The sequence below is a fragment of the Rhinolophus hipposideros genome (genome assembly GCF_964194185.1).
Source record: "Rhinolophus hipposideros genome assembly, chromosome: 9".
Classification (NCBI taxonomy): Eukaryota; Metazoa; Chordata; class Mammalia; order Chiroptera; family Rhinolophidae; genus Rhinolophus; species Rhinolophus hipposideros.
Genome location: NC_138055.1, coordinates 166181 through 217583, shown reverse-complemented (window position 1 = coordinate 217583; position 51403 = coordinate 166181). Strand labels below are relative to the sequence as shown.

General features: G+C 54.7%; 5 protein-coding genes across 15 annotated transcripts; 2 read left to right on the top strand and 3 right to left on the bottom strand.

The window, feature by feature from the left end:
- Positions 1–12606: 12606 nt before the first annotated feature.
- LOC308502576 (uncharacterized protein) lies at positions 12607–16180 on the top strand (the record flags this gene model as incomplete). Its single annotated transcript, XM_081060499.1, has 2 exons — positions 12607–14325; positions 16055–16180. The coding sequence occupies 2 exons, from the start codon at positions 12607–12609 to the stop codon at positions 16178–16180; spliced, it is 1845 nt and encodes a 614-aa protein (XP_080916625.1).
- Positions 15780–18184, top strand: LOC308502686 (kelch domain-containing protein 7B-like). Its single transcript, XM_081060796.1, has one exon. The coding sequence runs from the start codon at positions 16303–16305 to the stop codon at positions 18070–18072; it is 1770 nt and encodes a 589-aa protein (XP_080916922.1). The 5' UTR covers positions 15780–16302; the 3' UTR covers positions 18073–18184.
- A 1029-nt stretch (positions 18185–19213) lies between these two features.
- SYCE3 (synaptonemal complex central element protein 3) lies at positions 19214–32739 on the bottom strand. The gene is made up of 3 exons (XM_081059599.1): positions 32678–32739; positions 26692–26800; positions 19214–19487 (listed from the first exon to the last, which is right to left on the bottom strand). Exons 2-3 carry the CDS (start codon positions 26798–26800, stop codon positions 19330–19332), a joined length of 267 nt encoding a protein of 88 aa, XP_080915725.1. The 5' UTR covers positions 32678–32739; the 3' UTR covers positions 19214–19329.
- A 4665-nt stretch (positions 32740–37404) lies between these two features.
- Positions 37405–45757, bottom strand: CPT1B (carnitine palmitoyltransferase 1B). 10 transcript variants are annotated; one of them, XM_081061358.1, is made up of 19 exons: positions 45510–45757; positions 44915–45074; positions 44421–44560; positions 43916–44093; positions 43593–43694; positions 43269–43406; positions 43098–43175; positions 42034–42141; positions 41876–41960; positions 41140–41335; positions 40666–40851; positions 40492–40597; positions 40290–40406; positions 39826–39990; positions 39613–39747; positions 39369–39521; positions 38668–38781; positions 38067–38159; positions 37405–37936 (listed from the first exon to the last, which is right to left on the bottom strand). In XM_081061358.1, the coding sequence occupies exons 2-19, from the start codon at positions 45053–45055 to the stop codon at positions 37853–37855; spliced, it is 2319 nt and encodes a 772-aa protein (XP_080917484.1). In that variant the 5' UTR covers positions 45056–45074; positions 45510–45757; the 3' UTR covers positions 37405–37852. The 10 variants fall into 10 exon arrangements, with proteins under 10 accessions (XP_080917484.1, XP_080917489.1, XP_080917486.1 ...); XM_081061363.1 differs by having other exon boundaries at positions 37407–37936; positions 44765–45074; positions 45510–45598; XM_081061360.1 differs by having other exon boundaries at positions 37407–37936; positions 45450–45566.
- A 371-nt stretch (positions 45758–46128) lies between these two features.
- On the bottom strand, positions 46129–49228 carry CHKB (choline kinase beta). 2 transcript variants are annotated; one of them, XM_081059620.1, is made up of 11 exons: positions 48845–49228; positions 48647–48755; positions 48333–48446; positions 48056–48189; positions 47681–47776; positions 47480–47538; positions 47314–47395; positions 47087–47195; positions 46837–46940; positions 46565–46646; positions 46129–46420 (listed from the first exon to the last, which is right to left on the bottom strand). In XM_081059620.1, exons 1-11 carry the CDS (start codon positions 49009–49011, stop codon positions 46346–46348), a joined length of 1131 nt encoding a protein of 376 aa, XP_080915746.1. In that variant the 5' UTR covers positions 49012–49228; the 3' UTR covers positions 46129–46345. The 2 variants fall into 2 exon arrangements, with proteins under 2 accessions (XP_080915746.1, XP_080915745.1); XM_081059619.1 differs by having other exon boundaries at positions 46845–46940; positions 48845–49159.
- Positions 49229–51403: the final 2175 nt, after the last annotated feature.

Below are 51403 nucleotides of genomic sequence, written 5' to 3'. Positions count from 1 at the left end.
TTTTTTTTTAAAGATTTTATTGGGGAAGGGGAACAGGACTTTATTGGGGAGCAGTGTGTACTTTCTGGATGTTTTTCCAAGTCAAGTTGTTGTCCTTTCAATCTTAGCTGTGGAGGGCGCAGCTCAGCTCCAGGTCCAGTTGCCGTTGTTAAGTTGCAGGGGGCACAGCCCACCATCCCTTGCGGGAGTCGAGGAATTGAACTGGCAACCTTGTGGTTGAGAGCCCACTGGCCCATGTGGGAATCAAATTGGCAGCCTTCAGAGTTAGGAGCACGGAGCTCCTACCGCCTGAGCCACCGGGCCGGCCCGCTGTTTGTATTCTTATTGACTTTTAGAAAAGGGTATAGATTAAAACAGTATCACAAAACAATGAAATAGATTAGAAAGGAAAGTAGTAATAATTTCTTCCTTTATTTAAAAAAAAGATTTTAACTAAAAATATAGCTAACATACAATATTATATGAGTTTCAGCGTTACACCATAGTTGTTCAACACTTGTAGACCTAAAGAAGTGGTCACCATGATAAGTGCAGCAACCATGTGACACTGTGCCATGCTGTCACAATACCATTGACTATATTCCCTGTGCTGTACATTACATCCCCATGACTTATTTGTTCTATGCCTGGAAATTTGAACCTCTTATTCTCCTTCCCCCCCTTTTTAAATTTATCAATTACAGTTGACATTCAATATTATTTTATATTAATTTCAAGTGTACACCATGGTGGCTAGACATTTGTATAATTTAAGAAGTGATCCCCCTGACTAGTCTAGTACCCACCTGGCACTATACATAGTTATTACCATATTGTTTCCTATGCTTTACATTACATCCCCATGACTATTTTGTAACTACCAATTTGTACTTCTTAATTCCTTCACCTTTTTCACCTTGCTCCCCAACCCCCTCTCATCTATCACCCCAACAAATCTGGTACCCATCTGACACCATACATAGTTATTACAATATTATTGACTATATCCTTATGTTATACCCTACATCCCCATGACTACTGTGTAACAACCAATTTGTACTTCTTAATCCCTTCCCCTTTTTTTACCCACACCCCAAAACCCCCTCCTGTCTGGCAATGTTCTCTGTATCTATGAATTTGTTTTTGTTTCATTTGTTCATTTTGTTCGTTAGATTCCACATATAAGTGAAATCACATTGCATCTGTCTTTCTCTGTCTGACACTCCACTCAGCACAATTCCCTCCAGGTCCATTCATGTTGCTGCAGATGGCAAGGACCCATTCCCTTCCCTTACCAAGTGATATTCCATTGTATTTATGTACCACCTCCTTTTTATCCATTCTTCCATCAACGGACACCCAGGCTGCCTCCACATTTTGGCCATTGTAAACAGTGCTTCAGTGAACATAGGAATACACACGTCTCCTCGAAGTAGCATTTGGGTTTCTTCAGATAAGAAGTGGGATTATTGGGGCCTTCTTTGTCTCATGTTATAGCCTTTGTTTTAAAGTCTATTTTGTCTGGTAAAAGTATTGCTGCCCCAGCCTTGTTTGTTTCCATTTTCATGAATTATCTTTTTCCATATCTTTACTTTTCATCTGTGTGTGTCTTTTAATCTGAAGTGAGTCTCTTGTAGGCAGCATATATTAGGGTTTTGTTTTCTTATCCATTCAGCCCTCCTATGTCTTTTGATTGGAACATTTAATCCATTTACATTGAAAGTAATTTTTGATAGATATGTAGCTATTGCCATTTTATTATTCATAATTTTGATGTGTTTCTTTTTTATCCATCTTAAAGAAGTCCCGCTAACATTCCTTATAGTACTGGTTTGGTGGCAATTAACTCCTTTAGCTTTTTCTTGTCTGGGAAGCTCTTTATCTATGCTTTGATTTTAAATGGTGGATTTGCTGGATAGAGTAATCTTGGTTGTAGGTACTTGCTTTTTATCATGTTGAATATTTTGTGCCAATCCCTTCTGGCCTGCATAGTTTCTCTTGAAAAGTCAGCTGACTTGCAGCTTTGTTTGCGGTGGCCAAGACATGGAAACAACCAAAATGTCCTTCGATAGATGAATGGATAAAGAAGTTGTGGTATATATACACAATGGAATACTATTCGGCGTTAAGGAAAGATGATATAGGAACATTTGTGACAACATGGGTGGATCTTGAGAGTATAATGCTAAGCGAAATAAGTCAGACAGAAAAAGCAGAGAACCCTATGATTTCACTGATATGTGGTATATAAACCAAAAACAACAAAAGAAGAAGACAAACAAATGAGAAACAAGAACTCATAGACACAGACAATAGTTTAGTGGTTACCAGAGGGTAAGGGGGGTGGGGGGAGGGAGATGAGGGTAAGGGGGATCAAATATATGTTGATGGAAGGAGAACTGACTCTGGGTGGTGAACACACAATGGGATTTATAGATGATGTAATACAGAATTGTACTATGTAATTTCACTAACAATTGTCACCCCAATAAATTTAAAGAAAAGAAAAAAGAAGTCAGCTGACAATTCTATCAGAGCTCCCTTATAAGTTACGAATAGCCTTTCTCTTACTGCTTTTAGGAGTCTCTCTTTGTCTTTAACCTTTCCCATTCTAATTATAATGTGTCTTCATATGGGCATGTTTGGGTTCATCTTTTTTGTTAGGGACTCTGCACTTCCTGGGCTTGTACGTCTATTTCCTTTACCAGGTTAGGAAAGTTTTCAGTCATTATTTCTTCAAATAGGTTCTCAATCCTTTGTTCTTTCTCTTCTCCTTCTGGTACCCCTATGATGTTATGATTGATGTTGTCCCAGAGGTCTCTTAAACTATCTTTATTTTTTTGGATTCTTTTTTTGTTTTGCTGTTCCAATTGGATGTTTTCTCCTACCTTGTCTTCCAAATGGCTGATTTGATCCTCTGTTTCATCTAGTCTGCTGGTGATTCCATCTAGTGCATTCTTCATTTCAGTTATTGTATTCTTCATGTCTAAGTGGTATTTTTTTATGGTTTCTATGTCCTTTTTTATGCTTGCTATCTCTTTCTTAAAGTTCTTACTAAGTTCCTTGAGCATACTTACAACAATTGTTTTGAATTCTGTCTCTGGGAGGGTGCTTTCCTCCATTTCATTTAGTTCTTTTTCTGGAGTTTTCTCCCATTCTTTCAGTTGGGACACATTTCTTTGTGTCCTCATTTTAGCTGCCTCCCTGTGTTTGTTTCTATGTATTAGGTAGGGCTGCTATGTCTCCCAGTCTTGGCCGGATGGCCTTATGTAGTAGGTGCCTTGTGGGGCCCAGTGGCACAATCTCCCAGGTCACCTGCTCTGTATGCTTGAATGTCCCCTGTGTGGGTTGTGTGTTCCCTCCTGTTATAGTTGAGCCTTGATTGCTATTGGCACATCAGTGGGATTGACCCTCAGGCTGACTGGCTATGGGGTTTGGCCATGTCCACAGCTTACAGCCTGCTGTGTGGGGGCCTTACCCCACTGAGTGGAATTTGCCCTAGTGGGCTCTGTGCCTGTTGAGACCTCCCTTTGTGTGTGTTGCTTGTGGGGGTAATAGGGCAGTGCTCTGCTGTGATCTGAAGCCAATGTCCAAGTACGTTGGTTGTGGGACCTCTTGGGAGGGGCTTCAGTGCAGGCCCAGGTCACCCACTGCCTGTGACCAGACAGGGACTACCTGGTAGGAGCTACTAAGCAATCCACATTTTGTATCTGACTGTGTTAACCCTGGAGGTGCATGGGAGAGGCCACATTGTGAACTGAGGATGCCTGCCACCAGTACCGGGCCTGGGGTAGCTCTGCAAGAAGCCAGGATACCCTGAGGCCTGCTGCCTTAAGGTTCAACCACTGATAAAGCCTTGTGTGGTATGCAAGTTGGTTGAGGTAGGGTCTCAGGGAGTCAGTAGAGTGGGAAGAGTTGTGGTCACCAGGTTAATGTAGCTTCTGGTTTGGTGCCAGTGCTGAGCCTGGAGTGATTCAGCAAAAGCCTCAGAGCACATGGAGGTCAATCACCACCCTCTTGGGGCCCACAGACCCGGAGAGTTTTCCTAGGAATAGTGCAATGTGGGTGGGGCTGGCTGCTCACAGAAAAAGTGCCTGGGTGTTGGGCGAGTTAGGTGGGGCAGGGTCCCAGTGAGTCAGCAGGGTGGAGCAGTGGAGCTCCCCAGACCAATCAGATTCAGATTTGGCCGGAAGTGTAGGGGCGGGCTCAACACAGGAAAGATGGCGCCTGCCTGCTGGCTGCACAAGAGGAGGATTGCCCACAGCAAAAATGCGGACTGTACTCCAGCCCTCACCTGAAGCCACACACCTCATTCAGCTCCCTGTATGTCTCCAACATCCCCTGAGCCACCGTCCCTCCGCTGGAGCCCAAAGTGAGTGCTTGCGAGTGACAGAGTCTGTGTACGGGCGGTTTAAGAGGATGCCTGGGTTTTCTGCCACCTTCCGTCTCACCCAAATAGTCGGAATCCCCACTGTTTTTCACAGCCAGGTGTTGTGGGGACTCCTCTTCCCGGCACCAGTGCTCTGGGCTGTGGAGGCCGGTGTGGGGCTGGGGTTCCTCACTCCTCTGAGGGGAACCTCTGTGGCTGAGATAGCCCTGTTTTCATGTGCCACACGGAAGTTTGGGACCACCCTGGTTTGAGTCTCTGCCTCTCCTACCAGTCGCGACATGGCTTCTTTATGTCCTTAATTATAAATCTTCTGTTCAGCCAAACTTCAGATGGTTCTCCAGGTTGGTTGTTCTATTAATTTTTATTCACAGAAGGAAGCAGGCACCGTGTTTATCTACTCCGCCATCTTGGATCTCTCTTATACCCCAAACTTTTTCATCATCCCCAACATAAACTGCATCCATTAAACAGTAACTCCTCCTTCTCTCCTCCCAGTCCCTAGAGACCTCTAATGTGCTTCCTGTCTCTATGAATGTGGCTACTCTAGGTGTCTCATCTAAGTGAAAGCATACAGTATCGGTCCCTTTGTGTCTGGCTCATTGAACTTAGTATGATGAGTTCGAGGTTAATAGACGTGGCATGTGTCAGAGTTTCCTTCCTTTTTATGGCTGAACTGATGTCTGTGCACACCACGATTCTTTCTCCATCTGTTGGTGGACATTGGGCTGTTTCTTCCTTTTGGCTGTTGTGAGTAGTGCAGCTGTGAACATGGGTGCATATACGTGTTTGAGTGCCTGTTTTCAATGATTTTAGGTATATACCTAAAATCTCTGGATCATATGACAATTCTGTGTTTAGCTTTATGAAGACTTGCTAACTTGTTTTCCACAGTGGCTGAGCCATTTTACAATCCCACCAGCAATATATGAGAGTACCAGTTCTCCACATCCTTGCCAAAACTTTACTATCTTTTTAATTTATAGCCATCTTAGTGGGTATGATGGTACCTCGCTGTTGTTTTGATTTGCATTTCCCTAATAACTAATCATTCTGATCATCTTCTCATGTGCTTACTGGACATTTGTATATCTTCTTTGGAGAAATGTTTATTCAAGTCCTTTGCCCATTAAAAAATATGGGTTGTTTGTCTTTTTGTTGTCAAGTTGCAAAAGTTTTTTATACATTCAGGATATTAGAACCTTATCAGATATATGATTTGAAAGTATTTTCTCCCGTTCTGCAAGTTGTCACTTTATTGAGAATGTCCTTTGATGCACAAAAGTTTTACATGTTGTTGAAGTCTATCTATTTTTTCTTTTGTTGCTCATTTTTATTGGTGTCATATCTAAGAATCCATTGCCAAATCCATAAGATTATAAAGACTCTTGAGTGTAGGATGCTTTGAGCTCATGTTAGGAGCTATATTTCTGTATTCCTTTAGCAAGCATTTGCAAATGCTTAGCTGTGTCAGGAACCATGTTAAATATTTGGGGCACCAACCCAGAAGAAGATGTAGTCTGTAATTTCAAAGAGCTTGGAATCTGGTGGGGAGATCAAGTAAACAGTTTATCCGAAATAGAGACATGCTTATGATCCTAAGTGAGTACATGAGAGGGCACTTGACACAGACTGGGAGGGAGAGGTAAGGGAGGCACTTATGAGGACTGACTCCTGAAAAAAATAAGATTTAGCTTAATAAAGATGAGAGAGTGGGAGGAGTATTTGGAATGTGCAGGAAGAGAAATGTGCAGGAAGAGAAAGGCATGGTAGCTAAAGAGCCGGAGCATAAAGCTAAAGGAGAAGGTGGAGGAGGGAGGGGGAAAAAAAAAGATTATAAAGACTCTTATGTTTTCTTCTAAGAGTTTAAGGTTTTAGCTCTTATATTTAGATCATTAATCCAATTTGAATTAATTTTTGTATGTAGTGTGAGGTAGGGGTCCAACATCATTCTTTTGCATGTGGATGTCCAGCTAACCCAGCACCATTTATTGATGTGACTATTCTTTATTGAATGGTCTTGGTACACTTGTCAAAAATCAGTTGACTATAGGTGCATGGGTTTATTTTCTGGACTTGCAGTTCTATTCTATTCCTGTGTATGTCTATCCTGATGCCAGTACCACACTTCTTTGAATACTGTAGCTTGTAGTAAGTTCTGAAATTGGGAATTGTGTTTTGCAACTTTGTTCCTGTTCAGGATTATTTTGGTTATTCAGGACCTCTTTCAATTCAATATGAATTTGAGGATGGGCTTTGCCATTTCTACAAAAGTGGTCATTGGGATGTTGAGAAAGTTTGCACTGAATCTGTAGATCACTTAGGACAGCCTTGACAGCTTAACGATATCCAGTCTTCCGGTCTGTGAACACGGATGCCTTTCCACTCATTTGTGTCTTCTTTAATTTCTTTCAGCAATGTTTTGTAGTCTTCAGTGTACAAGTCTTCCACTTCTTTGGTTAGACTTACTCCCAAGGATTTCATTTTTTTAAATTGTATTGTAAATGGAATTCTTTCTTAATTTCCTGTGCGGATTGTTGCTGGTGTGTAAAAACACAACTGATTTTTGTGTGTTGATCTTGTATTTTGAAATTTTGCTAAATTTATTCATTGGCTCAGGTTGCTTTCTTGCTGGTTCTTTAAGATTTTCTAGGTATAAGATCATGTCATCTGTGAGTTGAAATAGTTTTATCTCTTCCTTTCAAATGTGGATGCCTTTTTATTTCTTTTCTCTGGCTGGAACTTCCAGTACAGTGTTGAACAGCAACAGTGAAAGCAGGCATTTTTGCCTTTTCCTGGTTGTAGGGGAGGGTACATTTCGAGTCTTTCATCATTGAATATGATGTTTGCTGCTGGGTTTTCCTAAATGCCCTTTATCACGTTGAGGCAGTTCCCTTTGATTCTTGGTTTTCTCAGTGTTTTCATTATGAAAGGGTACTGGATTTTGTCAAGGGTACTTTCGGTATCAGTTGAGATGATTATGTGTCTTTCCCCATTTATTCTATTAATGTACATTAGTGTAGTCTAAAAATTGATGTATTCTAATCAGTGTATTACATTGATTGATTTTCTTATGTTGAACCACTCCTGCCTTCCTGGGATAAATCCCACTTGATCATGGTGTCTAATCCTTTTAATATGCTGTTGGATTCAGTTTGCTAGTATTTTGTTGATTTTTGCATGTATGCTCATAAAGGATACTGGTCTGTAATTTTCTTTTCTTGTGATGTATTTATCTGACTTTGATTTCAGGATAATGCTGGCCTTTGTCGTGTCCCCCGCGATGAGGGTTGTGGGGAGTGAGGAGGGCAGCGCAGGGTTAAGAAAAGAAAGTAGCCATGAATAGAGTTTAATCAGGGCCAAGTGACCTGCAGCCTCAAGGCCTGGGCTGGGCTCCGAATCAGGCCTACGCATTAGCTGTTATTAGTTAGGTGGGGGAAGTACAGGAGATAAAGCTTCTCAATCTCAAGATCTGTAGCTGAACCCTAAGTCTCAGAATGTATGAACTTCCCCAAGCGACAAAACCTTTATGCATGTGAATAGATGGAGAGCTCATCATTGAATCTCTTCCCCTGCAGGTTGTGGGAAGGAATGCAGCCACAGAGGCTGAGGTTCTCCTTAGCCTGAGGAAGGTGGGGGGCTGTGCCCACCTCTATGAACCCCATGGGTTCTCCTGTTGGTCCCCATGACTGCGCCTGCCTTGAGTTGTCCCCCCCATAGGGAATCTTACTCATCATTGGCTGACCAGCCATCTTTCTGGGGCCAAACGGAGACATAAGGTGCAAACACAAAGGTGAAGTGTCCCTGAAAGGATCCGTCTCACAGACTCTCCTTGCTTTAGGGGCAGGTACAAGGAGATAGACGGCTAGGCTGCTGCGTGGCAACAGCCTTAGGATAAATTAGGAGTTCTAGCTTCTCCACATCCTTGACAACACTTTATTTACTAAATTAGGAAGTGTGCCTGCATCTTCAGTTTTTGGGAAGAGTTTGAGAGAGACTGATGTTAATTCTTCTTTAAATGTTTGATAGAAATCACCAGTAAAGTTATCTGGTCCTGGGCTTCTCTGAGTTGGAGGTTTTAGATCACTGAGTCAGTCTCTTTACTTGTTATGTGTGGTCTGTTAAAATGTTCTGTCTTCTGAGTCTTTTCTGGTAGTTTGTGTGGTTCGGGAGTTTGTCCATTACATCTAGGTTATCTAATTTGTTAATTTGTTAGGGTGTAATTGTTCACAGTATTGTCTTATGATCCTTCTCTTTCTGTAATATCAGTAGTAATGTTTCCACTTTCATTTCTGATTTTAGTTGTCTTTTTCCTTTTTTTCTTGGTCAGTCTAGCTAAATGTTTGTCAATTTTGTTGGTTTCACTGATTCTATTGTTTTTCTTTTAATTTTACATAATTAAGACTCACAAGATCTTATTGTTTCACAAAGCCAATGTTCATTTAGATTTATTAACATGCTTACCACTTTTTGTTGCTCTTCCCCTCCCCCCCTTCTTCTGCCTCCCCCCCACTCCTGTTCAAGCCGTTGTCTCTCAGTCTAGTTGTTAGCACACAGCTCCCTGGCCCATGCTGGTGTTAGGAGTCTTGCGCTCCCCCCAGCTGACGCAGTGGGTCAACCTCTCAGCAGTTCATGGCAGCTCTCGCCAGCTGCTGTCCGTTCACGATAGCTGCCCGCCACTCACGCTGGCCACCAGCCGCTCATGGCAGCACATAGCAATCCATGGTAGCTCATGGCAGCCCAGCTCCAGGGAGAGCTGTTGTTCACAATCTTAGCTGTAGAGGGTGCAGCTCACTGGCCCGTGTGGGAATGGAACTGGCGACATGGGCATTAGGAGCACCGCTCTCCAACCACCTCAGCCACCGGGCCCGCCCGGATCTATATTTTCTAAGCCTTAAACATTATTCTAGATTTATTTATACATATATAAAAATACATATATAATTTTAATGACATAAATAGGATTATATAATATATTCTTTATTTCATATCATTTCCAATTATATAATATTTCTTGCTTTAAAAATATTCCAGTAAGAGGGAAACCTACATTTGATGGGGTTTGCTGCGCTCCACCTTCTTATATGTATTTGCTGTTTGTTGTATTTAGCTTGGGATTATGTCTTCATTTCACTATGCTTCTCCTCCACTACATGTTTCAGAAAGGACACAGTGCTGGCACCGTCCAGCTTTGTTGGGCCTCGTGACCAGGCTGCAGTGGGCCCTTTTCGTTGGTGCTGCAGTGGGTCAGCTTATACGTGGATGCATTTCCCCGGCACACAGGGATGATTGTTACTGGCAGGCAGGAGACAGCCTCCGTTCCTGTTTTGTGTCCTCTCTGAGGAAACAGACGCTGCCGGCAAAAACCCCACCTCGGCGGGCAATTAGAGAAGGAGCTCTTGGGAGGCCGCTAAAGGTCACACCTTCCAGGGACCCATTTTCTTGATTTTTATTTTTTACCTTGATGATAATTCATATGTATGTCACCTTTCCAGCAGCACAGTTTTACTCTCTAGGAAGTCAGGAGGCAAGACTCCCGTACTTTCGGGAGGTGACATGTCCTCAGTTACTGTCGCGTCCCGCGCAACAAGGGCAGTGAGGGTGCGAGAAGGGGCGGTTTGGGTTAAGTTTTTAAGAAAGAAACAAACAGAGACTTAATGCTGTTAAGTCTCAGAAGGCCAGGGGACTCTCAGTCTCAGAGGACTGGAGCCCTGAACAAAGCCGACTGGAGGCTTTTATTGATAAGTATACAAGGGAGTAGCAGTGTTTTTTGGCACATCTGTGAGACTCACTTATCACGTTATAGAAACATCCCAAGCCAATTATTTTAACCTTCAAACAGCCGAAGTACAAGGTCTCATGATGTCTTACCTAAGGTCTGTACCTTCTCAGGGTCAAGTGTCTCATATTGTAACAGCTCCGTAGAGATAACTGATCTTTGTTCTCCTCATTTCTCTAACAAATAGCTGTGAGGGAAAAGCCAGAGCTGGCAACAGACTTTCCCAGGCAGGGGAAGGGGAGGCAAGGCCCTTTCCATATTTGTCCAAGGCAGCTCATTGGGGGTCCCCACTCGGTTCCGCCTGGCTTAGGTTGTATCTCCCGTGAGATATCTTACCCATCTTTGGCTGCAAACCGTCTTTTGGGGACAGACAGAGAGACATAAGGTGTAAACACAAGGATGGAACAGAGTCCCAGACAGGCACAATCTCACAAACTCTTCTTTCCTTAAGGAAGGACTTGAAGGGACAGTTGGCTAGGCTGTTGTGCGACTACAAGTTACCTTTCCAAAGGTTAGTTTCTCCACGCAGGAAGTTTCGCCCTCAGATGTGACAAAGGGACAAAGGGAGGTGTTTTCTTCCCACAGGGGATGGCACTAGACCCTTCCCTATCACCTGTGTGTCTCCAGGGCTCAGCAGCCCGTGGCACCTTGTGAAGGTGGTTGGGATGATGGCCTGTGCTCGGTCCCTCCTCACGACGGCGTGGAACTTGGTGGCAGTTCTCCTGTTCTTTGACATGGCCCAGGGCTCAGACCAACCAACGGGGTCTTCAGAAGCTGGGTGGAGGTGCCTGATGGGGCACTGCATGGCCTATAAGGGGTGCGTGTGGGAGTGTCATCTTCATCCTCTCAAGGTCTTTGGACTCCAAACTTAAGCAAGTAGCAGAGCCTGTGACCAGGACAAAGTGTAAGGGTGGTGCCCTGAAAGCCCACACCCAACTCGAGGTCCACCTTAAGGCATGGGCCTCCCTGTACTGTCATCCTGTCATCTGATATCTCGGGGAGCTAAGAGGCCACCAGATGCGCGAGGCACCTGAAGCTCAGCAGAGCCCAGGCTGGGTGCCAAGGACGCTCCTTGGCCATCTCCTTGCTGCCTGAGTCAGGGATAAGTCCTGTGTCTTAGCAGAAGGGACAAATACGCTTGGGCAGGGGTTGCTTTGTTCCAGGGACTCTAGGCTCTGTTTCATGTCTGAGCCCCACCTGGCACCTGTCCCAAGACTGACTCCTGAGATCAGCTGAAATGAGACGCAGATGGAGGAGACAGGGCTCTAAGAAGCCAAGCACAGAGGGGTGGCCAGCTGCCTGCCTGCCCAGTGGAAGCTTCTGCACGCGTGGCCTGCAGTGGCCTGAGTCCCAGTGCAGAGGGTGGGAGTAGAGTGATTAGGCGGGGATGAGGGAAGGCTGAGGACAGAGGTGGGACACCCAGGGCCAGAGTAAGGCTTCTGAAGGGTCCCAGGGCTGGCTGGCGGGAGTAGGTAATGGGATTGGCATCAGGCTGGGCTCAGAGCTCTCCATGGTGACATCTGGACACTCAAGACAACCTAGAGGGGTAGGGGGTGAGGGGTCCAGGAGGCTCTGGAAGGGCCAGGTGGGCTGTAACCAGCCAATAAAGAGGGAAGTACAACCTTTGGGTATTCTTTATTTCGTTCCTTTTTGTCTCTGACAGCTTTCCTTTTGAAAACTATCCCATCTCTGCTGAACTCAGGTAAGAGAAAGTCCAGAGGCGGCTGGAGGAGAGGGTGATCCAGGCTTGGCCCCTACTCAGCAGCTTGGTGTGTCCTGGCAGAGAACCATGCAAGCCCCACTTCACCAGTGGGGTACATGCCGCAGGTCACACCTCTGTGCTGGCCGGTGCTTGGTGTCGAGACTCATGCCCTGTACGGCCTCCCTTCGTAGTCTGAGCCCAGCCTGTGGGCTTGGCACCACGGCCTGTGTCCCCCCCATCAACGGCCCACAGTGGAATTGTCTTCTCGAGTTTCTAGTAATTTTATCAGGGCTGCATCATGTTGCTAAGGCTAAAGATAACATCTCCCCACAGGTAACTCTTTCCTGCCAGAGTTCCTGAGGCTGGACCCAGGCTCAGAGGAGGTCACAGGTATGGGATGAGCTTGGGGGCATAAGGATCCATTGGGGAGAAGCAGGCTGGCTGGGTCCCGGACAGTGCTGAGGATTCACTGCCATTTGCCACTGTGGAAGGTGGAGTAGGAGCTGGGCTCCTGGGCTGATTGTCCCCTGATACCTCCCACTAGGCCCTACTGACAAGCCCCAAGCCCGGAAGCAGGCACAGAGACGCACCCCTCCCAGGCCAGGCAGAGTGCCGGCCGGCACAGGTCCACCTTAACTGGGCGGGGCGCAGTGCCGATGCCATCTGTGCAGAGGCAGCCCGGGCCTGAGTGAGGACGGGCTTGTACTAGCACGCACAGCTTTCAGCCTGCCACCCTGGCTGGGTCTGCGGCCCCGCACCATGATCCAGGAGCCTGAGGGCCCCGGCTGGGGCTGGGGCTGGGACGGGGACGGCGATGAGTGGGACGGCGCTGTGCTTGCCCTGTTGGCGCTGGCTGTGGTGGCTGCCACTGCACTAGCCTTGCACTGGTTTGGCTCTGGGCAGGACCAGGAAGCAGTAGGACCAGCACCCGCAGACCCCCAGGCCCAGCCTTCTCAGGCAGGCGGGACTGCGCCAGCCCTGCCCCCAGAGTCCAAGGTCAGTGGCGTCGTCGAGGGACCCAGCTCAGGGCAGCAGAAGCCAGAGCCTCCCGGACGCAGCCAGAGGAGTCCAGCTACAGCAAGTTTCCAGGACCAGCAGCCCCCGGAAAGTGGCGCTCAGGCTGCCACAGCCGCACCTGCACTCAAGACACCCGACAAGGTGGCCGGTGGAGGAACCTTGGGGCAGCAGCATGGTAACGCCACCCTGGAAGCCCCCCAAGGTAAAGGAAGGGAACATGTGAAGCCAGGCGCTGCCCTCCCAGGCAGGAGCGAACCTGGGGGGATACCTGCCCCTTTCCTGATACACTTCACTCCTCGGAGTCCGGGCAGACAGCTGGAGGCAGGAGGCATCCGAGCCAAGGCGCCAGCTCACCAGGCCCGGGTCCACACAGTGGAACAGGACACCAGCTGCTGGCAGCAAGGTGTGGGGCCACTTGGCTCATTGGGGAGAGGCCCAGGCAGCCGGCGGTGGCAGGTAGATGGCAGCTCAGGAGATAGAACCCACCGCCCCCTCAAGCTGGACCCCTTATGCCTGGGCACAGTGCTGAGCGTGTGGGATGCTGTGGATGCTGCTGGCAGCCTCTCTTATCCCCAGGAGCTGCCCCTACCAGACACCATGCAGACTGGGCCCCTGACAGATGTCTCAGAGAGGGGTCACGGCAAGAGCGGCCCCCAACCAGTCCCAGTTTTAGTTCTGGACTCAGGGGCCAAAGCTGGTGAGAGCAAGGAGGCTGAGCTCTGGGCCCCCAGGGAATCTCAGGGGTCGCCAACCTCTGAGGAAGGCTGGCCCTGGGTGATAAGCGACGTCCTTGTCACCAGGAGCTTCAGCCAGGCCCCAGGCTCCATGGACCCATGGCTAGAGAGGCAGCAGTGGGGACGCCCACTCTTGTCCCAAGGGCAGGGGAACACAGTGGCCAGCATTGTGGGAAAGGCTGGGGCTAACGGCTCTGAAGAGCAGTCTTTCTTCAGCTCAGGGCCAGGTGAGATGGAGAAGCAAGGGGACCACAGTGGTGGAGAAGACAGAGGGTCCCCACAAGGCCAGAGGGAACTGGCAAGTGAGCAGGTGTCTGGCTGTCTGGACACAGGGAAGCCAGCTGCAGACAGCCGTAGTTTTGCTCCCTCTGCATGTCCCTCAGCCACAACCCCCTCACCCACCCCTCAGTCCTTCTCACCCACTGCTTCCCCGCCGGAAGCACATCCCCACCCAGGCATCTTACCTGCAGCTACGACTCTTATGACATCCTCTCCTTCTGCTTTGCCCTCCAGAGATGGCCAGGGTCCTGCTAAGGACCCTGCAGTTCTAGCCCCAACCACAGCCCCAGCCGCAGCCCCAGCCACAGACCCAGCAGCAGCCCCAGCCTCAGCCCCAGCTGCAGCACCAGCCCCAGCCCCAGCAGAAGCAGCCACAGCCCCAGCTGCGGCCCCAGCCCCAGCCCCAGCAGCCACAGCCACAGCCCCAGCCACAGCCACAGCCCCAGCTGCAACCGCAGCCCCAGCCGCAGCCCCAGCCGCAGCCCCAGCCCCAGCCTCAGCCGCAGCCCCAGCCTCAGCCGCAGCCCCAGCCGCAGCTGCAGCCCCAGCCCCAGCCTCAGCCCCAGCCGCAGCCGCAGCCCCAGCCCCAACCTCAGCTGCAGCCCCAGCCCCAGCAGCCCCAGCCTCAGCCGCAGCCTCAGCTGCAGCCCCAGCCCCAGCAGCCCCAGCCTCAGCCGCAGCCCCAGCCTCAGCCGCAGCCTCAGCCCCAGCCGCAGCCGCAGCCCCAGCCCCAACCTCAGCTGCAGCCCCAGCCCCAGCAGCCCCAGCCGCAGCCGCAGCCCCAGCTGCAGCCCCAGCCCAAGCCCCAGCAGCCACAGCCCCAGCCCCAGCAGCCACAGCCACAGCCACAGCCGCAGCCTCAGCCCCAGCTGCAGCCGCAGCCCCAGCTGCAGCCCCAGCCCCAGCCTCAGCTGCAGCCGCAGCTGCAGCCCCAGCCACAGCAGCCACAGCCCCAGCCACAGCCGCAGCCCCAGCCACAGCCCCAGCCACAGACCCAGCAGAAGCCCCAGCCGCAGCCCCAGCTGCAGCCCCAGCCCCAACCCCAGCAGAAGCAGCCCCAGCCCCAGCTGCGGCCCGAGCCCCAGCCCCAGCTGCAGCCCCAGCCGCAGCCCCAGCTGCAGCCACAGCTGCAGCCACAGCCCCAGCCTCAGCTGCAGCCCCAGCCCCAGCAGCCCCAGCTCCAGCCACAGCTCCAGCTGCAGCCCCAGCCCCAGCCGCAGCCCCAGCTGCAGCCACAGCCCCAGCAGCCACAGCTGCAGCCCCAGCCGCAGCCCCAGCTGCAGCACCAGCCCCAACCCCAGCCGCAGCCTCAGCTGCAGCCCCAACCCCAGCCGCAGCCTCAGCTGCAGCCCCAGCCGCAGCCGCAGCCACAGCTGCAGCCGCAGCCCCAGCAGCCACAGCCCCAGCCGCAGCCCCAGCTGCAGCCACAGCCCCAGCCCCAGCTGCAGCCCCAGCCCCAGCCGCAGCCCCAGCTGCAGCACCAGCACCAGCCGCAGCCCCAGCTGCAGCCACAGCCCCAGCTGCAGCCCCAACTGCAGCCGCAGCCGCAGCCCCAGCTGCAGCCCCAACTGCAGCCGCAGCCCCAGCTGCAGCCGCAGCCCCAGCCTCAGCCCCAGCCCCAGCTGCAGCCCCAGCCGCAATCCCAGCTGCAGCCCCAGCAACTGCAGCCCCAGCCCCAGCTGCAGCCCCAGCCTCAGCCGCAGCCCCAGCTGCAGCCCCAGCCCCAGCTGCAGCCGCAGCCCCAGCCCCAGCTGCAGCCCCAACTGCAGCTGCAGCCGCAGCCCCAGCCCCAGCTGCAGCCCCAGCCGCAGCCCCAGCCGCAGCCCCAGCTGCAGCCCCAGCCCCAGCTGCAGCCGCAGCCCCAGCTGCAGCCACAGCCCCAGCTGCAGCCACAGCCCCAGCCCCAGCCTCTGCTGCAGCCCCAGCCGCAGCAGCCGCAGCCCCAGCTGCAGCCACAGCCCCAGCCCCAGCCTCTGCTGCAGCCCCAGCCCCAGCAGCTGCAGTCACAGCCACAGCCCGAGCTGCAGTTGCAGCCCCAGTTGCTGACACAACCACAGCTGCAGAACCAGCCCCAGCTGCAGCCACAGCCCCAGTTGCAACTTCAGGCCCAGCCCCAGCTGCAGCCACAGCCTCTACCCCAGCCCCAGCCCTAGCTGCAGCTCCAGGCCCAATTGCAGACCCAACCCCAGCCCCAGCTGCAGCTGCAGACCCAGCTGCAGCCCCAGGCCCTGTCCCTGCTCCTTCCACAGCCCCAGCAGCCGCCCCAGCTCCAGCTGCAGCCCCTACCCCAGCCCCGGCCCTAGCTGCAGCCCCAGCTGGCGCACCCCATGGGCAATCAACGCCTGCATGTCAAGAGCCCAGTGTGGTTCTTTGCAAGAGCCAACAGGAGGGGCAGATCTCCAGTAGCTGGGGAAACCTTATTTCAATGGTTCTTAGGAGTCACCCCTTCCCAAGGCAAGAGAAACCGCAGGGGACAGCCCCAAGTGCAGCTCAGGAGAGCCCCAGAGAGCCCAGCGCTTCCACACCCTCTGAGAACACCCAGTCTAGTTCTCCCTCTGAAGGGGCCACCCCCAGCCTCGTGGACAGGGACGGCTCCTCAGGGGAAGGCATAGGGGGCCTGGCTAAGGCTCCCACCCCAGGCCCCCATGCAGGCCCCAGAGGAGAAGGAACGGAGGAGAAGCGTCTGGACTTGCTGCTGCCCGAAGCTGCCGTGCCCAAGGCCCCTTCACAGCAGTCTGGGTGCACGAAGCCTGGCCCTGCCCCCTCCCCCGCTGCCAGGCGGGACCCGCAGCCTGTCCCCAGGCCTCGGAAACGCAGCATGTGCGAAATGGCCGAGAGTTCTGAGCGGAAGCTCGGCCAAGAGGCCCCGGGACAGGTGTCCGGGGAGAGGCTCAGCCCTGCGGGCAGCAGGGATGTCCTCACAGAGAAGCAGAAGGAGGACCGCAGGCTCATGGCGTTTCTGCAGAAGCGAGGGGCCTGGGGGGTGGCGGAGGGGCCCCCGAAGCCCGGCCCCTCGGCCGGGGAGCCAGCCCTCGCCTCGGCAGCAGCTATGCGGCGGCGGCTGGACCTGGGCAGCTGCCTGGACGTGCTGGCCTTCGCGCAGCAGCACGGGGAGGCCGGCCTGGCCCGGGACACCTACGCCCTCATGAGCGACAACCTGCTGCACGTGCTCAGGGACCCGCAGCTCTACCGGCAGCTGAGCGCGGCCGACCGCGAGCGCGTCCTGAGCATGCGCACGGGCCGGGGCCAGGCCGTGCTGGGGGTCCTCGTGCTGCCCAGCCTCTACCAGGTGGGCCGCGCGGGAATCGCGAGGGGCCTGCGCGGGGAGGACGCCCCCGCCGCGGGGCCTGCGCCCCAGCCCCTGCCATCGCACCTGCACGTGTTCCACCCCCGCGAGAAGGCGTGGCGGCCGCTGACGCGGGTGCCGGAGGAGGCCCCGCTGCGGGGCTGCGGCGTCTGCACCCTGCACAACTACCTGTTCCTGGCGGGCGGCATCCGGGGCGCGGGCGCCAGGGCCGTCTGCTCCAACGACGTCTTCTGCTACAACCCTCTGACCGACACCTGGAGCCAGGTGCGGCCCATGCTGCAGGCGCGGGCCCAGCTCAAGCTGGTGGCCCTGGACGGGATGCTGTACGCCGTGGGCGGCGAGTGCCTGTACAGCATGGAGCGCTACGACCCCCGCACTGACACCTGGACCTCACGCGCGCCCCTTCCTGCAGGCACCTTCCCCGTGGCACACGAGGCTGTGGCCTGCCGTGGGGACATCTACGTCACTGGGGGCCACCTCTTCTACCGTTTGCTCAGGTACAGCCCCGGGAAGGATGCGTGGGCCGAGTGCCCCTACAGCGCCAGCCACCGGCGTTCCAGCGACATGGTGGCGCTGGGGGGCTTCCTGTACCGCTTCGACCTGCTGCGTGGTGTGGGCGCCGCGGTCATGCGCTACAACACCGTGACCGGCTCCTGGAGCCGGGCCGCCCCCTTGCCCCTGCCGGACCCTGTCCCGCTGCGCTGCGCCGCGCTGGGCAACACCATCTACTGCCTCAACCACCAGGTCACGGCCACCTTCACGGTCTCCGAGGGAACTGCCCAGTTCCAGGCCAGGGAGCTGCAGCCCTTCCCCCTGGGGAACCAAGGGGTCCTCTGTCCGTTCATCCTGACTCTACCGCCCGCGGACCGGCTCCAGACTGCTCTCTGAGCCTCTACAGGGCACCAGGCACACCCTGGGCGGGGGAGTGAGTGTGGCTGTTGCGCAGGGAAGTGGCTGCTGCTGTCTCTGGGACAGCTTTCCTCTTTGTCTCTGGGGCTAGGGTTACGGTAAGCCTCTTGTTTCCCCATCCACCCCTCCCCGGGGAGAGCCGGGCTCCCCACACCTGCGGTCTGGTGGCTGGAAGCCTCTACCACCCACTTTCTGATGAGTCCTTGCCCCACCGCCTGGGGGCATTCACAGACCTCTCCTGGAGACAGAGCACCCCTTCCAGGGGCCCCCAGGGGCCGGGCACCCCTCTTACAGCACCAACCACATTGCCTGTAAAACTGCCTTAGGGACACTGGTGCTCTTTGAGCCAGGGACCGACTGCGTGCCCAAGGACCAGGACTGGACTGGCTGAGGAAGGAGATGGCTGGGAACACATTCGTGCTTCTCAAGGGCTCCACGCTGGCCAAGGGGCCTGTGTCAGGGTGGGAAGGTGGAGCAAGGAGCAAAGAAATCCCCAGAAAACATCCTTGCCTCGGGGGCTTTCTCCCCATCCTGGCTTGGCTCTCTCCAGAAACCACTCTTAGCCCTCCTTCATCTGATTGGTTCTCTGTACCCCTGCCCATAACCCCAGCCCAGACCTGGCCATGACCACTCGGGCTCACGCCCCTCTGCAGCCTGTGGGGTCTGTGCCACCTGCTCAGCCTCTCCACTTCCCACCCCGCCTACTACCCTTGTAGGGGGAGACCTGGGCTGCGCCATAGCTCTGCCCTTTGTTAGCTGTGTGGACTTGGACGAGACAGCTACCTTTGTGTCCTCACCTGTGAAAGGATGATGGACGTGTCACTCAGGAGAGCTGTGAGGACACCGGTCACCTAGGGGAGCACCTGGCATAGCCCAGGACACAGAACTGAAAGAGAGCGTTCCCTTTACCCACTTTGGACCCTCCATGGAAAGTAAATAAATCTGAACACTGCAGCCCGTCCCACCCTCTGACCTGCTTGTCCCCGTCTGGCCCTTTGCTTTTTATTCTGTGCTTGCCATGGAATCCGTGTGGTTCACTGACAGCACCCTATACTTCCCGTGTTTTGTTCACAAGATTCACTGTGCGGCTAGGTGGGACAGAAGGGCCCTCAAGTTGTGTTTGAAAATCAGTTTATTGAGAGACAAGTACTGTGCACGGCCCATGTCTGGGCCGCTGTTCTCGCCAGGCCAAGAAGGCCCCGCCCTCCATGCTCCAGGCAGCTGGGCGGCCAGGGGCTACTGCTCACGCTTGGTCTCGCTGAGCAGCTCCTGCCAGTTCTTCTCCATCTCCTCCTTGCAGCTGAGGAAGGCGTCCTCCAGTCGCCGCATGGCCGAGGCCAGCGAGGGGTTGGTGCGCATCACCACCATGTCGTAAGCCATCCAGGTGGCCTGCACTGCGACAACCAGAGGGGCTCTGGTCAGGCCCCAGGCTGGGCCACAGCTCTGGCGGCCCGGGGACCAGGCCTGCTGAGCCAGCCACCACTCCAAGGAGAGAAAGCTGGCCGGCCACTTGCTGCCCATGGCCTCACAACCCCCCATGAAAACCCCTCCCTACATCGAGCAGTCATGACACTCCCTAATCTCATGCGTCTCGACTTCTGCACACACCAGCCACGACACTAAAGGGCTGGAGGCCAGTCTGAAGTGAAATGTCAGGGAAATCAGAGCAAACACGGTCCTTCTACCCACAGTTCACAACTAGTGGTTGCAGTGAGGCCCCAACAGTCCTAACAGCCACCCAGGTTCACACGCTCAGGTGGGCAGGACCACACCCCCTCCTGCAAGGCTCTGGGCCCCACGTCACCTGATGCTCTGTGGCCTGGACACCTCTCAAGGCCAGTCCAGAGACTCCTCCTGGGCCGCTTTGCCGTACCCCACAACGTGTGTCCTTTGTGCCCACCTCTGCACTGAGCATCTTGCTTGCCCTCTCCCTTTGAGAGCAACTTGAGGGCAGTGTCCCCTGGGCCTACAGGTGAGCGTGTAGTGCCTGCACAAGTCCAATGGAAGAGTACAGCACCCCACCTCCACACACTTCCCTCCACAGCACCCACCCACTGAACGACAAAGAACAAGTGTCCTAGCCGTTCTGCATGACAGCCAACCACAGCAAATATGTCCCCTTAAAACTTCTCTTTGCTGGGCTAAAAAATACTGGATACTTTGGGAAACTGTCCTCAAAGAAATTACCAAAGAGGAGATAGGCAGAGTGCTTAACAATAAATTCACAGGTATATCTACAACCAAGGTCAGCGGCAGGGCAGACATGAAGTTTTATTGAAAGAAATATCTGTTTCGTTAGGGAGAAACTGTTCGAAATGGCATGTGCAGCGTCTCAGCAGACAGAGGGCACCAATTTTTGACCTATTGGAAGCATGCGAGTCACTTGGGACACCTGTTCAAGTATAGACCACTGTTCCCTCCCACGACCCAGAGGTTCCTGTCCAGCAGGCAGGATGGGGCTTGGGAACCTGCATCCTAACACACGTCTGGCTAACTGGTGCGGCGGGGGTGGGGGTGGGGGGGAAGTGGCCGACCACTCTTCCCGACCAACTGGACAGCAGGTGGCCATAGACCTGGAGTCAGAGCAGTTTGCTTCCGCTCTCCACTTGCCAGGTGCGTGACCTGAACAAGAGACCTACTTGGGAGCCGCAACCTCCTCACTTGTAAAGGACAGAAAACGTCCCAATGTCACGGCTTGCTGTGAAAATTAAACAAACACTATATGTAAACTGCCTAGCACATAGTAGGTGCTCAAGAAAGGAGAAAACCTTACTATAAAATAAATGAGGTATTCAGGGCAAAGAGTTAGGGTGGCTAAGAATTTCAAACACAGTGGAATCTCATATAAGCCTATACAGCAGCTGGAGTTCTAGCGCTGAGCTTCCCAAGGCCAAAGCACAGAAGCAAACTTGCTCAGTCAGGAGACTCGGTGAGCATAACATAAAAATAAAGCCGTGGTTGGAGATATGTTTCTCTATGGGTCTATTTTATGAGAAGTGTAATGTAGCTGGACAGGCCTGTTATGGCCTCCTACCTTAATGCGAGGGGACTCTTCTGTGTCTGTGGTTGAATCATGGGTAAGAAACCTGGGGCACAGCAGCAAAGAAGTTCAGAAAGGGCAACTGAATTAGACCCCAAAACACCCTGCCAAGTGCAGACCTCCACTGGTTTGCTCCAAGGAAGACTGTTTAGAACGTGTAGAACAGGATGGACTTTAATCATCAGAACATCCTCCAGTAACCCAAGGCTTGTAAGTCCTTCATTCTTGTAGGACGCGCTGCACCCCTCCTTTGCGCTGGCACGTCCCTAAGGCAGCACTGACCAGTCTAAACCCTGCCTTCAGGAAGTGTCTATACTGGTTACAGGTGGAAGAGACAGATAAACATACAAGACAGACCGAGAAAGGTGCTGTGGAGGAAATAAGCAGGTGTGCTGTGACAGAAATGGGGCAGACCAGGTGCTGAGGGCAGGCCCTCTCACGGGCTTTTGGGAAGGCCTGTGCAGTACCCAAGTCAAGGTCATAATCTCCGGAGGGGCGCAGATATTCTGAGAGGCGAATGGGGCTCGCCGCAGCACACTGATAACCCGCTGGGCGGGGCCAAGGTCCTCACATGGAAATGAAGAAAAAACGGTCAAGGTTACACGTAGACACAGGGGTCAGTGAAGGATGAGGACACAGTGTCCCAAACCTGTACAGGAGAAGGGAGCACTGACTAGTGATGTGGTGAGTGGATTTACTTTGAGAGCCTGAAAAGTACAAGTAGAGGATAGGGAGCTCAGGGAATGATGACAAGAGAGTCAGCTGACCAGGCGACAAAGGGATGACAAGGCTAATTCACATCCCTGGCACAAGAGACCAAGCAGCATTTACAATGTAAATGGTGACGTTCTACCTCCCCAAACGCCAGGGCACGAGGTGGTCTCACAGACACTTCCACCAAGTTTTGAAAGAACAATTAATGCTTACCTAATACAAGTGACTCCAGAAATTAGGAAAAGAGGGAAGACTGATAATATCACTATGTGGGCTGGTGTAACTTTTTAAGAAAAGCATTTTACAGTAGCATTCCATTGACATTATAGAAAATTTGAGAATAGAGATAAGCAAACATAGAAACAATTTACCCTAAGTTGGTTTATTCTAAAACCAAAGACAATAAGTCTATCTCACATGAATATAGATGTAAAATGCTAAATATAACATGAGCTAATCAACTCCAACTGTATTAAGATGAATAATATGTTATGAGTTTGTAAAAGAAATTCAAGGATGGCTGAATATCAGAAAATCAATCTGTAATTAACTACATTTAAAAAGCAGGGAAATCAGCGGTGTATCTCACATAACGCAAAAAAGGCAGTTAATAAAGTTTAATACCTATTTGTGATTTAAAAAAATCAAAACTCTAATAAATTCAGAATAGAAGGAGACCCCTTTAACTTACTAAAGGTGATATACCAAAAACTTACAGCAAACATCGTACATCATGGATAAACTATGTATACATCCCCTATAAGACTAGTATCAAACAAGGACACCTCTAATAATGCTACTGGTATTAGAGATGCTGGTAAATAGAGTAAAAAAAATTTTTTTTAAATAAGAGGTGTAAGGATTGGAGGGTACGAGATAAAACTATCGGCATTTGTAAATTATAAAAATGTATATATGAAATAATAATAGTCCAATAGCTAAGTCAATGTTAAAAAATAAAAGTTAAAATATGTCCTATTAGGTACCAAGACAACTTTTTTTTTAAAAGATTTTATGGGGGAAGGGAACAGGACTTTATTGGGGAACAGTGTGTACTTCCAGGACTTTTTCCAAGTCAAGTTGTTGTCCTTTAAATCTTAGTTGTGGAGGGCGCAGCTCAGCTCCAGATCCAGTTGCCTTTGTTAATTGGGGGGGGGTAGGGATGAGGCGGGCGGAGCCCACCATCCCTTGCAGGAGTTGAGGAATTGAACCGGCGACCTTGTGGTTGAGAGCCCACTGGCTCATGTGCGAATCGAACCGGCAGCCTTCGGAGTTAGGAGCATGGAGCTCCAACCGCCTGAGCCACTGGGATGGCCCCTATCAAGACAACTTATAAATCCCTATTTTAAAAAATAGTGTGGTAGATGGGGCTGGAGCTGAGCTGTGCCCTCCACGACTAAGATTGAAAGGACAACGACTTGAGTTGGAAAAAATCCTGAAAGTACACACTGTCCCCCAAAAAAGTCCTGTTCCCCTTCCACAATAAAAAAGAAAGAAAATCTTAAAAAAAATTACAAAAGGCAAGTTATACAAACTATTTTAATATTATTTAATCTGTGGTTGCTTCTATGTTGATAAAAACATACTTTTACCTTCTGCTAAACGGTTTTAAAATGTTTAAAAAAGACGTATACTACCCCTAAATTAGACAACTGTGCAGAACATTTATATGAAAATGGAATTATAAAGAGGAAAATATGTAAAACTAAAACTAAGGAAAGAATCTGATAAAGGGGAAAAAACCGGGCCTCACACCAGTCATGGAATGATGTGGAAAAGCGCCGAGGGAGGGATATGAGGCCGTGCCCCAGAAAAACCTCATTCATGCCAAGCAGATGTAGGCTGCACGGACTTACTGGGGGACAAGGCAAGTGCACAAGTCTTCCAAGAAGTGTTGCTGCTTAAATACAACAGTTGTGTGTATTAGACAACCTTACATATACTTAGAAGTCATACAAAAAAATTAAACAATTGTCAAAGCTGAGTCTTTTATGTGACTTGTTTCAATATAAACACCTGTGAACCTTGTCTCTAAGGTGAGAGAGCATTTCTTATAACACTAGTACCTTAGCGATATTACAGTAGTAATGTTAATTTACTTAGCTATTATTACTTAATAACTTCTTTAAACTATTATCTTTATTATTGGAATATTTGCCAAAGAGAGAGTCTCTAGTGGATCTAAATAAAAACGCAGTATACAGCCTGGTTTCTGTAGCATATCAGATGGTTTAGAGTTAGATGTTAAAACGGAACACAGGGCCGGTCCAGTGGCTCAGGCGATTGGAGCTCCGTGCTCCTAACTCCGGAGGCTGCCAGTGCGATTCCCACATGGGCCAGTGGGCTCTCAACCACAAGGTTGCCGGTTCGACTTCGAGTCCCACAAAGGATGGTGGGCTGTGCCCCCTGCAACTAGCAACGGGGAACTGGACCTGGAGCTGAGCTGCGCCCTCCACAACTAAGACTGAAAGGACAACTTGACCTAGAAAAAAAAAAAGTCCTGGGAATACATACTATTCCCCCAATAAAGTCCTGTTCCCCTTCCCCAATTAAAAAAAAAAAAAGGAACAGAGAAAAGTAGGAGAAAATATAAGTATTTCACTAATCTCGAATTAGGGATCCAAGCAATGTGAGAAAATCAGAAGGAAAATATTGATAGATTTCCCCCACATCAGACTTCTGTTTACCAAAGATCCATATAAAATTAAATAGCAAACTGGGGGAATATTTACTACAATTTTGATCAGACTTTCTCCTTACTGCATAAAGAGCTCTTACAAATCAGTAAGAGACCCCATCACAGAAATCTGCTATCCCTTTCTTGTTCTCAGTGCCAAGTCTGAGTTAGGGCTAGTAGCAACTTTTTTAGCCTTTAGTTTAGCAAACGCTTCCTAATTGGTCTTCCTGTTTCGTCTTCCCTCTCCAAACCATCCCTCACTCTGTTACCAGAGGTTATCTTTCTGAAACACAAGCATCTTCCTTGAAATCCCAAAGGGCTCCCTCTCACCTAGACAAGAAAGGTAAAATGCCTTAGGTTGGCACTGAAGACCTTCTCAGCTTTCGGCCTCTCCTTTCTGCCACCGTGTGAACCCACACGCCCGTCTGGCTCCCCTGACTCCGCCAGGCTTGCCCTCCTGGCACATGGCCCTGACCGCCTCTTCTGCGGGACTGTCCTCTCCGCCAGCACCCCTTCCTCGTCTGCCCAGCCTCTACTCCTTCCTAATGCTCTGCTCAAAGCCTCACGTGCCTCCTGAGCAGTCACCTCTCCTCCCTCTGACGCCTGACCCAGTACTCGGTCTGCACCCTCATTAGCATTTGCCAGATTACAATTTTAACATAAAACAAAAACATGTTTTAATTTTAATTTATATATTTAAATTAAAATTGTTCATCTTTCTTGATGTCTTTTCTGGCTTCTACCTACTTCTCTAATGAAGGAGCATCTATTCAATTTTATATTACTAGACTAGCACATAGTGGGTGCTCAGTAAATGGTGTTAACTGAGAGAATATTTAATTAGGTTGAAGGAATTATGTAGCTTAAAATAGAAAATGAATTACAGAACATTTTTTTAAAGGTAGTTTAAAACATGCATAAAACTTCCAAGTGCACAGGTAAAAATATTGCAAACATTTCTAAGTAGAAATTTTCTAAAGCCTCTTATAATAAATGAAGATTATTTGCAAACTTATAATGCCTTTAAAAATAGTTTGTTTTCACTTGAGTAGAGTATACATGCTTTCTAAAATGTGTTTTACGGGGCCGGCCCGGTGGCTCAGGCGGTTAGAGCTCCGTGCTCCTAACTCCAAAGGCTGCTGGTTTGATTCCCACATGGGCCAGTGGGCTCTCAACCACAAGGTTGCCAGTTCAATTCCTCGAGTCCCGCAATGGATGGTGGGCTCCGCCCCCTGCAACTAAGATTGAACAGGCACCTTGAGCCACTGAGCTCCTAGATCGCTCAGTTGGAGCACGGGCTCTCAACCACAAGGTTGCCGGTTCGACTCCGGTGGGCTGCGCCCCCTGCAACTAGCAATGGCAACTGGACCTGGACCTGGAGCTGAGCTGCGCCCTCCACAACTAAGACTGAAAGGACAACAACTTGACTTGGAAAAAAAAATAAAAGTCCTGGAAGTACACACTGTTCCCCAATAAAGTCCTGTTCCCCTTCCCCAATAAAAAATCTAAACAAATAAAAAAATAAAAAAATAAAATGTGTTTTACGTTATGATTTTCTCTAGCAAAACTAAGGGTCACAAATTATAAAAAGTAGTAAAGAATAAATTAAAGAAATTATAATGGTATCACTGCTACTGCTGGTTACCACTTAGTGGAAATGCGTTGAACAAAATAACAGACCAACATTCTTTTCCAAAAACGGAGAAACCTGTTCCAGTCTACTGCACTTTCCCCCACTGAAGGTACCTCCCATTTCAGAACCTTACCAACGCTAGCACTATTGCTCTGGACTGTTTTCCTTTGAATGACTCACAGAAAAAAAGGTTCCCATTCTGTTCACAGGTGTTATGCTAACATCATTTCTCATTTGCTGAGTACTTGGGCATGGGTCTGGTACTGTGCCCAGTTATAAAAGGCAAAGTCACTATTTCTGCCCTCAAGAGGTAACTGTCCGGTGGCAGAAATAAGAGGCACACACATATAAAATCAGAAAACAATTCAAGACAATATTCAGCAGGAAGTGTCAAGTTCTGTGGTACAACAGTTACCTGGTGGTCAGGGAAGGCCTTGTTAAGAGGCACATGATTTGAGCTCAGAAGTCTAGGGAGGGAGGATCTGAGCTCTTGGAATGAAGGGGGAAGACACCCTGTCTGGAAAATCAGCCTACCTGAGATTTTCTCCATCTCCTCCAATAGCTTTTCCAAGTCTTTATTCAGGTCTGACAGCATTTTCAGCATGTTGTCATAGTTTCTTTCCCCAGGGTCAGAATCAGCCATCTATTTAGTGAGACAGACCAATGTGTTAATTCCAGTTCCTCTACTCACACCTGGGTAGTCCAAGCTGGAAACCGGAGGTTATCTTTAATACCCCTTCTCTTGTCTTCCTGACCCAAGGGGTCACTGAAATTCATGAATTTTACTTACCCAAGGAATAAATATTTAATCATCTGTGGGAGCCACCAGTGAGCTGGACCCTGCTGCTGTGGAGCTCACACCCCTGGCCCAACCGCCTGGGGTCGCTCCTGTCAGCCCCTCCCTCCCTCCCTCCCTCCCTCCCTCCCTCCCTCCCTCCAAGGTTGATTCTTTAATTGAGTTCCATTGGTTACAGACTCACTGAGCACCTACTATGTACCAGACACCGCTACTAGGGCTCTGGGTACCGCAGTGTGTCTGTGGGTCCAGACAGACAAAACCTCTGCTCTCATGGAGCTTCTGTTCCAAGGGGAGAGAGAGATAATAACAGATTTGTAAAAATACCTTCAGGCTGTGGTCACTGATACAAAGAACAGAAAATGGGGTTGTGTAATAAAGATGCTTTCACGGGGGGGGGGGGGGGGGGGACTTTAGCTTGCAGAGTCACAGACAGCCTTTCTAATGCAGGACATTTGAACTGACACTTGAATAACAAAAAGGCGTTGGCAGAGAAGATCGAGGGGAAGAGTTCTAAATGAGGGAGTGACTCAAGAAAAGGTGGGAGTGGCCCTGGTGTGTTGTAAGGATGAAAAGAAACTGTAGGATGGGGTTGAGAAGAGTGGTATGGGACGAGATCAGCTAAGTAGACAAGAGCTTCAGTGTTATTTTGAGCATGAGGAAAAGCCACTGGACGGGATTATGTGACTGTCTTAAGATAATGAACTTCATCTGTTTTGGGAAAATGGACTGTTGTAGAAGGTTGACAGGAGGCAAGAGTGGGAAGACCCATTAGTCAAGAGGGCACCAGAGAGGTCTAGAGATGACGGCGGCAGGAACTAGGCTAGTGATGATGTCAGTGGTAAGAAGTTGGCTACATTTTGGAAGATGAGCCAACAGAATGTGGAGAGGATCTGATGGGTCTAGGTTTGCTGGGGCAAGTGAGGGAAGATAGAAATCAAAATGACTCTTAATTTTGGTGAGAACAACCAGATGGATGGTGGCGCTGACTAAAATGGGGAGGAGTAGGAGACGAGCGGGTCAGGAGGGAAACCCAGAGCTCTGTTTTGGACATGTTAACATGAGAAGCCTATCAGGCCTCCACCTGGAGATGTGAGTAGGCAGGTGAACAGAGGGGCCTGGAGTTCAAGAGAAAGGTTAAAGCTGAAAATAAGAAGCTTGGAACTCACGGTGCTCACTCTCTTCACCTTGCGCTTAGAATATCGTCAGAGACTCCTACCTGGTCTCCTTGCCTGTAGCTTCATCTCATCCCACCCATTTTCCAGCTCACCACCAGAATGACTTTTCCTAATACGTATATCTGACTGTGTCACTCTGTTTGAAATCCTTCAGCAGCTCCCCATTTCTTTCAGAATAAAACATAATCTTTTTATTACAGATATAAAATCCTTCATAGGCTTCCTGCTGACTGCTCCACTCATCCCGTTCTGAGTTGTGACCAAACTGAAGAAAGCCTTGAGAGATCCAGATATTATTTAAAATCTACAAGAGTTGTGTATTTCCAAGAGATGTGATAAAAAAAGATCCAGGAAAATAACATAAAACTCTGTAATGGTAAAAAATATCTAGTTTTTGGGTTTTTTTACACAAGCACTAAAGAATTGCAAAATGGAATAAAATAATTCTATCATGTGGGTGGTTACAAAAACCTGTGTGAAGGCAAAGAACTGGGCAATGACACAATTCACACCTAAGTTGTATGGGCTACTTGTTCAATTCGTTAAGTTATAAAGTTCCAACTATGTTCTTTTATCCATATATTCAACACATATCTTTGAGCACCACTTTAGATTCTGAAGATACACAGTGATCAAAACAGATTAAAATCCTTGATCTCACAAAGTTATGGTCTAGTGGGGAGAGGAGAAAATAAGATTAACTAGTGAAGTAAATATAAGGAGGGGGTACAGTCCCAAGGAGAGAAAGTCAACCAGAGATGGAGGGTGGGAGAGTGTGCAGGGTGGTGGCTGCAGTTTAAATAAGTGTGTAGGGGAGGCCTCACTGGAGTGATTTGACTAGAGACCTGCAGGAAGTGAGAGTGAGCCACATAGACATCTGGGGAGCGTGTTCCAGGAAGAAAGAACGGGAAGAACAGAAGCCCGAGATAGGAGCCTGCGGGATGAACTGGAGAGAGAGCACTATGGGCAATGTAGTCAGTAGAGAGAGAACAAAGTGGAGAGTTGTGGAAGTTTGGTCGAAACATGGGGGGTGGGATTCTGGCGGGCTTTGAAGGCCACTGAAAAGACTCTGGGAGCCTGAAGGTTGCTAATCTGATTTACACGTTAATAAATCACTAGGTTAAAGAGAATAGCCTGTATGGACAGGGGTGAGGCAGGGAGACCAGTTAGGGGGCCAGTGGAATAAGGCAGGCAAGAGACGGCAGCTCAGGCCAGGAAGAACTATGAAGGAGGACGATTCAGGGTACATTGTAAGGGAAGAGCAGCAAGATTTGCTGATGAGTCCATGTGGAACCAGGGATGACATGGAGGTTTCTGACTCGGCAACCAGAAAGGGAGGTGCCACTAACTGAGATGGGGGAAGACTGGAGGAGCTGGTCTGCACCGGAAAGACATAACTCAGTTTTGAATATATTAAAGTTTAAGAAGCCTATGAGGCAGCCAAGTAAGAATGTTTAGTAGGCACGTGGATAAATGAATTCAGGGAAAGGGGAAGCTGGAGAGAGAAATGTGGGAACCATCAGCATGCTGATGATGACAAAGGTGAGATGGAGATAATGCAGATGAAGGGGCCCCTGGGTGGGGAGGGTGACACGGAGAGGAGTCTGTGGCAGCACGCCAGGAAAGGACAGGACGACGGAGCTTGGACCAGAGTGTTAGAGGTGGAAGCAGTGAGCACCGACTGGGTTCTTGGCATGTGGTGAAAATGGAGCCAAGAGTATTTGCTGACATCTAAGTGGAGAGATGAACGTGCAGTGTGGTGAAATGCCTGGCTAAACATCCGTATATGGGGCACTGGAGTACAGCTGACCTTTAAAGCCATGGATGAGTTGAGATCACCTAGGAAGCGAGGGTAGAGGGAATGGAGGGATGAGCCAGCCCAGTATTTAGAATTTGGGAAGATGAAGAGGAACAAGCAAAGGTGACTGGAAAGAAGCAGCCCCGGGTGGAAGAGACGGATGTCTTGGCAGTCAAGTGAAGAAAGGAAACACTGACCAAGTATGCCTCCGATCACATCGCATAAGGAATAAGACGTGACCACTGGATTTGACAATCTGGAGGTCACTGGTGACCTTGACAGGAGCTGTTTTCATGAAGTGTCAGGGACAAAAGCCTGACTGAAATGTGGTTTTCTAATGAAAAAGGAAGAGAAGTAGAAACTTGTGTGATTTGGTTCAAAGAAAAGCCGAGAAATGGGCCGGCAGCCTGGAATGCAGTGTGGAGTCACAGTGCCTGTTTTAAGTTGGGAGGGGTTACACCAGTGCCAAATATCACAGTGGGCCCAGGGACATCCGGACATTTGCTGTGGGGGTCGTTGGCCATCTCAGTAAGACCTGTTTCAGGAGGCCAGAAGTGTAGCTACAAGATTTCCACGAAAAAAGAATTAATGTACCATTAGACAAGACGGTCGGGCACGTGAGGAGGGTAGGGAAAACCGGGGACAGCAGGGGCTACAGAGTGAAGGCTTTGTGTTTTGCATACAGGAAGGCAGAGATGGGCCTGTCCTTGAGCTGTGGAGAGCGCTACCTGAACAGAAAAGGCTGAAGAGTCAGGAGAGGCTAGCTGGCAGTGCAGGGACCCGAGGGCCGCAGGGCGGGCGGGTGGGTCGGGTCCCGGGGTCCAGGCTCAGGCCTGAGGCCTGAGGCCTCCAGCTGCCCAGGAATCCCAACGAAAGGTGTTTCTTTCAAGAAGAGCGGTCCTTGATCCCAGCAGGACAACGCCGGTTTGGCCAAGGTGTGCCAGAGGCCACACGGCGGCACAGGACCCTCAGGACCCCAGGAGGTGGACAGGAAATGCAGTGCACCTGTCCTTGGACTGCGGACAAGGTGAGCGGCCCAGCGGTGTGTGAGGCGTGGGGACAGGCCGAGGCCCAGAGGGACGTGCAGCTGAGGGGCAGGGCGGGTGACGGGGGGCTGTGGCCGAGCGCGTGGAGCCCCAGAGGGGGTGGGTGTGAAGGAGCCCGGATGGCGGGTGCAGGGGAGGGCGGCCGTGGGGAGGGAGTCCCGCTGTCCTTCCCGAGACAGTGCCCAGGCCGACGCGACGCGAGGGCTGCGTGGGCGAGGGGGGGGGGGCTACCAAGGGGGGGGCCGGCGGTCGGGGCCACTCCTGGGGGGTCACTCCTGGGGGGGTCACTCCTGGGGGGCCACTCCTGGGGGGTCACTCCTGGGGGGCCACTCCTGGGCTGCGCGTGAGGGGTTCGAGGCGTGTAGTGCATGGAGTCTAGAAGCGCCAGTGTGCAGGGCGACAGGCGACACGGCTTCGGGTGCGTGGACTCCAGGATCCGCGACGTGCGCGGAGGGTGAGGGGTGAGGGGTGAGGCGGCCGGCATGGCCGGGTAGAGGCGGCGTCGGGGCCCGGGGGCCGGGAGCGTCGGGGCGGCGTCGGGGCCCGGGGGCCGGGAGCGTCGGGGCGGCGTCGGGGCCCGGGGGCCGGGAGCGTCGGGGCGGCGTCGGGGCCCGGGGGCCGGGAAGGTCGGGGCGGCGTCGGGGCCCGGGGGCCGGGAAGGTCGGGGCGGCGTCGGGGCCCGGGGGCCGGGAAGGTCGGGGCGGCGTCGGGGCCCGGGGGCCGGGAAGGTCGGGGCGGCGTCGGGGCCCGGGGGCCGGGAAGGTCGGGGCGGCGTCGGGGGCCGGGAAGGTCGGGGCGGCGTCGGGGCCCGGGGGCCGGGAGCGTCGGGGCGGCGTCGGGGCCCGGGGGCCGGGAAGGTCGGGGCGGCGTCGGGGCCCGGGGGCCGGGAAGGTCGGGGCGGCGTCGGGGCCCGGGGGCCGGGAAGGTCGGGGCGGCGTCGGGGCCCGGGGGCCGGGAAGGTCGGGGCGGCGTCGGGGCCCGGGGGCCGGGAAGGTCGGGGCGGCGTCGGGGCTCGGGGGCCGGGAAGGTCGGGGCGGCGTCGGGGGCCGGGAAGGTCGGGGCGGCGTCGGGGCCCGGGGGCCGGGAAGGTCGGGGCGGCGTCGGGGCCCGGGGGCCGGGAAGGTCGGGGCGGCGTCGGGGCCCGGGGGCCGGGAAGGTCGGGGCGGCGTCGGGGCCCGGGGGCCGGGAGCGTCGGGGCGGCGTCGGGGCCCGGGGGCCGGGAAGGTCGGGGCGGCGTCGGGGCCCGGGGGCCGGGAAGGTCGGGGCGGCGTCGGGGCCCGGGGGCCGGGAAGGTCGGGGCGGCGTCGGGGCCCGGGGGCCGGGAAGGTCGGGGCGGCGTCGGGGCCCGGGGGCCGGGAAGGTCGGGGCGGCGTCGGGGCTCGGGGGCCGGGAAGGTCGGGGCGGCGTCGGGGGCCGGGAAGGTCGGGGCGGCGTCGGGGCCCGGGGGCCGGGAAGGTCGGGGCGGCGTCGGGGCCCGGGGGCCGGGAAGGTCGGGGCGGCGTCGGGGCCCGGGGGCCGGGAAGGTCGGGGCGGCGTCGGGGCCCGGGGGCCGGGAGCGTCGGGGCGGCGTCGGGGCCCGGGGGCCGGGAAGGTCGGGGCGGCGTCGGGGCCCGGGGGCCGGGAGCGTCGGGGCGGCGTCGGGGCCCGGGGGCCGGGAGCGCTGGCACGGTCCAGGACCTCCAGGCCGGCGGGCTTCACTCACCTCCCGCTCCGCCAGCGCTCGGTCTACTCCGCTGCCGCTGCCGCCGCCACCAGCAGAGACCTGAGGAGGCTCCTCCGCACCACGCCCCGCCCCTTTCCGTTACCAGACCCGCCCCCAGTGCTGGCTTCTTGTCCTCATTGGCTGGTGTTCTGTGAGCACGTGACTGCGCTTGCTTCAGGCAGGAACCAAGTCCTGGCCTCGAGGTCTCATTGGCTGGTGTCCAGAGCGGAAGGGGCGGGGCCACCTCAGGCTGAGCCCGCCCGTGAGTCTTGCAGTCTCAGGCCTTGATGGAGGGGGCGCTGGTGGGTACGAAGCCAGAGCTGAGATAAGGGGCACCCCAAGTCCTGGTAATCGTGTTCCTCCTCTTGGCTCCTTTAGGGGGAGGCCATGAACACAGGGTCCCGTCTGTCTGCTTGACCACTGTGTCCCCAGTGTCTAGGACAGCACTCGGCACAGCAGGTGCGAGTGGACGTTTGTTGGATGGGAAACTGGATGCCTGAATATTTAGTCTTCACGACCACCGTGCGTGGCCCACACTGCTGCGTCTGTCTAAACAGAGGACCCCACTGAGACTCGGGGAGATGAGGCAGGGGCCCAAGTACGTGCAAGCACCGCTTCCAGCCCAGGTCTGCCAGGTGGCGCTGGCCTCCAGGTGGTAGAAACACAAATCACTGAGCAGGGACAGCTGAGAGTAGCTCCCCATTAGACAGGCTGCACATACAGCTGTGGTGGAGAGGAGGCTAGAGAGATCGCTCGGGTCTCCATAGGCCAGTCCAAAGAGCTCAGTCTTTAGGGGGTGACCGGCGCCTTACACGTGTGGTAAGCAGAGCAGTGTAAGGAATAGAATATATGAAGGTCTGCCTGGGAACATTTGGGGATGTAAACTCTCACAGTGGCTGGGATACGTGCTTGGCCTTGGAAGGATTGGCTACCCTCCCAAGGACCAAGAAAATATTTACAGGATGTGGAGCCTGGCCTTCGCCTTGCCACAGGTGGGCCGAGCTCTGATACATCTAATCTCGTACCAAGGACTGGCCCCGGCTCCTAGCCAGATCCGAAACCCGTTCCTTGTGTTGTTAACACGTATGCTTATTGCTCCTTGCTGCTGTTGTTAGTGAAGTCCTCAAAACCCCAGAAGGCGGAGGAGCAACAGCAACAGTTGTTCCCCGGCCGCCTGGGCTGCTGTAAGGTGTTTCGCTCGTGCTGATGAAGGACCGGTGCTGTTTCTGCGCATGATGTTTTGCCTGTGTTGATTTTTTACTGGTGCTGTTTCTGCGCATGTTTTGCCCGTGTTGATTTTTTACCGGTGTTGTTTCTGCACATGATGTTTTGCCCGTGCTGATAACTTTACTCGATTTGGATTTTGCCCTGCTGATGAAAGGCTGTTGCTGTTTCTACGACTCTAATTGACCGGGCCCTGGTGGTATGATGAATTGCCTCCTTGCTTGTTAGTGGTATGATAATATATTCCTCTAATCTCTGTCTTGTCTTACTTACTTTCACTTTGTAATAAAACTCTTTAACCCCTTCATCCCGGCTTGTGGTGGTGTGTCTTGCGTATCGGGCCTTGAAAATAAGTCTGTGCACAGCAATCGATAATACTTATCGATACAAGCAGTGACATGGCGAAGATGCCTCTCTGGCTGCTGGAGGGAGGATAGAGTTGGAACCAGCTGTTGCTGTTGTTTGAATGAATGACGTTGGAGGTGTGGGGGTTGGTCATGGGGGAGGGAAGCAGAAGCCATTTAGAAGGTGACTTGGCAGGGCTTGTAATGTGGGAAGTGAGGGAGAAAGAAGGAATGGGTTTGTGGCCGGAGGGCGAGGACACTGGCTGAGATGGGGAAGAGTGGGATAGAAGCCATTGGAAGGCTGTCAATTTCGTGTTTAAACACCTTGTGTTTGAGATTCCTGACAAACGTGGGACCCGCTGAATGTTCTCTCAGGGATTCCCATCCTTGGCAGACTGATTGCAGAGCTACAGCTCAGCCAGGCAGTTCTGGACACACAGTGAGTCCTTGCCCATCTGCTGAGGAGTCTGCTGCCACACCCTCCCCAAACTGCCAGGTTCCTGCCCCTTCTGAACTTGGTTCTCTGGCTGTCCCTTCCCACCTGTGAGCCATCCTGCATTCCTCCAATCACTCTGCCATTTGCTTTGACTGCCCAGAAAAGCATGCATCAGGAATAACTCCAATGGGTAAGGAAGGTAGCTTCAGGGAGTTGTAGGAGTTTGCCAGCCTGAAGGAGCACAGGATTCCAGGCAGAAGTTTCAGTGAAGGCAAAGGCAGGGGTGTGGATGAGCCTGCCATCTTTAGGGGATGGAGAGTGTGGCTGGGCTCCGGGTTCTCGGGGAGCAGCAGAGGAGACTCAGAGGTCAGTTGGGTTAGAATGTGAGGGGTCTGGAGTATCCTGCCAGCAGATGGAGGTGGGCTGTCTCAAACACCCCACAGAGCCCAGCCCAAGAAGGAGGGGTTCTCAGGGAGCCCAGAGATGTCATTCTGGTCTGCCCACGCCCTTGTGCCTCTGAAACCTGCTAACTGTGCACCAAATGCTTCCTTTATATCCTGGGCACACAGCTAGACTACGTTCTCCAGCCCCCCTTGCAATGAACCTGGGATATGGATGGGAGCTCTCTGTGTCGCCATCGGGCCAGCTCCAGAAAAGCCTCCCAGGAGTGGTCCTCTCCCTCTTACTCCATCTACTGGCTCATGTTGATGTCCAAGGCCATTTGGGAGCTCGCTACCTGAGGAAGGCAGGACCTCTGAGTAATGGTATGGGGCAGTCTTTGTCTCAGCCTCCGGAGCAGGAATCAAACTCCCACTGAGATTTCATGGTTTATCTGCATGACTGCCAGCCTGAATAGTGCAGATCTGGAAAGCCACAGGGCACCAGGAGCCTCTATGTGTCTGGTAGGTTATTTATTATGTGTCACCAGAGGTTTATTCCCTGGCTTAGCACGATGGTTTCTCGTACTTACTTTAACCAAGAACAAATCAGATAACTTTGGCTGAATCTCAACATTAATTAAAAGCCAGTTGTTGGAAACTGTTCACTGCTCTGCCAGTGAGTGAACAGTTGTGCCTAGAAGGCTACCCAAACCGCCACTTTCCCAAGGTAGGCTACGTAGGCACCCTGAGAGGCTGAGGTCTGAGAAGATACTTTTGGGAGCCCGAGAAAGCTCTGATGGCTATGTAACAGTTTGTGAGAATAGATGTACTGTCATAAGCTTCTCACCGACACTCAGAGGTGTTTGGGAGCCTCTGTCCTGGGTCCTTTTATGTGCTCTCAGGGTTTTAATCACCTTCCAATCTGTTATCAGGACCCTAGATCTCCTCAGCTTTTAATTTATATTCTCCAGAAACTTGAGACATGTTCATGAATATTTCTGATAGGCACATCAAACTCGTCATTTAAGAATCTCATTTAATCACCCAAAATAGAAAATGTGAATTATCTTTGATGCTTCCCTGTCAGGTTTGTCAGTCCTACCTTTGACATTCTTAACTTTCTGATTATTAATTCCTTAGTTTAAGTCCCGCCATTTCTCCCAACTCTGCCACCACCAGGAGCAATCCCCTCTACTAGGTCTCCTTGCTTCTATCCTTACTGTACCCCTTTGTTCTAATATCCCGGTTAGCCAGAGTGATCCCATTAAAACTTAAGACAGTTATGTCACCGTTTGCTCAAACCTCAAGAGCTCCCCCATCACTTAGAGAAGCCAGTCTGGCCTGCGAGCCCTCGCTGCCCCACTCCACCTGCCTCCTCTGACTCCACGCCATCCACGGCCCTCCGGTACCTTCCTCTTTAGCAGCAGGCCCCTCCCACCTGAAAGCTCTAACTCTCGCTGTTCCCTTGGCCAGGAACACTGTGCCCTCAGGTACCTACATGGCTTGTGCCTCATCTCCTTCAGGTCTCAGTCAAACGGCCCCACTCGGGAAGGCCTGCCTTCGCCACCCTGTCTGAAATTGCCACCCACCTGTCCACTGCTCCCTCCCTTACTTACTTTTCTCCTTAGCACGTATTACTATCTGATCTACTAGGTAACTTACTCATTCTTCTTGGTTATGGCCCGTCTCGTCACTATACTTGAAACCCCACAGGGAGGGATGGCATTTGCCTCTTTTGTTCGTGGCTGTCTCCTGGTGCCCAGCACACTCTGGCACTCAGTAAGCACTGCTAAGTGGATTATTCCCAAAGCCTCCTGCTTTCCCTGACAGGCGCTCCATCCCGACCTCCGCCTGCCTCTCCTGATAGTGAATTCTATGTGGGCGGGTGGTGCCTGTTCACCCCTGAGTCCCCAGCACAGGGCCAAGTAGATGGCGGGCGGTTCCTAAGAAAAGGCCTGGGACTGTCCCTAAGACACTCTGGGTTCTCAGCACCTGGCAGTGTGCTGAGGCCTAGACTCACTTAAGAATGCAGCAGTAGTCACCGAGTGCCTACTTACACTCCATACCAATTATGTTCTGCTTCCTTTTCATGTGTTTTCATAGAAAAGCCAATCTGTGGGAAAGGGCATGTGTTGCTCCAGGCTACCCCTGTGCCCTCTTAGCAGTGACCACCTGACACCTGGACCGCAGGCCTGGGACTGCAGCACCTCCCAATGCCCAGGAGGCCAAGGGCCCCACAGGACTACGCTCCAGCCCAGAGGGGTACAGACGGCACACCCCTACATGGAGGGAGCAGTGGGTTCTGCTCCCCAGCAGACAGACAAACAGAAGTGACCCCAGGGAACAGGTGAAGGCTCTGAAGCAAGAATGTATTCCACGTGCACAGTGGGTATGGACAGTGACCTCAGCAGAGACACATTTCAAAGCAAGTTACAAGCTTCTTGTTCTCTCAGCCCCAGCCCTTCTCTTGCCACCTCTCTGGCCTGAGCTGGGGCCAGGGGACGGCCTCCTAGTTCCCAAACAAAACACAGGAACCTAAGGGCTAAGAGAGAATTACATAGCCTTATTTTTATTAGTATCTAGCAAGAAAAAAAGTCAAAATTCCCTCCGTGCTCCCACTCCACGTCTGCCACGGGGACCCTCAGGGAGCATCTGCCCGGGAGCACCTACTGCCAGAGCTGTCCTTGGAGCCTGGTCACCTGTGCATGGGCACCCCTTGTGCCTGAGAGCTGACCACAGGCCCATCCCTCCACACGTGGGGGCGAGAGGGCAGCTGGCATCTCTCTGGCCCTCAGCTGTCAGCCTTGGGAACTTGGAAAAGATCAGCAATGTCCAGCAGAGCTTGGCGGATGTGGTTCCCAAAACGCTGGGCATTCTGTGGAAGCCAAGAGCTCAGACCCAGTTCCAGGCAAGACCCTGCCCTTCTGTCCCCACTAACCAGGACGCTTCCCCAGCCAGACGGGCCCAGTGGTGCCCTCCTCAGGCCTGAGCAGGAGCAGACTTACCGTCTCTGAGCTTGAGAACGTGCTGGAGACATGGAAAAAGATGGTGTTCTCACCCGCGATCATGTAGGAGACCCCATAGCCATCATCCGCTACCTGAGGGCAACACAAGGTCGGGGGGTCGTGAGGACCTGAGAGCTGAACTGAGGCCACCCTTGCTCCCCCCACAAGATTCTCAGGAAGGGGCTCCACCCCCAGATGCTACATTTTTCTGAAGTCCGTACCACCCCCAGAAAACATGTGAAAACAAAGAGCTCTGCCAGTGAAGTCTGGCCCCACCTGGAGCCCCAGGACCTCAGGCTGCCCTGTCTGGGGCACCATCTCTAGATCCCTGACAGACAAGCCTGTGTGAATGTCCCAGCGGGAGAGCTGACTCTCCACTAAGCACCTGTCAGAGGGAAGTCAGGCCTGGACATGGGTGCGCTCCAGTGGTGGGGGCTGGTCCCAGGCACCTGTCTGCTGGCCGATAGTTCCCATTCTGCTTCCACGTAGGGCAGGCCCAGGGCTGTGTTCCCACCTCTGGTCTGACCTCCTGAGTCCCTGCGCTCTCCACTGAAACCCTGGCCCCAGTCCTACCCACCCAGCACCCCACAAGGGCACTTACGGGTCCAAAGCCACCGCCAGCGCCCAGGTGATTGGGGTACTTCTTTGGGTCAAACATGCCGATCTGGAATTGAGCGCTCTGGCTGGTGGAGAGGCGCCAGGGTTCTGAGAGCACCTGCAACAAGGAGGCCACAGCAGTCAGACACCATGCGCTCCACACACACCTGCTGATGGTGCCTGAGCACGTGAGCCAGGTGTGGTCCTGGCCCAGGGTGCAGAAGTGAGCCAATGGGGCGGCCTTCCTGACTGCTGCCCCTGTCCCCCAGTCTGTTCTCACCAGCAGCATCTGCACAAAACCTTCAGTCGTTTCAAGGCCTGCTGGCCTGCCCGTCCCGCTGGCCTCCGCTCCTCCCCTCCTGCTGTCCCAGGCACTATGCACCTTTCCTCAGTGTCTGGGTGCTGGAGGCCCTCTCCACTGGGCGTTCTGCCTAGCCTGATCCCCATAGCCTCCTGACTTCTCAGGAGTCACCACCCAACACATCATACCTTCGTCTGCCCATCCCTCTCACAAGCACACCAACTCCACACGGGACAGGGGCCTCTTGCTCAGCGCCAGGACCACAGGCCTGGGTGGGGCATGGAGCAGGAAAGCTGGCCCCAGCCCTCAAGGACAACTTCAGGGGAGCCAGCCAGACAGCAAACAGGCTGAGACCCATCAGGTGAGGCTGTGGGGCAGAGGACACACCCACTGACAACACTGACCTCAGCAAGGAAAGGGGAGCTGACCCCCAGGTACTTGGAGACCACGTAAAGGCAGAAGAGGTGCCTGTCGATGCCATGCCCCGTCATGGCCAGGCGGTACATGTTCTGGTGCTTCTCAGAAGCTTTCCGGAAGAGGTTCTGGAGGTCTGCTTTCTGGGGACAAGAGCGGAGCAGTGAAAGGTAGCCCTGACCCTCAAGGTGGGAGGAGGCAGAGGGGTCACCGTGCGTGTCTGTGGGGGCTCACCTTGTGGGTGCCCTCCACCATGGCCTGCACGAAGGCTGTGGACTCGCTGGTACAGGAACGAACCGTCTCGGTGCGCCCCTCACGGAACATCCTCGTCATCGAGGCTTCATAGGTCAGGCAGAACTTGCCCCTGTCCTGGGGAACACAGAGGGTGAGTCTGGAGGGTGTGCCCTGGCGCCGCCTGCCCGCTCAGCAGTCTTGCGGGACTCCTACCCGGAAGTGCGCCAGCTGCAGGGCGATCTGCACGAAGGCATCAGGGCTGGTGCGACACTTCTTGATGAGGCCTTTGCCAAAGGGCAGGAATTGGAAACAGTACAGCTCCACGTTTTCTGCCAGCGCCCTGGCCACCTGGTAGGAGCTGTCGATGGCCGCCTGGCACTGCCGAGACATGGAAAGGGTCCGCTGGGGGAAGAGCTCTCTGAAGGGCAGACTGACGGTCTCAGGGTGCCCTCCACATCTTCAGGAGAAAGGAGGCGCTGACACACACCCATGGACACAAGGCTCACACCTCCCAGCTTATCTAACCACCACATGGCGCCAGGATGTCTGATCTCCCTGTGGCCAGTCTGGACCCTGAGTGGCTCCTGTCACTTCCCCCTGTGAGCAGGGTGGAGGCAGCAGAATGTCTCAGGCACTTGTCACTCTCACATGCCTGTCCCTGCCCTCGGCCTGCACACCTTCTCAGGGATGTCCCACTGTAGCCGCTGAGGAGGTACCAGCATGAGGTTCGGTTGGCCCAGGCAGTGCCCAGTGTCCGAGTAGCCCAGGTGGAAGGTGTCAGTGCCCAGGACAAACTGCAGGGAGAAGGTCAGGCTGACGGGCCATCCTTGCCCCCTGCACCCCCATCCTGGCAACAGGCCCCCTGTCTGGGCCCATTACCTCCCAGAGGTGCCCTACGATTGGGGCGTCTGCCCAGGCGTGTTCTGTGTTGAGGCCCAACTGGCCATTCTTGAAGGCAATGAGAGTGAAAGACTTGTCGAACCACCTGCAGAAGGAGCCAGTGATAAGGCGAGGCGGGTGGGGGCTCCCGCAGCCGAGGGCAGGGGCGCTGACCTGTTGTAGCAGTTGCCGTGCAGCAGAGCCTTGCCGTACAGGCTGAGGCTGGCCTCATCTTCGGGGTCATAGCGGTGAGACTCCTCGTCCAGGGTTACAAAGAAAGCGGCACGCTCAATGGTGTCCAGAGAAGCCTTGTTCTTGCCAGAGCTGAAGAAGGTCTGGCGTGCCTGTGCCCACTCCGCTCTGGGGGCATCAGGGCAAGGTAAGCAGCGGCCACCACAGGCTGTGGCCAAGGGCACCTCCCAGGACCTGGCAGGGCCTGGAGCTGGCTGAGGAGGGGCTGCTGGGCCGCCCTCCAGTTAGGGCTATGGCAGCTACCCCACTGCCACCAGCGCCCTCACTAGCGGCCCTGGCACACCCCTCCCTCTGTCATGTCTCTGGCCCCAAGTTCCAGGGTGGGTACAGGGCCAGGCTCCTCTCCTCACAGGGCTTGAGCCTCGCCAGCACAGCCCCTGCCCACAGGCCCGGTACCTTCCGCCTGCGGTGAGGGCTGCCAGCCTCTCCTCGCCAGGCTGGGGTGGGGAGGGATCATCCAGGATCCTCTGGAACTGCAGCTCCAGGTCCCGAGGCTTGAGCAGGCTGGAGCCGTCATAGAGCCACACCTTGAAGAAGCGGCCCCGGTGGTACACGGCCACATGCCTGCTCTCGGCCAGGTGCTGCAGCACGTCTGTGGGGGCCGCAGGTGGGCTGAAGCGCAGGACGGTGGCAGGAGCGCCCCATGCCCAGCGCTGCCCTGGCACGGTGCCCCTGTGACCCCTGGCTTGCCAGGCCTCCCCTCACCCCGCACTAAGCCGGGGCCTGTGCTGGGTGCTTCTATGCCTCTCGCGTAATGCCACGGCTCAAGGAAATGACACAAACTGTCTCAGTGTCACAAACGCAGGCTGCTGCCCCTGCCAGACCTTCGGGATCCGGCCCTCGGGATCCAGAGGCAGCAGTGCTTCTCCGGGTGCTCTGTACTCAGACTCCCCAACCCTGCACGTGAGCCCTGGAGGGGGTGCAGGGTCCCAGCACCAGCATTTCCTGTAAACACTAGGAGTCTAATATCTGCCAGAAACTGGCTGTTTTTGACAGTTACACCACCCTAAGACACCGAGGGCACTGGGGACAAACAGGTAGTGGGACACCTGCCATGGCGGGCCCATAGCTGGAGGGAAGGGCTCGGTCACGATGGCCTCACGTGGGCCCAAGGCTGTGACCCGCCTGGTACCTGTCTCCTTGCCCGGGATCCGAGTGGTGTTGAACATTCTCTCCATCTGGTAGGAGCACATGGGCACGATGCCCAGTGCCATCACCTGGGAGGAAGGCCCGGCACAGCTCAGACGTGGCCCCCTCTCCCTTCATGCCCTCAACCCTAACACAACTCACAGGCTTGATCTGTTCCCGGTCCAGTTTACGGCGATATGTGATCATGGCATGAACGATGTTCCCCAGGCGGGCTGCTTGTACATCTGTGTTCTTGGTGAACACAAAGTCCTGTGGGAGAGGGTGGAGCCTGCAGGCGGCCACAACAGGCCCAGGGTCGCCTGGGACCCCGGCTCTCCACGCCTGCAGACCTGCTTTGTCCCTTTTTCCCAGTCTATCCCACACTCGCTGTGAGATGAACTGCCAAACATGAAACGACCACATCACTCCTCAGCCTAGGCTCTGACCCAAGCTGCTTTTCCATAACTACTTGGTTCATGTTTTGTTTATTTTGCTTAGAGAATGTGGTTTCCACCACAAAAAAAAAAAAACCAGCTGAGAACCTCAGGTAGGGACACTTCTGGGAGGACAGCCTGGTGGAGGAAGGGACGTGGCCGGAAGGACAGGCTGATGGAGGGGGAAACGCGGCCGGGAGGTCAGGCCAGTGGAGGAGGGACGCGGCTGAGAGGACAGCCCGGTGCGGGGCAATGCAGCAAGCTGTTCCGAATGTGATCTGGACAGCAGGAGACGATTGAGGGGTGCTGCGTAGACCGCAACTGGGTCAGGCCTGCACTGGGGCAGGAGGGCTCGTCACGTGGCAGGGGGCCAAAGTGACCTCCTGAGTGCTAAGAGAAGTAGCTCTGGATTCGCAGAGTGACACAAAAGAAGGTATGGTTAAGGAAGTCCCCTGGGAATGGCGTCAGGATGGCTGGGAACACATGGCCAATGAGGTACCAAGAAGAAAGTGACGGAGCTTGTGCAGGGCAGTGAGCCTGAGGGACACTGAGAGGGACAGTGTCAGGCTGTGAGGCTACAGGGTTCTCTGCATCCTGTTTCCCCATTACCCCAAGGCTGCTTCCTGACTATTCTTCCAGCATCTCCCCCATCTTCCCTTTCCCTCAGGCCTCACTGCAGAACCCCCACCTGCCTGTGGAAACCGCCACCGGGGCTCTAGGGTGTCCCCCAGGTCCTTTGCCCTAAGCCGAGGACCTGAGGACAGAGCTGAGCACACAGGTGACCCATCTTACCATGACGTAATAGTTGCTGTTCACCACGAGGGGGTTGCGGCCTCGAAGGTAGATGTACTCTTCCCACCAGTCACTCACCTGTGGGTGGGGAGGGCGGTTAGAGCTGGGCGCAGGTGGGCTGTAGGCAGCTGGGACAGAGATGGGTGAGGGGAAGTGCAGGAGGGGACTCACGTAGTTGGTCGCCCACCACGACTTGAGTATCAGGTACTTCTGCAGCCTGGGAGCAGTCTTCTCCTGGAATTCCTTGGCCAGCTTCTCCTTGCGGTAATACTCCTCGTCGGTCAACAAGGGCCGCACCGACTCCAGGTACTGTCCAGACAGGTTACCATCAGTGTGGGGGCTGGACAGCAATGGCTGCCTCTGTCCCAACCCTCTTCTGACCCAAGCCCCAATGCGCTCAAACACACTCTTTGAAGGGGACAGGCCCTCCTGTTGGGACAAGTCCTCTGAGTCCAGCCCAACCTGCCCACTGGGGTACCTGATCCCGGCCCTCACCCGCTGAATCGTGGCTGACACCTTGGGCACGGGGAGCTTGGGTAGAGATGTCTGGAAGCTGTATAGCATGGGCCGCCGGCCGGACAGAAGGCGAACGCAGATCTGTGGGTACAGGGCAGACAGTGCTAGGCTGGGAGCCAGAGGAATGGATGGAAACAAACTAGTGAACACTTGAGGAGCTGGGCCCAAACCCTCAGAACCAGGACAAGCCCACGTGCCAGGCACCAGTGCCCGCCTGCCTCTCCCCTCCAGTTCAGAACCCCAAATGAGGCCCCCAGGGTCTTCAACCAGATGCCTGAAGCCCTCCACCAGCTTCTGCTCACAGCCCAGACTTTGGTGAAGCGGCTGGTCCGGCCATGCATCTCAAACATCCAGCCATGGTAGGAAAGAAGCAGTTTCAGGGTTTGGCGGAAGAAAAAGATGCCCAGCATCCACACTCCCGTGGAGAAGATGGCCATGCTGACAAGTGCCCGGGTCTGTGGGGTTCGGTAGGGGCCATATCTGTCAGAGAAGGGAGTGGGCTGCAGGGGTCCCCTGGAGGCCGCCTTGGGGGGGAGAGGGCAGCAGGGGTCCCCTGGAGGCCAGCCGTGGCGGGGAGAGGGCTGCAGTCGCAGTGGTGGTGAGCCACCTTGGGGGAGACACCAAAGGACCTCCCTGGGCACAGTTACAACTGAGCATAACACATATGGACTTGTGGACGGGACTGAGGTGATGGTGACCGGGGCAGGGCTGCCCTTACGACCTCCAACGGCTATTGTGCTTATATGCCCAGCTCAAAACCCTGGCCTTGGAGCCTCTCTGGCCCTCTCTTGTGGTTCCCCTTCTTACCCCTCAGGGAGGTATTTCTGGATGTAACAGACTAGCCCCATGGAGACGTCCACATTGCAATAGGAGGAACCCACTGTAGCCATGACGACGACCAGCCAGCTGGTGGGGCTGCCAGGATACACACCCCTAAGGATGCCGTTCTGTGGGGCAGACAGGCGTGCTTAGGGAGTGGGAGGCGCAGCCAGCCAGCGCCTGTGAGGTCCTGGCCTGCCCAGAAGGCACGATCCCTTGGTCACCTGCTGTGCCCTCCAAGTCTGGTCTGCCCCTCCTCCACACTCCCACACCTGCAGCACCCAATTCCCGGATCCCACTGCCCTTCTTGCACGGCTGTCTCCCTTCAACACCTGAAGCGCCCTTCTGGTTTCTGCAGAATTGCCAGCCAAGGTGGGGGTGGAGCGTGGCAGTGCGGGGCAGCAGCTGACACCTGGTCTCTGCCTCTAGAAGGCTCTAGCCTGCACCTGCTGGGAAGAAGAGGCCAGAACCCCTGCGCCAACCTTGATGCGAATCAGGCGTTTCTTCCAGGAGTTGACCCCCGACAGGTAGATGTGTTTCAGGGCCTCCCGACTGAGCCGGAAGTCCACCCCATCCGGGGTCACGGTGAACTGGAAGGCCACGGCCTGATGCGCTTCCGCCATCCTGGGGATTGGCCCTCACCTGGGAGGGGGCAGGAGGGGGCGCGGACGGACTCAGGCCAGCCCCGCCCCTGCCGAGGCCCCGCCCCCAGCTTGCCGCTGCCCCCCACCCGGCTAGCGGCCCCTCCCCCGCCAGCACCCCCGGCCAGCCCGAGCCACACGGCTACCCAGCCCGGCCAACAGCCAGGGAACCCTCGCGCCCACGTTCCAGATAGGCCAGAAGGGCGTGGGGGTCGGGAAGGGGGTCAAGGCCTTGGACGCTTCAGGATCTCCGAGGACAGTGAAGGGCGGCCTCAGGATGGGGGTGAGAGGTGATCCGGGAAGCGTTGTCGTCTGGAGCAAGGCAGGGTCCGGGTTCCCCCAGCCCGACCGCGTGGGACCCCGCTGCTGTCCTCACCCCTGCACTGCACTCTTGAGCCAAGCGGGTGGCCCTGGGTTGCCCCCCCAGTCCACTCACAGCTCGGGTTCACTCCTGTCGGCGTGTGGGGCCAGTCGCTCTGGCCCGTGTCCCCATGTCCTTCAGGCCGGCCACCCCCCCTCCGCCCCGCCCTCACCGGGAACTTGACACCCACTCCCAAATTTGGGTTGAGAAAACAGATGCGGGGCGGCAACCAGAATCCCCACCCCTCCAAGGCGGGAATCCGGAGTGGGAGGGGAGGGCAGGGTTTCTGCAAGCTGTAGATTGCTTAAAGGTCTGGGGACCTTGGGGGGGGGCGGGCAAAGGGTCTCACGTGAGGATGGTGGCATTAGAGCTAAAAATAGCTGAATGTAGGGAAAGGGTCATCAGCCTGTCAGCTGTGCTGCCTGGGCCCTGATCTCTAGTGCGCAGGGCTGGGAGGGAAGCCCCACCCCAGGGCCCTCTTTGCATCCCCATTACTCCTAGTACGTACAGGAGGAGGGAAGGCAGGGGGCTCCAACTGGCAGAATGGACCCTTAACCACTTTCAAGCCCAGACCACTGAACAGCCATGCTTTTTGGGAGGGAAAAGTGAGGCTGAGTCCAGTGGGCATTTGGTCAACCCGTGTACACCCCTGGTTGGTGCTTTCTGCTGCACTGAGTAAGGCCAGGACAGAATATGAAGGAAGAAGCTCGTTTATTGTCTTAAGGTACACAGCCCAGGGCTCCCGTCCGCTTGCCTGCTGTGGGGACCTGCTCATACTCTGGGAGAGGTCAGTCTCCTCAGCCCAGGTTACAGGAGTTCAGCCCAGTCCCCAGGGCCCCTCGTGCTTTGCCCCTCCCTCCAAGGTCCCGCCCTGGAGGCTCCAGGAAAATCCGAGGGGTTGGGGTGGAGAGTCAGGATGGGGGGTGGAAGCTGGTCAGCTGCCCCTTCTGCTGGAAGTAGAACTGGAACCGAGACTGGGCATATTCCTGAGGAGGAAGCCCACCCCACACACTGGTGAGAAGGTTTGGGGCCAGCACCCACAGCCCACAGTCTGCCCACAGCTGTCCTGGAGCACACCAGACCCCTGCTCCCCCTCCCCCCCACCTAACTCGCCCATCAGGGTTACTCACCAAGTAACCAAATTCTATGGTGGACATGGATGCCTGGAGGATGGACCAGAGACCCCAAAAGAAATGGGAAGCGAGGGCATACCTGAGGGGCGGGGCAAGCGGGGGGTTCAGGGCATGCGCGGCATCTCTGGATCCCAAAGCTCTAACCTTTGGCCCACCGCAAGACCCCACCCCGTCCTGACTTCCCACCCCAGCCCCCGCTTTGCACCTGCACCTGTCTGCCTCTTCTTCAGCCCCGTTTCCTCTGCCCCACCCCAGCCATCTTTCCTCACCGATTGACCTCTACCAGCAGGTCATCTTCCAGTTTCCTCTGCTCCTCCTGGGAGATGGTCTCACCCTTCTTTACCTCTGCCAGGTAATGGCGAATAAAATGGAGCTGAGGTCAACAGATATGAGTCAGGAAATGGGGAAGACTCTGGAGTACTTCCCAGTTAATACCCGTTCTCACCATTCCTTCCAGGCTTCAACATCCTCCTCCCTCTCACAGGCCAGGTCTCGCTCCCCAGCCTCTGGCCCCCATACCTGCTGTGCCCGGGTGGGGTAGTCTGCAGGCTGCGCTTTGTAGAAAGGCCACTCCTCGTGAGTATAGTCATAAACCCACTCACAAAAATGGTTCCCAATGTCAAAGCCCCTGGGGGAATAGGGGGGGGCACTTAGTCCCCAAGTCCCCTGGGAGGCAGAGATAAGGCCTGGTCTGTTTCCAGGGCACTGTGGGGATGGACCCTTGGGGGGCCATCCCCCACCCTCACCTGTAGTTGTAACCACTGTACTCAAAGTCGACCAACATGAGGCTGTCAGCATTTTCTGGCTCTGAGAGCAACAAGATGTTCCCTGGGGGTAGGGGGGGTGTCCTGGTCATTCTGGGGCCCTCTGGCCCCTCACTTCAGGTTGGGGGACTCGGAAGACTTCTCCTACCTTCCTGGATGTCATTGTGGCAGAAGACCACCGGTGATGGGGTAGAGTCTAGCAACTTCCTGCAGGGGAACAATAGCATGTGTCTGAGCAGGAGTGACTAGAGGGGGTTCACAGCCCCTCAGGAAACCCTGGAGAGGACAGCACTGGGTTCCCAGCAGCACGTCTCGTGCCCTTCTGCTCCCCCGGCCCGCCAGCCCTCACCTGAGGTTGCCCATCTCGTCCTTCAGGCTGTATGTGTCCAGCAGGTTCATCTGGGGGAGGCCCGTGGGGGGCAGCTCCAGGATCTGCTTCAGGTAGCTAGAGCCCAGAGAACAGGACACACTGCTATCCCTGCACCATTCCTCTCGACCCCAGGCCAGGCTGTCCTACTCGTCTCCTGTCACTGTATGACTCGTCTGGCAAACGTTTGGAGGAAGCCTGTCCTGTGAGAGACAGCGCTGGACACTGGGGCGCTTGATCCACTCGGGCTGGCGGGCTGGACCGTCATGGCCGCCTTCAGTCAGAGCCCAGTGTAGTAAGCGCGAGCATGAGGGTTCAGCCCGCTGTGCAGGAGCCCGGAGGCGGCCACACACTCACCGCTCCATGGTCCCAAACAGCCAGTGGGGCTCCTTGGTGAAAGGCATCTCCATGCCGTGGAACTGGGCCATCTTCGTGGCAATGGCTGCCGACAACACGGGCTCGGCAAGCTCTCGCGTTTTCAGTGGCCGGCTCTGCACCCAGGAACCTGTCAGGGTGGTGAGGGGGCTGGGGCAGGAGGGGGCAGGGGGGGGGATTCCCTCCGGGTGCGAGATGCGAGGGCAGACCCCGGGGAAGCGGCGGGGATGGGGGAGGTCAGGGCCGCTCCGGCTCTTACTGGGATGTACTGCTCCAGGCGGCCCTCCGGAAAGACGCCGTAGAGCTGGGGCCCCAGGGCCCTCTCTGCGAGGATGGCGAACATCACACTCTCCAGGACCAAGGAGTCCACGCCCTGAAGGAAGCCGGGCGGCGAGGCCAGGGGTCAGGCGGCCCGCGCGCGGCAGGGCACGCTCCTCCCAGCACAGGCGGGACCGCGCGTCCTCGCGTCTTCAGGAGCACCCGGGCCACTTAGGGCCCCGGAGCCTCAGCGTCCGTAACGACGACGGGACCACAGCGCCCGCCACGCGCAGGGCCCCCGGCCTGCGCCCTCACCTGCAGAATGGCCCCGTACAGCCGCAGCAGCACCTCCCGGGGCTCCTCGCCGACGCTGGGCAGGTGGGCCGGCAGCGAGCAGCGGAACAGCAGGTTGCTGAGGCCTCCGCTGCTAGCACAGCGGGCGCGCTCAGCCTCCGGCGGCGGCCCCCGCGCGGCCCCGCGCCCGCCCTCGGCCCCGCGCGCCCGGCCCCCCACCTCACGGGGTCCACGCTCAGCTCCTCCGGCCGCAGGCGGCGCCACGCCCCGCCCAGGAACTCGCGGCACCACCGGTGGGCTCGGCGCCGGGCGTCCTGCGACGGGGCCGCGGCCGGGCGGCCGCCCTCGGCACCCCCTCCGGCCACGGCCGCGGCCTCGGCCGCCATGGCTCGGGCTCCACCGGCCCCGGCGCGGCGCGGCGCGTTCCGCCTGCTCCCGGCCCCGCTGCCGCCGCCCGCGCGTCTCCGCCCGTGCGCGGCTTTCTCCGGCTTTGCTCGCTTCCGCGCGGCGCCGCCCGGCCCTCTCCGGGGCGCCGGGCCGGCTGCCCTTTCCGAAGGCCGAGTTCGGGGCGGCCCCGCGGGCCCCCGGCTCAGGGCGAAGACCGCGGCCGCTTCTGGGCGGGGCCGCTCGCAAAAAGGCGGCCGTTTGGCCCGTGACCCGGAACGGAGGACACGGCGTGGGCCAATCGGGAGCGTCGTGCCGGCGGCGTGCGCGTGGACGGGTCACGTGGGCGGGGAGGAGCGCACCGAGCGGCCCGTGTGCGGGGGGGCCCAGCGGCCTGGGGGCGCCCGAGAGGGAAGATGCGCCTTGGCCAGGGGTGGGAGCCCCCCTGGGGCAGCCGGCGAGGGCGAGGGCCACTGTGTGAGTGTGGTCACACCTGGGGCAGGTGGGAAGTATGTGGCGCTTGGGAGGTGCCGAATCAACACCTGACGTGAATGAAAGATTGGGGACCTTGGGACAATTACAATGACACCAAGTACTTTGAATTCCTGATCACCGCTGAGACCCCCTTGCCAGTTGAAGGGCAGCTCTGAGAGGTTGTCCTGCTTGAAACCAACGTCCCCGTGCCTCCCCCCCCACACACACTCCACTCCCCCTCCTGTCTCCAGACCTGCAACCAATTACCACATGAAGCTGGGAGGATGTGGCCTCGCACCTGGGAGCCAGTACCTGGAGCTGTCAGGTCCCGCGTGGATGGGACCTTAACTACATGCCTCCTGCATTTCCGCTGCTGTCCCAGGTTGGAGTGGCGACCACGCTGACTCGACCCCCAGGAATCTGTGGCAGTGCTTGTGGGACCATGGCATTCTTTTGGTGGAATACATGGGCAGCTGACTAGAGTGGTTTGATTTGAATAACCAGGAAGAAATCAAGAATTGGTGACCAGAAGGCGAATGGCAGTTGCTGGGTGGGAAATCATGACCCCTCACTCTATTGAAATCTGAGCCAGTGCTGAGACCTGGAGCTACCTGGCTGAAAGGGAGACTTGGTCCCTTCAGGGAAGTGTCCTACAATGCCAACATAAGTATACACAAAAATATTCCTCCTTGCCTTCCCCAAAGGGACCTAGAGCTATTGAACAAAGTAACTGCTTCACTTTGGAAAAGGGTCCATCCAGACCTCTCAGGGGCTGTTAGACACAAGATTTGAGCAGAGCAAGGGCCCTGGGAAGGCTCTGTGTTTTCTTCTCTGGCCCAGCACACAGCTGGGTGATTGTGCCCCCCTGGGGGACAGCTTGCACGTGGATCACTGGCCTGTGGAACAAGAATCATGGTAGCAAGAGGAAAGTGGGTGTCCCTGGAACTCCCCACCCTACCCTCACCCTGCAGGACAGTAAGTTACAATGCTGCGTTCCAGGTGGGACTGTAGACGCTGTATCACGCTGAGGGACATAAAGGGGTGGTCCCCAGTACATCTTTAATTCACCTGAATGACCCCTGCAAAGTCCAGATGGGTTCAAGGAAATGATGGTGGACTACCACAGAGCCAGCCAGGGAGCATCCCCAATCACAGCAGCGGGGTCAGGTGAGGTATCTTTACCGCCACCAAGAAATGCACCTCTGGTAACGCACAGTTGACAATGCAGGATTGGTGTGAACATCCTTTTCAGTTTCTAGTATAAAGAGGAAATTTTCAAAAGCAGTTAACTTTTGTATAGGAAGGACAAACATCACTGTTTTTTCAAGGCTGTTGTAATTCTCTGCTCCCTGTCACAGCCTAATCCACTGAGGCCTTGCTTATTCCGACAGTCCACATAACATTGACAACACGCTAACTGGATGAGGTGAAGAAAGAATTGCCAAGTACTCTGTTTCTGGTAAGACGATGCACATCAGAGAATGAGGTCGGCCCTCAGAAATTCTGGAGTCTTTCAGCAATGACGTTTTCAGGGGTACAGAGTGTAGGGCAAGCCAGGTCTCCCCTCCAGGATGAGGACAAGTTACCGCGTCTTGCACCCCTCATGAAGAGGGAGGCACAGAACTTGTGTGCCTCTGGATTTGGGAGCCAGTACATACCAACCACAGTGGGGATACGGTTCTGACTCATTTATGGTGATGTGGAAGACTGCTGGTTTTGAGGAGGGCCCAGAGCGAAGGTGGGCTCTGTTGGAGATCCAGACTGGAGAAGGGATCCCTTGCCACTTAGCAGAACCAATGGGTTGCAGTTGGGCTTGTTATGGGGACCCTGTGACACCTTTGGCAGTCTCCCCCAGGAGATTTGCACACTTTCCGGGGATCTGAAACAAGACCATGCCTGGCACGGGGGAGGGGGGAGCTA

Coding starts and splice junctions, on each gene's coding strand:
- SYCE3 (XM_081059599.1), bottom strand. CDS start 26,800: ATGGCTGATTCTGACCCTGGGGAAAGAAACTATGACAACATGCTGAAA. Junction 19,488..26,691: donor GGAGATGGAGAAAATCTCAG/GTAGGCTGATTT, acceptor TGGTTGTCGCAG/TGCAGGCCACCTGGATGGCT.
- LOC308502686 (XM_081060796.1), top strand. CDS start 16,303: ATGGTTCTTAGGAGTCACCCCTTCCCAAGGCAAGAGAAACCGCAGGGG.
- CHKB (XM_081059619.1), bottom strand. CDS start 49,011: ATGGCGGCCGAGGCCGCGGCCGTGGCCGGAGGGGGTGCCGAGGGCGGC. Junction 47,396..47,479: donor CCACAATGACATCCAGGAAG/GTAGGAGAAGTC, acceptor CCCTACCCCCAG/GGAACATCTTGTTGCTCTCA. Junction 46,421..46,564: donor CCATAGAATTTGGTTACTTG/GTGAGTAACCCT, acceptor CTTCCTCCTCAG/GAATATGCCCAGTCTCGGTT.
- CPT1B (XM_081061358.1), bottom strand. CDS start 45,055: ATGGCGGAAGCGCATCAGGCCGTGGCCTTCCAGTTCACCGTGACCCCG. Junction 41,336..41,875: donor GATCCCGGGCAAGGAGACAG/GTACCAGGCGGG, acceptor CGGCCCCCACAG/ACGTGCTGCAGCACCTGGCC. Junction 39,748..39,825: donor TGCAGCTGGCGCACTTCCGG/GTAGGAGTCCCG, acceptor TGTGTTCCCCAG/GACAGGGGCAAGTTCTGCCT.